This window comes from Anastrepha obliqua, chromosome 2, assembly GCF_027943255.1.
Source record: "Anastrepha obliqua isolate idAnaObli1 chromosome 2, idAnaObli1_1.0, whole genome shotgun sequence".
Taxonomy (NCBI): domain Eukaryota; kingdom Metazoa; phylum Arthropoda; class Insecta; order Diptera; family Tephritidae; genus Anastrepha; species Anastrepha obliqua.
The window spans coordinates 36387821-36455613 of record NC_072893.1 but is presented as its reverse complement, the minus strand read 5'-3'; the positions used below and the strand labels follow the sequence as shown (position 1 = coordinate 36455613).

The 67793-nt window shown below is 36.4% G+C and overlaps 1 protein-coding gene across 1 annotated transcript; it reads left to right on the top strand.

Moving 5' to 3' along the window:
- Positions 1-8288: 8288 nt before the first annotated feature.
- LOC129238085 (septin-2) lies at positions 8289-59330 on the top strand (the record flags this gene model as incomplete). The annotated part of the gene is made up of 4 exons (XM_054873123.1): positions 8289-8766; positions 56298-56656; positions 56721-56821; positions 56890-59330. Coding segments are annotated over 4 exons (1602 nt in total), but the record flags the coding sequence as incomplete, so codon positions are not given.
- Positions 59331-67793: the final 8463 nt, after the last annotated feature.

The window sequence follows — 67793 nt, the reverse complement described above, 5'->3', positions numbered from 1 at the left end:
TTTTTGACAGTCATCGAAACCAAGCAAACAAAGCCAGCCTGCATTGGGCCAGCACTCTTTCACACTTGTGAGTACCAATATTGTTGGCCACCGCTGTACTTCGAATATTGCTCAAATACTCAACGCCGGTAATTGTGCCGCTCTTCACTCTCTTTTTCTCCATGCATTTTCCAATGTTTTCCCATAAGCTTTTTGATGCATTTTCCGCGATGTTTACTCGTTTCTGTTTTGAACGCTGCATTCGTTGGTACATTGTTGTTGTTGAAAATATCATACATATATCACACACATACGTATATTACATACATACGAGTATCTGTATATACGTATGCACGAGCATTGCAGCTACTTTGATGCACGAGCATTAGTGGGGCTCGTGCGTCTTCTAAATGTGTGCTCGTGCCAATGTTTGCCATACTCTTATTCCTGCCCACTGCTGCGCTGATGATGGAGTTGTGTGGTGGACTACAATGACGCCCCCTATTGCTTTATCGCTGATGCATTGACGATTCATCGACTTCGTTTCTCAACGGCGGCGCTCTACTATTCGTATGCTCAGTTGGCAGCTGCTGCTGCTGCTGCGGCTACTGAGCATTTTGCTGTTTTGTCTATTGTGCTGGTTGGCGCAGTGGCCTCAGTTGATTCGGTATTGTTGAGTTGTTTACACGTGTTTATTTAACTTGCTCCGTTACTTACTGGCGGAGAGTTAAAGTACTCATCATTGCTCGGTTATACTCGCACTACTACGCAGCACTTACTCACTCCATGATAGAGAACACAACAACTACTTCTAATTGTAACGTATTGCCACCCTTTAGGCCGGTTTAAATCCCGTAATATTGTTGATGGTAGTGATGGTGCAACGCATATTGTGACAACGACAACAACAACAAGCAAACAACCCCTAGTAATATTTATTTTGCAGTTGCTTTTTTGGTGGCAGCGCATCGTTATATGCGAAATCGTGAAATTCGTACTCATCCATCGCACATTTGCTAGTCAAGCACTAGACTGGGGTAGGCCAAGGTGAGCCATCAACGTTTCGCGTGAAAAATGCGTTAGTGTGAATAGTGCTTATAAAAAAAAGTAATAAATAATTAATAATAATTACAAAAAAGTGAAAAAAATAAAAAGTCAAGTGTTTAAGCGAGTAAAAAAAATAAAAAGTAGTTAAATAAATACATACATACAAATCAAATCTCATCAATCTGGTCATAGTATTGTTGTTCCCTCTTCATTTATTGCTTGACAGCTGTTTGGCTCAAGTAAATAAGAGAAGGCGTATAAAATATTGCCATAGATAATTTTTATTATTTATTTAGTATTATTGTGTGACTAACATACATACATACATACATGCATACATAAGGAAAAATATATTTGTGCAAGTGTAAAAGTGCTCAAGTCACAGTTCTTTTGAGTTAATGCGACTATGGATCTTTCCACATACATATGCGCATAAAAGCTGTGTGTGTGTGCGTTGGATATGTGCATGTGACAGGCTAGTGATGCATCCTGCAAGTGAAATATTTGAGTTTCCTATTGCACTTACAAATATACATACATACATTGATATATACATAAATTCATGCACAGATATGCATCACATGACTATTGTTAAGATGTGTGCGCAGCTTTCAAGGACATTTGGGTGCTTCATAGGATGCAGATATGTATGTGTGTGCTTGCAACATACACGCAATACGTAAATACTGTTATGCAAAGTGCACACTTGCCATATGTTGACTGCAGAAAATTTAAATTGCGAATGAAGATTTTGGAAAACTATGAAAAGTTTTCTTTGTACTCAAGTATTAAAAGTTACTTGAAAACTGCTTGTGTACTTACTAAAGCTCTTCAAAAGTAGGTTACGTCTTCTTTAAATAATTACTAGTGTCTGTATAAGTACATAATTTACGGCCAGGGGATTTTTCAGTATGGGCATCTTACTTTTATTTAGATAACTGCTAGTTTGCTGGCTAAAGTGGGCGTGGTGAGTCACATACGTACACATCACAGACATAGATTTACATATGTATGTATGCACATACATATACATGCAACCTAGAACCTAAGGTAGCGTAGGTATTTGCTTCAAGCTATAGGGTTTTCCAATAAGAGGTGTTATTTTGATAATCAGAGAAAAATGCTATTTTTTAATATAAATGACCGGATGTTTATTTCATTATAAAGAAGAAGGTATGCTTGGCGGCCGCCGTGGCCGAATAAGTTGGTGCGTGACTACCATTCGGAATTTAGAGAGAGAACGTCGGTTCGAATCTCGGTGAAAGATCAAAATTAAGAAAAAAGTTTTTTCTAATAGCGGTCGCCCCTCGGCAGGCAATGGCAAACCTCCGATTGTATTTCTGCCATGAAAAAGTTCCTCATAAGAAGATATCTGCCATTCGGAGTCGGCTTGAAACTGTAGGTGCCTCTATTTGTGGAACAACATCAAGACGCACACCACAAGTAGGAGGACCAAACACCCAAAAGAGGGTGTACGCACCAATTATATATATATATACACAGTGCTGGACTTAAGTATAGGCACAATCCGCTTTATAAAAAGAACTGCCGTTTTATTTGTATTCAGAAAAACGATATATTTATTTTGTAGGTATATTATAGGTGTAGAGTTTATGCAATACATTAAAAAATAGCTATGGAAACTAAATACATTTTCTTTGCAAATAAAGTTCAAAAATAAAAAAATTAAATTTAATTCTATATTTTACTGGACAAAAGTATAGGCACAACTACTTGCATAATTTTTTGTGCGCGTCTGTTTCAGTGTCTGTTTCAATTATCTGGCAACACTTTTATATTCAGCATATTCCTATGTGTACCGTTATTATTTTTTATTGATTCAAACAAGCGAAAAGTTGATAACATTTTTGTAAATAATTATTTTGTTTGTAAACTCATTATAAAGCCCAAAAAAAACTGAAACAACAGTATCGGAGCGTAAAACCATTTTACACTTGCATAGCCAAGGAAAATCTTTTGCAGAGATCGGTGAATTAATGGATCGTAGTAGTTTTACCATACGGACCATTGTAAATCGCTTCAAAGGTGAAACAAAAAAAAAGTCACAAGGAGTTAAATCACAAGATCTCGGTGGCCAATTGTGATCACCTCTTCGGTCCGGAAACTTTTCCCGTAAAAGATAAATGGTTTCGTTGCTTGTGTGGCACGTAGCGCCGTCTTGTTGAAAATAAACGTTGTCCAGATCAATACCATCCAATTCCGGCCATAAAAAATTGTTACCCATCTCTCGGTAGTGCAATCCATTCACTGTAACTGTTACTCCAGCTTCATTTTTATTAATGGCGTAGTTTTTACTTGTCAAATATCAAAAATTGACAGCTTCAAAAGTGACATCTACAGAAATAGCGGGCTATTCAAAATAACACCTGTGATTGGAAAAGCCTTTGGTATGAACTATATTATTAGAAAAATAATAATTTAAATTACAAAATAAATAAATAAATAGTCTAGTTTTAAGGTGACAACGAGTACGTATTCCTAGAGGGTATATGATTTTTAAGCGTTCAAAACTAAAGCTACCGAAATAGATTAATCCTAGATTTGCGCAATTTCTTAATTTGCACATTTTTGTTTAGTAGCTGCGCATGCCTTGCAACACCGCATTTTCGTGTGTTTGGAAGTCGTTGAAGCCTTAAAAGCCAAATACTAAAATAGCGTGACTATTTGTAGTTCTGTTTGTGAAGAATGGACATGAATGACAAAACTTGCATACGCAATTTACTACTTTGAGTTTTACAAAATTACGCAGCTGAAGAGGCAAAAATGTTGTTTGACTGAATGCGATTGCGACCAAAAAAGGGCGTAAACCGAAACTAAAATATAAAGTGTACGAGCAGATAAATAAATACCAATGAAAAAGACAGATAAAGCAGCTTATCAACAAAAAAAAACTAAAAAAAAAACACAAAATAAAAATTTAGCCGCATTTTTTACTAGATATAGCCTTGAAAGTTTTGGGCGTTTAGCTTCTTTGGAAATTTATGGTGTGTAATTTTTTTTCTATATATGAACAATAAGTTTTTGCAAGCACATTCAGTCCAACTTGAGGTTTTTAGACTTGTGTAATAGGGCATCAAAACCTTTAGAAAACTGTACAGCAGTTAGAACAAATGATGGAAAGTTGTGACGAAGTTTTCATTAAAACAAATTAGAAATCAAAAATATTTTTATAAAATTTTAATTCTTCGATGCCGTAAAAGTTAGTGAAATTCAAAAAAAAAAAAATTAATAAATTCAGCTTTTCAGGGCTAAAATTTAAATTTTATGTACGAGTAGATGTAATTATAACAAAAATAATTGAAAGTTGAGCGCAAGTGCCACCGAATCTTCACTTCGAAGGATGCTCCAATGTTCACAGCTACAAGGAGGCTGCTTGCTTACTTACTTACCGCTGTCCTGATCTCCTCGAAGGAGGCTAACCGGTTCTGAATAAGGCCGGCGAATTACGCTTAGAGAGTTTGTGTGCGCTTATATTCTGGTGCCGCCATTATTAAGTCACATTTTACCTCCCTAGATGGTCATCAAAAGACTGCAACGTCACTTGAAACCGTTCCAAAAATGAAGAAGCGACTTGAACAAAATCTCCGACGAAGTGCCAATCAAACGGCGAATGAACTGAAAATATCTGACCGTAGCATCCGCCGCATACTGAAAAATGATCTCAAAGTCAAGCCTTACAAGATCCAAAAGGCGCATTATCACACACTAAAGTAGCAACAGCAACAAGTCAGACTTGAGAGAGCGAAGGAGTTGATTCGCTTGGCCGAAAGCGGTCAATTTACGAACATTGTGTTTTCTGACCAGCAAATTTTTTCAAATTGAACAATTCGAAAACTCTCAAAAGGAGAGGGTTTATTTGACCGACCATTCATACGAGAATTTAAGTCATCGACTGGCCACCAGGAGGCAGCACCCGCCACAGGTAATGGTTTGAGCCGCTGTAACCGCAAATGGGTTGATGAACGTTTGGATACGCCTTGTGATAGTTGCGGTGACCTTCTACTTTGTACAGCCATATAGCAGGACGGACTTGCCCCATGCGTTGAAAATTCACAGTTTGGTGTGCGTAGTTATGCTATTATTTTGTTGCACTGTTGCTCCAGTGCCAAACGCCGCTTTGGCTTTGGTAATTCTGCTTTCAACGTCAGACTCACTTCCTCTATCTGCGGCGATTATACATCCCAAGTAACAGAAATTATCTACGCTTTCAAATACCTGTACACCCACTTTAAAAGAATCTGATAGGGGCAATTCAGGTTAAATGCTTTTGTCTTTCCTATCTTGATTTTAAGACTCGTTACAAATGTAACTGTTCCTGCATTGACTGTTTTAGATCGCACATCCTATACGACAGTAGGCAAATGTCGTCGGCTAAATAGTTTAAGTATGTGTTGTTGATCTGCCACTGAATACAACTTTCATGGTTTTCGTTAGCAAAAGAAGCGTTAAGAATGTCTTCAATAACCAGCAGGAAAAGTATTGGGGGCAGAATGCAAGCCTGCCGAACGCTAGTCAGCACGTGAAAGGATTCCGATAATTTGCCTTTAAGGAGGACGTGGCAACAAGCATCGCTATAACTTTCCTTGATAAGGACTACAAGTTTACCGGTACTCCTCTCCTTCGCAAAGCAGCCCAGATACACTCTCTATTTACGCTATCGAATGCTTTTTCAAAGTCGCTGAACAGCAGCTGGAGTTTGGAGTTATACTCGGTGCATTGTTCTATGAGAATACGGAGTGTGTTGATATGGTCTGCATAGGGAAACCCGCTATGAAATCCAGCTTCGCAGGAACTAATCGATGCTTCAAGGTGAATTTTTAGTCGGTGAAGTATGATGCACGCAATTATTTTTGCAACAGCAGGGAGAACACTGATGCCTCTCTAGTTATTACAATCTTTCAAGTCACCTTTGTTTTTTGCCAATTTCACAATAATTCCTTCTTTCCATTCTTACGGATAGGTTGCATTGTCCCACACAGATGTTGTAAGTGGGAGCAGTATTTCTGCAGAGAGCATTAAATTGGCTTTAAAAAGCTCAGCTGGGATACCACCAATGCCCACGGCCTTATTATTGGGAAGTTGTTTCATCGCAACAGCAATTTTCGACATGTCGGGTGGTGCAATTTTGATTATAGCATTCATTTCTATTGTTCTACTGGAGATGGTATAATTATCTAAAGCAGGGTCTAAACTGTTGCTATGCACGGCTGAGAAATGCTATTTCCAACGACGTATGTAGCTGATCTTCGTCCGTCATTAAGAGATTTCGTGTAGGTCTTTGATGATTGGGTGCTCAACGCTCAAACTTTTGTTCTCCATTTTCTTTGTGATCTTGAATAATGCAAGAGAATCACCGGTTCTAGCTGCTTCAACTGCCAGATTGTTGATGTATGTAGCTTCTCTTGTCGTCACACACGAATCGTTGGACCGTCTTCTGGAGATGAAGATATCGTTCTTCCAGCTGTTTGGCTTGGTCGTCGCTTCGGTCCGTGACCGATGCTAATTTTTCCCTGATGACCTTTCGTTCGCACATTTTTCCAAAGTTTCGTGGTGGATCTATTGCATTTTACCTTTAGGGATTGGGCCGAGAACGTTTTCATAATGGCTCTGATTGCGCTCCACTGCGACGTCACTGTTTCATCTACACTGCTTGCGAGCAAGCGGTGTTCTGCTTGAAGTTCGTTGCGAAATTGTGCTCTTACTGCGGGCAGCTTCAGACGCTCTATATTGTATTTTAACGGCCGGGAGCGTGCTCCTGTTTTTTCGATGCTTGCGGCGTATTGTTGCTGTGACAAGATGGTGATCGCGAGCAAGACCTACATATATCTGTGCCTCTTCTATTTCGCACATGAGGAGCTATTAGTGAAACGCAAAGGTGTCAAAATACACCTTTTGGTCGAAATACATTTACACGAAATGGTGGTAGAAGTAGTGTTAAAAACATTATTTCTTTTTGCTAAGAATGATCTCATAAGAAAAAAAATGTAAGTCGTTCTCTTTTTGAACTGAGAATTAGTTACGGTTAGCCATTGGCACGATTAGTATATAGAAGATGAGCGATTAGTAAAACACGAGCGCTTGGTCGTACGCGTACGAGTATACCCACTACTCGTTTATCAAGCGACAACAAATTTGCAATTCGATTATTCCAATATGCCAATATAGTGGTTGTTGTTATTAGCTCTACGAGTATGTGATAGGCTATGATAAAATTGCAAGTGCTGCCTAACTGTCCTGGAGAGGTGATATAAATCTACACGCTACTCTCAGCTTTTTTTGAGGCGTGGGAGACGTTAGTATTAAAAGAGAAAATGGGTTGAGTATTTTGATTTTACTGAATATAAGGCGCAGTATTCGAATGAATTTGAAATATTGACATAATTTCAATAAAAGTAAGGAAATAAAAAATGCAAAATATGATATTATTTTAAGTTCTAAGAAAAGTAGCATAACCGAAAAGGTGGAATTCATATGAAAAGTTCTGAATTGGTTACAAATTTAAAGCACAAAAAATGAGAGTGAAAAAGGTAAAAAAAACCAACTTCAGAAGATAAGTGTGAAATAGTGAATTTAATGCGAAATTCAACAAATTGCGAACAACGCATACAGAATAGGTATTAAGCGGCGACACTAAAGTGGTAATAAATATACCATAAGAACACACACATGCATATAATATGCACTAATACATATGTATTTGCACAAAACTAGGCAAAACATATGCACATACATACCTACATAGTAATCGGAATTGGTAAACAGATCCGCGAACAAATGCGAATTAAATGTTGCTGCTGTTGGAAATTTAATGAGCTGTAGAGTTTAGCGATACGTAAAGCAAACCAAGTAAAAAAATTAAGTAAATGAAAACAAAACAAAAAAAAAACAAATATTAATAAAAACAAAAACAACAACCAGAAACAAGCTGTTAACACAAGAGCAACGTAAATATTTAATTGCAGTCATTCGAAAAAAAGCAAAAAAACAAAAAAAATAATAAAAACAACTATACAATCTAAAGCAAGTACGAATAAAATAAACACAAATGTGTAAACAGGTAAATAAAAAAGTGCAAATAATTTGTAAACAACACCAATAACAACAAGACGTGCATTAAAAATCGCGCAAAATCAAAATCAAACACACAATTCCAGTAAAAATCAGTAATCAGAAATCTGTTGCGCACCACAATCGCCTACAACAACATCGACAACAACAACATAAGCAAGAAACAACGATAACAACATCCCTACCCGCAGCACATCAACAAAACGGCTTTCCTACAGCAGCGACGCCTCTTCGGTGGCGGTGCCTTGGCATCGTCGCCGTCGACTGGCGGCAGCAGCAGCAGCACAGTCGCCGAGTCGGTATTGCACCGCTCACAATCGCAACAACAGCCATCGGAGAGGAGCAGCAATTTCAGCTTGAGTAGTCATCACAGCAACAGCGTTGGCAGTGCTGGTAGTGGTGGCAGCAACGGTGGCGGCGGCGACAGAGGCAACAATGGTGCCAATGCCACATTGACCAACGGCAATAACAACATCGCCAACATTATCAACAGCATAAATAGTAATAATAGTAACATCAGCAATAGTGGCAGTGCTGGCAGTCATAATTTTATTAACAACAGCAACAACAATTGCAATGGCATCAACGGTGTAAACATTGGCAGCAGTAGCGGCGGTAGTGGCCGATATCGACCGCCACTATTTCCTAAACGTAAGTACTCATCGAAAGACGAGGGTGATTGTGTTATGAATTTTTCTTAAATACAAATTTTTTGTTCTAAGGACATTTCAAACTCCTTACAAATACATTGAGAAAAGGTTATTGATATTTGGGATGAATTTTGAAGAAAGTAATTATGAAGCTGAATTTCGTGTATTATAAAAAAATCTGCAAAATGTCTATCTGTAATACACCCTTTTGTAAGTCCTTGCAGATAAATCAATTGCACTTTCTCTGCGCTGCACAGGTCACATTTACAATCGATATCGAAGGGGAATTCCTGCAACTTCGCCTTTCTATAAAATATATTCACTTTAACTTTAAGGTTGCCCTAGTATGAGATCTATCACGTCCCTTATTTAAACGCCCAGAGTATATTTCTAAGTCTTAACTCCTCAAATAATAAATTTACCATAGTTGGTTCGCAAGAAGTCGTAGCGTCGGCAAAGATCAAGTACTGTAGGAGTGGGAATAGTGTCGAGGTTATCGTTGCTTCAGCCTACCTACCCTACGACTCTTTACAGCCGCAACCTTTGAGGGAGTCCAGTTTGCAGGACCCAATAATCTGGGGCTAATAGTGGGCTGTGATGCAAACTCGCAGAACATTGAATGGGGAAGCAGCAAATGCAGCCTCAGAGGTCTCAAGTTACTGGATTTTATTCTGTCGACTGTTTTACTTATTGAAAACTGCGGGAACTTCGGGACCCAGAGAAATATTTAACCTTAATCTATCTTTGCGGATTCCATTGTTTCTGGCATCTTAGGACGTCTTACGCCCATAGTTTCATTTAGAAGGAAACATGGTGCCGAATTTCCATTACCCGAGCAGTGTTGTAATCTAGAGTGTATTCAAAGAATTTTGACGAATATTTTTTTTACCGATGGGTCCATAAACGAAATAGGTTCTGGAGCCGAATGGTAATTAAACGATAGAGATAAGTATCATGACGCTATGGGAGGAATGGCAATCGTTTTTATAACAGAACTTTTTGTTTTTCTCAAAATAGCAGAGTGAATAATTGAGATGAAATGGAGCGGGAAACAGATTAGTGTCTTTAGTAACAGTCAGGCTGCACTGAGAGCCCTAGAGAAGGCAAAGAAAACCTCAAAGATTGTTGAGGAATGTAAGAAAAAGCTCAATTCTGCTGCAAGACGGAGCAGGCTTTTATTTATATGGGCTCCAGGACACCACCGTATTTAAAGAAGGGCAGATGAATTGGCCAGCTGCTGATCAACGGGTCATGCAGTCAGCATATGACTACTATTGGAGTCATCCGGATAGTATTGACAATTTTATCTGTGAGTGTCCTGCCTTTGCTTGAGCAATGCCACGAACCTTGTGTTCCGATGTCGTGAGAATGAGTAATATTCGTTCTCTTAAACTGGAAGATATTTACAGATTTTCCAAAGAATTCTTACAGGACTAGGTATCACTGTATCTGTTCCTCTCTCTATTCTATTCTCTCTCTTTCTCCCTGTCACTTATCTCCTTCCCTCCTTGACCATCTATCCTTTTACTTTCTAGAGATTTGAATACAATGGACTTTTTAGCCTGAGTATTTTAGGAGTTACCAACCGCAATTTTTAGGTAGTTAAGATCCATTACGAGCAGAGACCCAACTTTTTCGGAATAAATCGACCCCAGCGCCATCTAGCGTGTACATTTTTTTCCTAAAGTATTTCTTGTTTTCCAAGTTAGTAATATTCCGAGTAGGTACCAAATCGTTCCATAAATGGGTACTTGGTAACCCTCCACTTGCTTACAGCAACTCATGCAAGTTAACATTTTTAAGTCGAATTATTTAAATCATGCAGCCGTTACTAGGTCCCTTAATGAAATTAATAGAATTCTTAATAGTCTCAACTTTGATTATGCCCTCCCCAGCCAATGGTATTTCTCCCATGAAAAATTTCTGCCATTCGGAGTCGGCTTGAAACTGTAGGTCCCTCCATTTGTGGAACAACATCAAGACGCACGCCACAAATAGGAGGGGAAGCTGGGCCAAACATCCAAAAAGGGTGTACGCGCCGATTATATATATATATAGATCTCTAATTTTATCTAAACTGCAATCAAAGAATGCTTATGCCTAAGTCATTTTGTACGCCTAGTCTGTAAAGTTTTGTAACTAGAGTCGTCGTAAATGATATACCATAAAATATGCCAGCAAAACTTATCTATAAACTTATTCGAATAATAGAAAAATTATAAGGTTCCTACGGTTTTATTGCCTGCATCGCTTCAAAAATAGTTTAGAATGCATCATTCTCGCTTTTCTTGAAGTCCAAAATAAGCAAGACTGAGCTAAAATAGAAATGACAGGAGCTTTGTTCTGATAACTTCGAGTTTATTTATTCAAAATAGTCCCCTCCGGCCGTCGATACACTGTTTTGCGCGACCTAAAAGCTTTTCGAAGGAGTGTTTCAGGTCATTGACCGAAAATGTCCTTCAGGATGTCGGTACACGCCTTTTGGATGGCTTCTACGGACGCAAAACGTTTTCCTTTCATGGTCAAGTGCAATTTTCCGAATAGGTAAAAGTCTCAGGGAGCCATATCAGGTGAATACGGTGAGTGATTGATGGTTAAAACGCGATTTCTAGTCAAAAAATCACACACAAGAGTGGATCGATGAGATGATGCATTATAATGCAATAAGCACCAGGTTTCTCCTTCCGTTATTCAGGGCGAATTCGACGAATGCGATGCAAAAAACGCTTCAAAATGCCAAGATAGAAAATTGCATTGACGGTTTGGCCCATTGGCACGAACTCCTTGTGGAAAATTCCCTTGGATTCAACCCTTGTAAAAGCATCGACTTGATTTTTGACTTCTCCAAACGCGATTTTTTGGGTGGTGACTCATATGGGGTCTTCCATTCGGCACTTTGACGCTTAGTGCTTAGTTTCAGGTTCCTGTTGGAAACACCACGTTTCATCAGCAGTTACAATATTGGAAAGGAAGTTCTCGTCTTACCTCGCCTCTTTAATGAGGTCTTAAAGTATGTTGAATTCTGAACAATTTTTGGTCCTCAGTTAACTTGTGCGGAAACGTACACAGACCTTTCGTAAGCCCAAACGATCAGTTGAAATGCGATAAATCGATGTTTTGGAAATGTTCAACGCCGATTCCATGAATTTCAACTATGATTTCGGTTCATTTTTGATAAATTTACGAACAATTTCGATGGAGTTTTCGGTGATTAGTGATTTTCGGCGGCCCGGCCCATATGCTCATTGTCATTTATGTACTCACAACCATCTCTGAAACGTGCAAACCACTCATGAACTCTGGCACGAGATAGACAATCATCGCCATACACTTTTTTCATCAATTCAAATGTTTCAGTAAACGTTTTACCGATTTTAAAACAAAATTCCATATTAGCTCTTTGTTCGAAACTCATTATTGTACTGATGACACAAACACACTGACACTTTAGACGCAATAGCTTCGCTTCCACTAAACCGAATGTCACCAAGCTTTCACTGGAAATTTGAAAATTCCCGCGAAATTTGAAAAGCCACCTTATTATTTGACCACATCTAGTGCATGCATAGTAAAGGGTCTTTCAAAAGTGGCGCTCAGATGTTAGTAGTGAATAATTCCTAAAGGGCACCTTTTCTTAATGACATCTTTGACATTTTTCAAGTAGAAAGGCATATAATTTTAAACGGTAGAACAACGGGTTAAAATTATTGAAACTTATTGGCGAAATAGCCAAGGAACAACATATCGTAAAATTTGTGATTTTTTTTTTAGGAAAGAATCGTCCGAATGACTTGACTGCTCAAAGGTTGGGGAAAGAATTTCAGAAACTGGTGCTGTCGAGGATAGAAAAAGGACTGGCAGAAGCAAAGTGGTGCTGAACTGCCTTCAAGTCAAACTTCCTCTGAACGTTCTCATAAAGTAGGCACGCGTGAATCGATTGTTTGGCGAATTTTACCTGTAGACGTGCTCGTATTGGATATTTAAATGACGTCATTTTTCACATAAACTTGAAAGAATCCAAATTTCTGCATGTTTTATTTTAACACAACATCCACGCGCGTTGTAGTCGAATGGATTGGTGCGTGACTACCATACGGGAGTGTGGAGGCAATCCTCTGAATGTATTTCTGCTATGAAAAAGCTCCTCAGAAAAAAAACATTTGCGGTTCGAATCGACTTACAGTCTGTGTCAGAATTATTCATGAAGTATAAAAGATATATATTTAAATTTTTTTTACATGAAAATATGTACAAAACTACGAGTTGCAATTACTCATTAAGCCGTGTAGTCTTCAACGTTGTCGAGTATAGCCTGACATTTCTTCATGCTTTGAACCAGCTTTTCTGCGTAGCTCGTCGACAAAGGCGACTAAGTTTTGCGAACTTGACACAGAAGTTGCTTTAAATCGTGGACTGGCCTTCCGGCAAGATGCGTTTTCATCCCACACATTTTCAATGGGATTGGCGTCTGGGGACTGGGAAGGCCAGTCCAATACCGTGTCTCCATTTTCTTGTTTTGTTGTTCCTCAATGTGGAAAATAACCGGTTCTTTTCTTCTGGCACGGACTGTAAAACTGTAGGTCCCTCCATTTGCGGAACCATGCAAAGACGCATGCCACAAATACCAGGTATATACCTATGAAGTGAGACTTTCAGCTATTAGTCCATAGATGTCGCTAGGAGTATTTTTAAACCTTCCCAAATGTCTTGTTTTTTTCGTCTGTCATCTGTCAACAATATTCAGTTCATTGTTTATTACGTTTCATACAACAATGCATTTTTGTCGCTCTTAAAAATGTCGAATTTCGTGCCTGCAAACTATATTACGATTTGCGGACATCGAAAAACCACTTGTGAAATGCTGCTCTCCCCGTTCAAAAGGAAGTCTGTTTTGCATCGAATCGTTACGGGTGATGAAAAATGGGTGTTTTATTCCAATCCCAAGCGTAAACGATCGTCTGGTCCGCCCAGCCACAAGCCAAAAACAACGGCCAAACCAAATCGCTTTGGCCGCTAGGCAATGCTGTGTGTTTTCTGGGATCAGCGTGGTATGATTTGGTACGAGCTATTAAAACCAGGTGAAACAGTTGACGGTGCACGCTACCAACGACAATTGGCCGATTAGAACAGCGCTATACACCGAAAACGCCCAGAATATGCCGATCGGCGTAACAAAGTAATTTTTCTTGATGACAATGCACCGCCGCCCCATCGAACAAGAGCGACCCGGAAATTGGTGGAGACGTACGATTGGGAACCCCTGGTGCATGCGGCTTACTCACCAGACTTGGCGCCTTCCGATTATCATTTGTTTGCATCAATGAGCCACGCATCTTCCGAGCAGCGCTTCAATTCTCACGAAGAAGCCAAAAAATGGTTCGATGATTGGTTTGCGGCCAAAGACGGCCAATTTTTTTGGCGCGGCATCCACAAATTGCCTGAGAGATGGGAAAAATGTGCCACTAGCGATGGCTATTATTTTGAAGATTAAATTTGTAACCAGTTTTTGTTAATAAACGTTTGAAAAAAAGTCTCATTTCATAGGTATACATAAAGGAGGAGATCGGTAAAACACCAAACAGAGGTCTACGCGCCAATTACTTGTTTATTAACTTTTTATTTTTGTTTTATCTAGACGCGGCTTTTGAAAGACCCTTTATAATACAATGTGTTCTTCCATCACTAAGTAAACAAAGATTTCCCTGCAACAGTCTCTGCTTACTTTGTCTGTTTGATTTCCCTTTTTTGCACAAAGCTACTTTTTATTAATTCCGTTATTTGTTGCTTTTGTTTTTGTCGTTGTTGCTGATTTTTTTTCTCCATTTTTCCTGCTTGTTGCTATTGTTGGTGTTGTCACATTTGAACACATAAATGCCTTTCAGCGCTTTCCTCTGCACGAATCGGCCATACATCGTTCACCGCCATTGGCAGCCACAAAACCTACCAACAACATAATTTAGCCACGGATGTGCGACGACCAACAATAACAGTAGTTGACATGTCGTTAACGTTCGCAGAACATTTACGAGAATGTATGTCGACAGCAATGGCACTCGTATAGACGAGTAGTTAGAAGTTGAAGTAACAATAACAAAAACAAAACAAAACGATTTTTCCTAAGGTAACAATCGCTGAAGCAAAAGTTGCAATCATTTAGCGGTGTTGGTGGTGGTGGTGCTGCTACAAGTCCATAAATGGAAGAGGCCGTTGTCGTGGTTTGCATTTGCTTTTTTTACCCATAGTTGCTCCGCAACAACACTTTTATTATTACCTTTCATATATTCATATTACAGAAGAGAGGGCGAGCGGCGGTGGTTTGGGGCGCACGTAGTATTTATTTTAGTCAGCTGTGGCTTTTGAAGCGCCTCTACAAGCGCTAGCCTTCCATATGACCTGGAGCTATATGCGGTTACTAATGTGTTTGTAATGAGCTGCCACAACCATAAAAACAATAAAAAGCTATAAACTAAGCCAAACAGCAAAGGAAAATAGAAATTAATGCAATGTTCAATTGGAGAATAGAAAACAGGCTGCCAGTCAACCAGCCAGCCAACTATTGGCGCTGCGGTGGAAAGAGAAACCCAGACCAAGGTACTTCGGAGCTGACTGGTTCAGAAATTGTGCGGCTGTAGGGAGGAGTATTGGCGCGAAAGTGCGGCCTTAGCAATGGGTTTGTACTTTTTTCATTTAAAATTATGTTGGGTTTATTCAATATTCTGCGGTTTTTGTGGGGAAAAATAGTCAAAGCGCAAAAAAAAAAAAACTGGCCAGCCATAAGCCACTAACCAACAGATCATGATTCATCACGTTTTTTCTATGCCCGCACACTGCTTTGTGTTTTTTAATTTTTGTGCTTGCAAAACTTGTGAGAAAAGAAATTATCTGCTAATTTGCAGTACTGCAAAGTGAGTGGCGATATTGGTAAAAATAAGCAAGAGGCAGAAATGAAAGGGCGTTCGCATACTTTGCGAAGATGAGTTCAACTTTTCTGTTTTCCAATAAATCTGAGACTCTTGTGCTTCATTTCGAAGTTAAAATGTCAATTGCAGTAAAATTTTATTTTATTTTATTTGTCTTTAAATATCGGCTCTCTCCAGCTTTCCGGGGTATTGTAACACTGTTAAAACTATGTTTCAAGCCATGTATAGTAACTATGATACGTGGGTTGCCCCAAGTTTTGAGATATGGCAGCTTCAGTGCGAATATGCCAAATCTCTTCTGCAAGAGTGGCGATCGTTTAATGATCGGTAAACTCAGCTACAAATTTGAATGCCGTGGAGTCCCCAGGACTCTAAGTCCTCCGTCTATGGTACGAGGGCCATAGGACTTTCGAAGTAGCACACGAAGAAATGGAGCTCCAGCTGAAGTGTGCTTTCCTGAAAAATAAGTTGAAGGCGAAAAGCTGCCAGTTAAAAAAAAAATAAATAAATAAAATAAAACATTTAAATTAACGCGATTTTGTAGCCGATTAAAACTTGGGCTCATCCACTCGATCACAAAATGGTGAATAAAAACTTTTTATTTATACTTGTAACTACAATTATGCCAAAAATTAAAGCAGCAGCGCGGCTACGGATAATCAGACATTGGTTTACATTTGCTCTGTCATAAGGATTTCAAAACAAAACAACAACATTAGATAGGGCAGGCTGAAAACGCCGTATTAAGTTCCCGTGTAAGCTTCATTATCGATACTTGAAATAAATTTGCCTCGATACTATAGATAGATAAGATAGTTTAGCGTTCAAGGCTAGTTACTGCAAGTTGTTTAGCCTGGAGCTTTCTCTTTGGAATGCAGTACATGTCGTTCTTGCTAACAAACCAAAAGACATGGACTTCGTTCACAATCGAGTTTTTGTTTTGGCAGAGTTTTTGGTTTATGTTTATCATGATCATAACAATTATAGCTCGGGGTGAACCTTCTTGGTGGCCGTCTGCACTTTCTGCTGCACTCTCGCAGTCATCTTTGAAATTCTGTACAGCACCAACAATTCTCCTCAAAGTTTTACGTTCAAAATGTAAGAGATAGTGCTTTATATTAGTAGCCAGCCACGTTTCACATCCACACGTTGCTAATGGCCTTATAAAGAGTCCTACAGATCTGTCCTATAGATCTATTTTCTTAACTAGGAGTTTGCAGTTTTCACGCAGTTTGAGATATGCGCCTGCAGTCTGTCGTTTATAGAGGTTTCAAAAGTTAACGAAGGTTTCCATTTTTTGAAATACGTAGAGTACGACTTTCAGGTTACCGTAACGACCCTTGTTTTGCGATCTAATCAAGTATTTAATCTTTTCGATATAGACTTTTAGACCAACTAGTTAGTTTGGCATTGTTAATTAGATCGACAGCATAGCCACAGATCTGGACGCTTCTCGAGAAAATAGTCGCGTCGTTGATAACAAAGTACAAAATTAAGTTAAAAATTACGGCGCACATTGTGTTGCTTGATACCCGTGAGAGCCTTGAAAGGGTCAATGGTTTTTTCTGATACCATCACCTTAGATACTGTTCCTGTTAGAGTCATAGTAACTAGTGAGGCGAGCTTCAGTGGTATTTCTTGCCGACGTAGAATGAAGTCTATAAAAAGACAGTGAATATCGAGTCCACGCTGATTGAATTTTTAAAAAAATTGCCACTTTACGAAGCATTGGTCTGTTGTTGATCTATTGGTTCTAAATGGTGTTAATGGGGGATACAATTATCCAGTTTGGATGACAATAAGTTCGTAAAAATATTTATTTGTACTTTCACCACGGAAATGAGCCCAACTTATTTGAAAGGTTAGAATCATGATTTCTTCTTCTGATTCGGAAATTTTCGCGGGAGCCCAAAAGCCCAAATGCGTAAATCAATATTCATAGCAAAATCATAATACTAATATTTTGTTTTTTTTCGAAAAAATTGTGCATCTTTCCTAGGTTCTTGAAGGTCGATATACTAGTTAGCATTACCACATTCACGTTCTGACTGAACTTCGGGAGAGAAATATGAAAAGGCGACACTAGGTTAGGTTAGGTTATGGTGGTACTCGGTCCGTATGACCAACTCACTTAGACCACACAGGTCCGTTGTAATATCACTGTGCGATACGGAAACCTTGTTTATTTACTTTCATAAAACCATTTCGAGGCTCCTTTGAAGCGCAGGATTGGTCTAATCCCCACGTCAGACATTTCTGTGAGAGAATTAAAAAAGTGTTTACCTAGACAACCTGCTCTGATTTTAGCTAAGACTGGACAATTGCAAAGGAAGTGCTCTACTGTTTCTTCCTCCTCCTCATCTCTACAGCTTCTACAATATTCATAGGAGAAAGCTCCTAGTCTCGAGGAATGCCTGCTAAATTGCCAATGACCGGTTAAACAAAACACGACCTTCGAGATAGTGTATCTGGAGAGGCTAAGCAATTCCTTTGTCTTTTTCTTGTTTATTTGCGGCATAGTAGCTTAGCTGTTACGCATGTATCTTCATTTCTCCATGACTTATTAACCTCTTGGATAGTGCGTTTTTTTATTATTTTTTTTAATTGTGGCCATGGGTATTCCAATGGTATTTTTATCACTGAGCAGTTGAAGAGCAGTACCTTTTCTGGCTAACTCATCAGCTCTACAGTTTCCCTTAATATCTCTGTGTCCCGGAACCCAAATAAGTCTGACCTTGAATACGACGCTAATATCATTTAAGGCTGCTCGGCATTCCTGTGCAGCCTTTGATCTTAGTATATTTTATATTTATAGTCGTTTTTGTTACGGCATGCATATTTAGGTATGTAGCCACTTCTTTAATGGGTAGAACCTCTGACTGATAGACGCTGCAGTAGTCTGGTAGTCGAACGGATAGTTCCAGTCCTAATTCTTTCGAAAATACTCCATGGCCAACTTTGTCGACTAGCTTGGAACCATCTGTATAAAAATTTAATTCTCCCCTTCTCCATGGCCTTGGTGGCTGCCACTCCCTTCTTGACGGTATACTCGTCTTGAAGAGCCTTTCAAAGGTGAGTCTAGGGATAGAGTAGTCTATTTCTTGTTTGTGACTATTCATAGAGTGCAAAAGAGAAGCGTGGCCAAACCACCGGTCTTTCCATAGCGCCATATTTTTGAGTCTGAGTGCCGAGGCGGCGGCTACGTGTTTCCCTACCAGATTTAGGGCAGGTAATTTGATTAGCACTTCCAGCGCTTTGTTTGGGGTAGACCTCAAAGCACCAGAGATGCATAAACGACCTGCTCTTTGGACCTTACTCATGATTTTAGCGTAACTCGCCTTTAGAGCAGATGGCCACCATATATAGCCAATGAGTAACGCGAGGTGTTAACCCTCATTTAATACCGACCGCTCTATTGCAAGTATATAATGCCCGTTGGCCTTTTTTACTCTTTCCTTAATATTAGGTTTCCACGTGAGTTTTCTATCTAATATGAGTCCTAAGTACTTGACATTCTCTCTCAAAGGAATCTCCACACCCTTGAAAACCAGCGGGGAGATTGTAGGAAGCCTATGTTTACTTGTGAAGAGAATTCTTTCAGTTTTTGCGGGATTTATAGCGAGTCCCCTACTATCCAGCCAGCTCCTAAGCGTGACCATGTTAGAGTGCAGAATGTCCATGACGGTGTTAGGATATCTGCCTTTAACAGCAATTGCTAGGTCATCTGCGTATGCAGTGACGTGGCAACCCCCTCTCTCCAGGGTCAGCAATAGCGAGTTCACCGCCAAAATCCAGAGGAGAGGGGAGAGGACACCACCTTGAGGTGTGCCTCTGCAGACCTGTCTGCTGATTAGTGTTGCCTAAATTTGCCGTTACCCTCCTTCTGACGAGTATTGCTTCTATCAGGGCAACAACGTGTGGTTCAACTCCAAAGTCTTCTCAAGCATCTACAATATCGTTCGCCTTTATGTTGTTGAAGGCGCCTTCTATATCTACGAAGGCAACCATTGCAAACTCTTTATTTGATAAACATTTTTCCACCAACCCGTCAAGCGGTTTCTGTAGGTTTCCCCTTATTGTAGGCCTGCTGCGTCGAGTAGAACTTATTTATTGGTATAGCGCCCCGTATGCGGTCGTCCACTATCCTCTCTAGAATTTTGAGGAGGAAAGACTTAAGACTAATTGGTCTGAAGTCTTTGGGGTTAGTGTGTGAGGACCTGCCTGCCTTGGGTATGAAAGAGACTTTTGTCTCTCTCCATCCCAGCGGAATGTAGCCCATGTTAAGACAACTTCTTATGATAATTTTAATAAACGGTGAGGCAATATCCTGTGATTTCTGCAATTCCACAAAAGCGACGCCAGCTGTAGAAGAATTCGTGAATTCTTTTCGTCACATCTTGCATTTTGGGACGTCTACAATAATTATCCAACTTTATTTTTGAATAACTTTTTTACTAAATAAAAAACGATTTTGAGTGTTGGAAACCTTTATTTTGGCTTTTATGCGCTCCATTGCTTGCCTGTTTATGTACTGCAGCTTTCTAATTCATAAGTGTCAAATAGTGTTGCAACTATGTATGTATGTATGTGACTAATCCCATGGCCACGTTTTAAAGCTACAGTTTTACGAGTGTTTTGAAAGCAAGCATCGCCATGAAGTCATCAACGAATTCGTCGCTGTTATTGCAAATTAACCGCAACTTATTTTAGTCATCAGCAGGTGGTGCGTTGAAAATAATTGTTGTTGTGGTGTTACGCCGTCTGAGCGTGTTGAGTGAAGACAATTAAGATAAGCAAACATGTTTTAATTAATTTTTTTTATAAAACAAACTACAAGTTAAAATATAACGAAATATTCTTAATTTTATTTTTTTTTATTTATGTTTGTCCAAAGCTGAATTGTCGCTTTTGTAATGAAATCCGAAAGTTAATGGCACTTGGCCACATTCCTAACGTGTTTTATGTACTTGCCGCCATTTAAGGTAAAACAGAAAATTATTTTTTCAACCACAAAAAACCATAAATAAATATGTATGGATGTGCATACATACATACAAACATGCATACATAAGTACGTCGCAACAAGTTATAAAAGAAATTATGCGCCCAAGTACAGTAAGAACGTGATGTCCGCTATGGCGCTTTACATAATCGCATAATCGGAAAATGAGTCCCAGACAAATGGGACAGCTCACATGCACAAATACATAAGTAAATACTTATAGTGTATAGCCAATAGGAAAGTAGCGATGGGGGGAACTGGAGGCTCTACAAATTTATTTTATTTATGCAGAAAGTGACATCAATACAAATGGAATAGGTGACTGAGCGTGAAATAGCAAATTATTCCGATGAGTTGGGAATTGTCAATGGTCTGGGGAGAATAAACTTAAATGTGACTGAACTAGGGAAGGGCCAGTAAACACGTGCTCGGCTAAATATTTGACGATTTAATGGGAAATAAATTTGTGTAGTTAATAAAAAATTGTATGCATTTAAGTATTATTGGTTTTTAAAATTAAAAACTCTAAAATCTGTTGAGGGAGGGAGAAGGGTGTAAAATTTATCAAAAGTGCTTAAAAGAACTATAAATACAATATAATTTGGGAACATTCATAAATGATACGCGTTCTCTTCAGGTTAGACAGTTGATTTTAATAGGAAGGTATTTCAAGCAGAAATAAACTTTTTCATGGTCATGCAAACATTTTGGCAACAACAACCGTATTCTGCTTCACTTCTTCTTAATTGGTGAAATAACAGATTAAGGCGTTATATACAGTTAGAAGGCCGAAAAAGCGAATTTTCCAAAATTTTTTCTGAGAAAACTTTAATATTTATTGATCTAAAAATTTGTACACATACTTTGTTATCTTTTAGCTGTATTTTAAGACTTAGTATTAGCAAAAATATTTATTTGGAAATGAGCTACAGCTGAACTCCGGGAGCTTCTCTCAAAAAAGACGTTTTGCGGTAACCTATGTATATCTCTGAACTGGTTCTTCTGAAATTAAAAAACCAAACAGATTTCATTAAGTAATGTTAAATTTAGTAATTTGAAGGAATAAGCAAAATTAATTTTTTTTTTGGTAAAATGGCGGTTTCTCAAAAAAAAAAAATCGATTTTTGGCCAAAGCTTTGGCCTTAAATTATTTATAAAAAAAGATATTTATCGGTGAGAAAAAAATGTTCAAATAATTACTAAAAAATATATTTAAAAAGCTTATGTTAAGATTTGAGACTAATCGGTTTAGCCGTTTTGGAGTAAGGTTAGAAACTGACTTTGAAAACACCATTTTGAGAGAAACGCGCTGCCTTGTATGATACTTCCAAAAACTTTGAAACTAAAAAAAATTAAAAAATTAAAAAAAAATCGATTTTTTGAAAATTCTAACCCCTTAATCTACTTTCATTCTACAGGGTTTGATTGAAAAGTAATGAGCCTTATTTTTTTAAGCAATTTTATTAAACCTTTTGGCTTATACAACTAATATTCTTCAAAATAGGACCCTTGAGCGTCAATACACTGCTGGTAGCGGTCCTTCCACTGCAGGAAATATTTTTTAAACTCATCCGCTGGAATCACGTTCAATTCGGCTGTTACAGCTTTTTGGATCGCCTCGATGGAGTCTAAACGCTTCCCCTTCAGCTTTCTTTTCAGGCGCGGGAACAAGAAGAAGTCCGGAGGGGACAGGTCTGGGCTGATCTCACGTAGACTAGCACGACGGTCAATGTTCAAAAATTCACGAACCCGGTTCACATCTTCGTCTGTTTGTGTCGTCGAAGGCCTTCCAGACCGCTGTTCGTCTTCGACGTCCTGCCGGCCTTCCTTGAACGACTTGTGCCACCGTTTTACCTGGGCACTGGACAAAAATTGGTCCCCGTAAGCCTCTTTGAATAGCCCAATGGTTTCAGTACTCGTTTTGTTTAGCTTTACGCAAAATTTGATCGAGTAACGTTGCTCCAACGATCGCTGCATTTTCGCCACTGCAAAATCCTAACACACTTTTAAAACATCTTTCACGCGTGGAGCGATGTTGACTGCTCCGCTGTTGCCAGCGAACTGGGACCAGAAAGGCTCATTATTTTTCAATCAAACCCTGTACTTCTGTGTAAACGTGAAGTGAAAAACAGGTTTTCTTTCTCATTTCCACGGAAATTTTTAACTCTGCCTGTTCACAAACGATTAACTTGCGATTGTGCCATGATAAAAGTGTTCCTTTTCCACTGTAGCCAAGAATCTTTTGCAAGCCGTCATTATCATAGCAATTACAGCTCGGGGTAGGCCAGTACCTTCCATCACAATTGCGCTCCATACGACTCGATTCATTGCGTCGCTTAGTCTAGCATTTACAAGGCGTAAATCTGCATCAACATCGTCTGCTTATCTTCTTGGCGATCTTCCACGCTTTTTATTAGCCCTAATAAGAGAGTTGAAAGCCTTTTCGTAAGTCTAACTTTTGCGAGTGTGTTAGATTAGATTTGTGGGGGGTTGGACAAGTCCAATCACTCAGTGAGGAGACCATTGTACTACACCCAGATAGATTTCAGTAGAAAAAAGTAGTCATAGAAAAGATCACATGTGGGTGGTAAGACGCATAAATTAGTTTGAGTTCACTCTTCCACAAATCTCTTGGATTAATTGATGAATTTTAGGAGACCCGGAAGAGGAAGAGTATGAACTTTATCCATACTCAGTACATCGCAACCCAATATGCTAAGTCTGATTCTGGAAAACGCCGGACAGCTACAGAGAAAATGATCTACAGTGTCGTCATTCTCAAGACAGGATAGGCATATCGGGCTGTCGACGACCCCCATGGCAGCCATATGCTGTCCACAGACGTTGTGCCCTGTAATTACACCCACCAGTACTCTCAGGTCCTTTCTGCTGAGTTTTAGGAGAAAGGTCGCTATTTTCCTGTTTGGTTCTTTCACAAAGCACTTGGCTACTCTGCAGGAGCCCAACTCAGACCAACGCCTTCTACGGATAGACCTCATGAAGGCGCCAATCCATAGTTGAATAGATGCAGAATTGACACCTCGAAAGGGCTCAGCGCAAAGTGGCATATTTGCAGAACCTTCATTAGCCAGTTATCAGCTAACTCGTTCCCTGCAATACCAAAATGTCCAGGCGCCCAAATAAGACTAACTTTGTTGTGTTTCGCAACACTGTTCAGTTTTGTCTTACATTCACCGACTTACTACGAAGAGCAGCGTGGGTTAGCAAGGGCTTTCAGTGCAGCTTGACTTTCACTACAAATTCCAATACTGCCACTTTTTCTCAATTAGCCAGTACGCCACATTCAAGATGGACTTCCGTAAGGAATACCGTGACCGTCTGTCCTGTGGCATAGGAGTACTTAGTGTCTTCGTCTAAGTACCATCCAGATCCGCTTCCATCACTGGTTTTGGATCCGTCGGTGTAGAAAGTGTGCTGATATCCCGTTAATAGGTTCTCTGGACTTAACCATTGATCTCTACCTGGGATCGAAACATCATACTTCCTACCGAAGCTAACGACAGGCACCCGATTGTCCACTGGCATCGAGAACAGTGTGCACCGCTCCGAAAACTGGTGGTATATCTGGTATAGTAGCAAGTGCTTTCTTCATTGCAAGTGTGTTATTCAAATGTTAAAACAAATGTCAAGCTGGGCCAAAGAGTTCGCGATGAGGAAGGGTAAGATAATAGTTTTTAGTAAATTTAATCCTATTTTGAAAATAATTTAATATTTCGAGGAATTTGTTGAGAGTGCTGAGGCGCTCACTTTGCAATGGACAAAATCTCTTTGAAATGACCATCAATGATGCGGTTTATTTAGAGGACTGTGAGGAACCCTACTAATATTTTAAGTTGTGATATTTTAAATATTGCAAAAAGACAACGTTGCAAATAGTGGAAGATGTTCACTTATAAAATTTATTCATATTCATTTATTTTTTTCCATTCAATCCCATTAATTAGAATTAATTATTACAAATACTTAAAATAATTTCTTTTTCCCTGGTAAGAAATATTAATCTTAAATTCTCTGTTCTCTTTTATAACTCCTGACTCCTGCATTTCATTTCCTCTTCAGCTATAATATGCATAGTTGCAATGGGGTCGACTGTCAACTTATTTGGTCTGAATCCAGCTTGGTACTTGCGGAGTATTCTTGTGTATGCGCAACAAAATGATTTTACTTAAAACTTGCAGAACTGTGCTTTAAAGCGTTATTAAAGCACCCTTTCTTGGTAATGTTAACGGAATCCCCTTACGAAACTTTTAGGGATTATTGGGTATAGTCTTAGTTATTAATGACAAAAATAAAAAAAACGCCTGAGAGTTGTGTTTTTCATAAAATATAATACAAACAATAAACAAAATTTCTAAAAATTTTGGCAGAATATTGTTTTTAAACCTGAGGTTTCCGTTGTTTTGCAATTTTACAAAAACATTTTTTTTTTCTAATTGTTTTTGCAAAATTCTTTTCTTTTTGTTTTGTAGTGAAAAAAGAAATTCTCAAACACAAAAAAAAAACAAAAAGAAAAAAATTTTGCAAAAACAATTAGAACAAAAAATGTTTTTGCAAATAAAAAAAAATTTCTAAAAATTTTGCAAAAACATTTTTTGTATCTTATTTTACAAAAAAATTGTTTTTGCTAAATTTTTAGAAAATTTGTTTTGTATAGATAAATTCTCAACCAAAAAATATTCCAAAAATATTGCAAGAAAATTAAAGAAGAAATTATTTTTGCAAAGTTTTTAGAAAAGTTTTTTTTTATTTTGTATTGAAAAAAAGGTTCTCAAAATTTTGCATAAAGAAGTGTTTTTAAATTTCCTGCCATTTTTTGCAATATATTTGGCTTTTTTTTTTTTTGTTTCATATTATTTTCATACATTTTTTTGTTTTAATAAAAGGTACTAAAGAAAAAAAATTGTCTAAAAATTTTGCAAAAACATCTTAAAAAAACTGTTTTTGCTAAATTTTTAGCAAATTTGTTTTGTTTTGTATTGAAAAAAAAAATTCTTAAACAAGAAAAATTTCCAAAAATATTGCAAGAAAATTAAAAAAAAAATTGTTTTTACAAAGTTTTTACAAACGTTTTTTCTTTTTGTATTGAAAAAAAGTTTCTCAAAATTTTGCATAAACAAGTGTTTTTAATTTTCTTGGAATTTCCCGCAATATTTTTGGAATTTTTTTTTGTTTCGATTTGATACATTTTTTTAGATTTTTTTTTGTTTTAGTAAACAAAAGAAAAAATGTGTAAAATTTTTACAAAAAATGACTTTGTATCTTCCTTATTTTTCGAAAAAAAAAAAAACGTTTTTGCTATATTTTTGTGGCTTGTGAAAAACGCATCCTAAAGGTTTAAAATTTAGAAAAAAATATTGCAAGAAAATGAAAAAGAATTTTTTTGGAAAGTTTTTAGAATTTTTTTTTTGTTTTGTATTGAAAAAAAAATGTCTCACAATTTTTCATTGTTTTTGCAAATTTTTTTTTAAATTTTTTGCAATATTTTCGGAATATTGTTTTTGTTTCGTATTCTTTTGATAAATTTTATTGAAATAAAAAAGTTCTAGTCAAAAAAAAAAATTGTTTAAAAATTTTGTAAAATAACTGTTTGTATCTTTCTTATTTTTCAAAAAAATTGTTTTTGCTAAATTTTTAGAAATTGTTTTTTTATGTTTATATTTTGTGAAAAACGCAACCTCCTTATTTTTATCTTTAATCACTAGAATACACTCAGTAATCCCTAAAAGTTTCGTAGTGGGATTCCGTTAACATTCCAAACCCGGAGCTTTGTTTTTAGAAAAAAAAAATATTATAAAAACACGTAAGATATATCACCTAAAAATTTTGAAAAGTACCGAAGATATGGTATTTCACTCGAGAGAGCTTCATAACACAATTTTCAACATTAAATAAATCTCACAATTTTTATTATTTTTTTAATTTTTCTATTCAGTTTTTATCAACTCAAACCTACAAATAAACCAATTCCTAGAAGAATTGATGATTGTACCAAGAGTACGTGATCACTTGCCATGGCGTCGCTCACCCGCCACTTAAGATTTGTCACCTCGTGCACATCCGCAGCGATGATTCTCAGCAGTTATTGAGGTCACAGCTTTTTCTCTGATTTTCCCCCAATACTGGCCGCGCTTTAACTAACTAAATAAGAGACATATAGCTGAAACGTAGCTCAAATAAGTAACGTCCCGCCCAGTTCCTTACTCCGATTGACAGACTTTTTATTCAAATGATATTTCCAATATACTCCTATATACATTTGAGGGTACTTTAAACCTTAAGTTTCCCTGCATAAACACAATTCATTGGCCGTTGAAGGGCTAGCATCCCATCACAGATGCATTTGTATCGCCATAATTTGAAAAAAAAACTAAAACCACAACAAAGTGGCAGAAAATTGTAGCTGCCTGCCACAAATTCTCAAGTTGAATGAATGCAGCTATAGAACTAAGCTAACAATAGCAAATGAAAACAGCAACAAAGCGAGCGCACAAAAGTGTGGCACAAAAAAATCCAAATGAAAACAAAAAAAAAAACGGCAAGCGAACGAAGGAAACATTTTAATACAAACATATTTTTAGTAAAAATATCACAAAATATGAGAGTGCGGGGAATAGTTGAAAGAGATGTCAGGGAGCACTTAACGCTCACTCTATCTCGGGAGCGTTACAGCCCACAAGCGCACCAATGAACGGCGAAGGGGGGGAAGAGCGCAGCATGGCTAGATGAGGGGCAAGATGGGGGGCTGTGTGGTGAATGTGATGAATGCATTTGTATGTGACATGAGGAAGCGAATTTGTTGGAAAATATGTCAACGGTGTGCTAGCACAGATTTTTCATTGCAGTTTAGTTGGTTAAGTGCTCTGTGTCCCTCACTCGGCGACGTGCCGCCGTCATCACTTCTCCACTCGCTTTGTCATTGCCGCCTTGGTGGTTGCTGTGATTTATGTTGATGGAATTTAGTTGTGATGCTCGCTTTGTTTTTGAGGTAGTTTCCATTTTTTTAATGCTTTGCTTATGCTTTTTTGTTGGTTTAGTTTTGCAAAGCTATTGGTTTTTTTTAGTTTTATGCTGCTCAAATTTGTGCGATAAACTGCAACCAACACAAGGGAGATGAGTTGTTGTGGAGTTGAAACTATTTTTCGTTTTTCTGTGAGCGCTGCTAGATAGTTTTGTGGCAAACTGTGATTAGTTTGTGTTCCAGTTTTTATTGCTGCAACTAATTGATGTTAACCTAGAGTGTTGGCGGATGCAATGAAATATGTAGGTGATGTTGCAACCTGTGAAAAATTGTAAGAGTATGGCATTCATTTTTTGCTATATCAGTGTAATTTACGTTTGAGTGGCAAAGGATTAAATTTTTCGTTAATAAGAGAATTCGCTACAAAAATCTGTGAAACTGCAACGAACGGAAATTTGAGGAACCGGTACATATTCCTGGGAAGGCATCAAATATTTTATTTATCTCTATATTCCTATGTCCTAGAACCCAGATCAGAGAAATGCTACCTGACGGCTAGCTTCCATCTGCACCATGGCGTTGTCGGAGCCTTGTTTCTCATTTTTCTCATTAGCTGCTCATATTGGTCATGACTATTGTCGAAGAAACCTGATCAATTACGCCGCTCAGCACAAAAAGAGTGGCAATCTACAGAGTCTTGACTACAGTAGGCACACCCCACAAAATTGTAATACGAGGCGTGTTTTTAAAGTAAAAAAAAGTAATACTTTACTCTACTTTTCTCCATAATTCCCATTACTATTGAGGCATTTATAATATCTTGGAACCAGCTTTCGTGTGCCATCGTCAAAGAAGATTGTCGCCTGATTAGACAACCACTACTTCACAGTTGTTTTCACTTCGTCATCATCGGAATGGCGCTGCCCCGCCAGATGCTTCTTCAAGTTTGCCAAATGGCTCAGCGCCACGAAACTGGTCAATCTTTTGGTTCGGATTTTGTTCTCCAAAATGGCGCAAAGGGAATCCATCGGGCTCGCGTCTGATGAATTTAAGAGCCATTGTGTTGACGTTATGCAATTCGGAATGTTATTTTTTAGCCTTTCTTGGTTCACTGGAGCTTTGTGAGATGGGGCCGAGTCCTGTTGAAACATGTATGGTCTGCCACCGAAATGTTTGTCTGCCCACGGCTTCAAAGAAACCTCCAGAATATTTTCCCGATAATATTTGCCATTTATCTTGACAGCAGGTTCGATGAAAACGATTGGAGAGCGCTCATCAGCGGTTACGCTGCCCAAACCATTACCTGTGGAGGGTGCTGCATCGTGGTGGCTAATCGATGACTCAAATTCCCGTATGAACGGTCGGTCAAATAAACCCTATCGTTTTGAGAGTTTACGAATTGTTCAATTTGAAAAATTTTCTCGTCAGAAAACACAATGTTCGTAAATTGACCGCTTTCAGCCAAGCGTAGAAACTCCTTCACTCTCTCAAGTCCGACTTGTTGCTGCTTTGGTGTGAGATCATACACCTTTTGGATCATGTAAGGCTTGTCTTTGAGATCATTTTTCCGTACGCGGCGGATGCTATGGTCAGATATTTTCTCTTCTTCCGCCATTTGATTGTCACTTCGTCGGAGATTTCGCTCAAGTCGCGTCTTCACTTTTGTAATAATTTCACCTGACGTGACAGTCTTTTGATGACCACCTATATGACATTTCGCGATGCTACCAGCATTATTGGAAAGGGTGAATGGTGCGATGAATAAAAACTTTATTTACTTTAAGGTGCTCGAGCTCACGAACAATCGCTGGTTGTGATTTTCCGTTACTGATTTTCTTTTTTCGCGTTAACTCTCGGCAAAATGCTTCCGCGCGCTTGTAAACAATACTCTGGTCTGTCATTTAGTCAACTAACAGGCAGCTGATGCCCGTATATCAGCTGCGCGAGCGGTGTGAAGTTGGTTACACTTCGAGTGCCGGACCCTGTAATATAAATGATATTTTATAAATCTTTTTTATAATAGTCTAAAGCAGAAAAATACACTTCAATTCCAAAACCCTGGCATAACCAAAATTGCTATCGAGGCGGCATAGCAGCAGAGTAAAGTCGGTGAAATTAAATGTGGTTTTATTTTAATTGAATTCGGCAAATTTTATTTGTATAAACTTTTTATGAGCAAACACTCTTTCAGCACATTTCAGCCTCCTGTAAACCGCTGGGCTCACTATTGCCAACTCCTGCTAGTGGCCTCCATTCCATGCACATTATGCCAGCAACAGCTGATTTATTGTCAACGACATTGAAATGTCAACACTGAATGCTCAGCCAATGGAAATTCCCATGGAAATTCTAAAACGTCAATTGAATTGCATTGAGACTCACATGGGACCACATGTCCGTGCAAAAAATACACACACAAACGCCAACACATACATACACATACTCATACAGCTACCCATGCTAAGAAAACTATGCGACTAAAAACTATTTATGGCGAACAGATATCTTTTCAACTTCCACCAAAGGTATTCTGTGTCAATGGCAACACATCTCTTTGGCAACAACAAATTGTGTGCACCAGTAACTGCAACGATTGTTATTGAGAAATGCATTGAGAAAAGCATTGAAGTCAATAAGAAAAAGAAATTATGCCTAGAAGGGAGAATAAGTTGCCTCAAAAGGCTATAGCGTACGCAAATACTTGCATACAATTGCTGCTGTAGAGGAAGCTGTAAACGGAAAATGGTTATCGCTTGGAAAAGTGTTGGCTGGGTTGTTGTTCCTCTGCTGTTTGTTTGTTTGGTGCTACCTTCCTTCCTCACTTCGTAAGCGCATTTGCAGATCATTGCGATCGTCTATCGGTAGCTGGTGCTACTGTGTTGAGACGTTGTTGTTGTTGTTGCTGCTGGTGTTACTGGAAAACCCTGTGCTCTTGCTTTTGGTTAACAATAGCTTTAAGTACAATAACAAAAAACCCCGTAGGCGATCCATCTGCTAAAGAAACCATGTAGAAATGTGAAATCATTCGAATGGTTTTCATGCCGTTTCTTTTTCAACTCTTCGCTGATCACTTTGTTGACAGGTTGGCTGTCGATAATCGTATTTGTTTACATCGATGCACAGTAGTCGGTTTCATGAAAAGCATTAGCAAAATAGTAGAGGAGCTCCTGGCTTCAATATTTTTTAGTGTTTTGGGAACTCAAATGTAGATATTCACTCGATGACACTGAACCGTAATCGAATTTGCAGTTTTTGAGATGAAATTTTAAATGGTTGGCTTAAAAAAGCAATAGAATGAGTAGCAAATATACATTGTTTTATTTATTTACTTACAAGAGAACTAATTATGAATAATTAATCCACTAAATATAGTCGCTGGCTACTAAGGCATTCGCCTTAGCTAAAAGATATTTAATTTTCGTAAGAAATTAAATGATAAAGCAGAAATCGATTTATACAAATTTATTTCTATAAAATGCCTTTAACTTCTTTTATTTTCTCAAATTTTGTGAAGATTTATTTTTTTCCCAGCACCTAAATGTTCCATGTGAGCTATTCTAAATCAAATGATCTAAGTATTTTGGACATTGACGTAATTTTTTTTGAAAATTTGTGTTTGTAGCCTTAAGTATAAACAGAAATAAACTGGAGACATTTAGGAAAAAATTATTAATTTTTATTTATATTTAATATTGAAAATGTTGGTACGCAGTTTTTTAATGTGAAACATCTTCGCTTCTTTTTAACATATAAAAAGAATTTATATTAATTTTCTAATCATTTTTTTTTTATTTCCAAATAAATTGTTTTTTTTCACTTTTTATGACAAAATTTTTAATTTTTTTATGTTAAAGTATAATATTAAAAAAAAATTTCGGAAAATATTATATAAAAACATAATATTTTATTTTTTTTTTTTAATTTTCAAATGATTTTTTTTATTTTTTATGATAAAACTTTTAATTTTTTTTATGATAAAAAATAATATTTAAAAAAATCAGAAAAAATTATATAAACATAATATACTATTTTTTTTTTGTTTTTAATTTTCGAGAAAATATGGTTTTTGTTATAATATTTTTCCATGAGTACTAAACTTAACGTTTAAATTTTGTTTTGAATTTTTTAAGATAAGAAAATTAAAAAAAAAATTTTAACTTTTAATTTTTTAGGATAAATTATAATACAAAAAAAACAATTTGGACAAAACTAAAATTTGTTTGTTAAAAAATTTTGGAAAAATTTTAATTTGGATATTTTAAAATTTTTTTTTTAGATTTTGAAATACAAAAATAGGATTATTTTTTTGTAAATGTTGGTACATTGTTTTTTAGTTTTTTATAAACAAATTAGAGGATTTTCTTTTTGTTTCATTAATAGTTGAGACTGCTCTCACTGGTTTTATTGTAGGTATTTGAATACAACTTGAAAAGTTATGGGAATCCTACTATGAAATTTCCAAAAATTATTGAGCCTTTTCTCAGCTATTAGTAAAAAGAAAAATATGAGAAGAATCTGAGAACCTGTGGAATGTTTTTCAAAAATTAAAAATTATTTTATTCTCACAAATTTTTAACATAAAAACATAATTTTTTTAATTTTTTGTAATAAAAGATAATATTTCCAAAATAATTCGGAGAAAATTATGCATTGTTTTTGTTTTTTCCACGACGTTTAATGTTATTAATTTATTATTCTTGTTTTATTTTTTAGGATAAAATGTAATATAAAAATTTTGTTTTGGCCAAAATTAAATTTGCTTGTTAAAAATGTTTGGAGGTTTTGTTTTAGACAAATATTATATAAATATATTTTTTTTTTTAATTTTAGGATGTTTTTTTTAGTTTTTGAAAATACCTACTCCTAGAGAATTTTCTTATTTTTATATTAATAGCTGAGACTCTTCTCACTGGTTCGCTGAATACAACCCGAAAGTTTATGGGAATCCCACTATGAAACTTTTAGGAGCTTCTGAGCAAAATCTCAACTATTAATAATAGAAATAAGAAACAAATTTTTGGGGGTGTATTTTTCCAAAATGACAAAAAATATTTTTGTATTTAAGTATCTGGGGAGGTTTTAGTTTAAAAAAATGACAAAAAATATTTTTCCCAAAAAACTGTTAAAAAAATTCCAATTTTCAAAAAAAACTATTTATTTAAATAGCTGTGGGGGTCGAATTAATATCTTTGACCAAAATCTACAATAAAAATCTCGGTTAGGTGGGGAAATCATATAAAATAATGAGCTCTAGGGCAACACAACGGACCCAACTTGCGGTCTATGTGGCACTCCGATGCGGGGTCACCCTTAAACCAACCCAACCAGCTGTGGGGGTCTCAAAAATGACAAAAAACACTTTTTCCAAAAAAAAAATTTTTAATATATTTTATCCTAAAAAAGTAAAAAGAAAAAAATTTAAAAATGTCGAAGACATTTCATTTTAAAAAGTAATTCGAAAATTCTCAACATTGACTAAACCTCAAAATTTACAATTTTTCTTCAAAAACTTTTATTCTTATAATATTTATGATACTTAAGTCCACAAATAAACCAATTGTCAGAAAAATTTGCGAGAATGTCCAAAATACTTCAATCACTTGATATGGAATCGCTCATGTGTCGCTTTACAGTGAATTTCTCAAGCTGTTATTGCTTGCATTAACGTGCTTTTCTATTGTTGTTGCGCTTATGAAATACGATTCCTATCGCTTTTATTATTAGTCATCTTGTCATGCTGTGATTTGCTGTACTCTGAGCATCTGCTGTTGTCGCTGCTGGGATTCGCTTTATTGATTGTTCGCATTGTTGCAGTTGTTGCAATAGGCCATTGTTCTTTTCAACGCAATAAAATCTAAATTGAACTTAATTGAAGCGTAGCATTTCGAAAGCAGTCGCAGCAGCATCAACAGCAGCGGCATATTTTGCAAGCGTAAACTCAACGATTAATGATGCGGATGATGCTGTTGAAGGCAAATATAATAACTACAAATACAGTAACTGCTCACTGAAGTAGGATCCAGGTAAAGAACTGAGTAATTTTTATTTATTTATCTATATATTTTTTTATAAAGCCTTTATTTACAACTTCAAAGCGCTCATGCTTTCTTCTACTATCGGCTTCAGTTCACAGCTCTGTATGAAACTATGTAAATAGCTCCTTGAGATGGTTTGGACTCTAGATTATTTGTGTTTTTAAAACTTAGTTTACTGACCCGAGCCTATTGTTTCAACCGGGAAACAAAGTTTCTCTATAGCTTCAATGGTTAGACAGCTCCAGATCAATGCTACGGTTGGTTTTTCATCTCTCCTTTTCTCTTCCGCACGTTACTGTTAATATTCGTCATTTCTTTTCCGCGCTATTCATCACTAAATCATATCTAAATTTCTTGACTTTTTTTTCCAGGTAACATTTCCATTCTGCAAAGCCTCCCATTTTTTAAGCAGTCTCTTGGTGTGGCTTTTTCATACATCAACAGTTCTGTTTTTTTACTTATCTACAGCTTAATTTTTAGTGCTACGATGAGGTTTTTCAGTTCATATTACAAGGGTTGCACTAAAGTTTCAAGATAGACTGGTAAAAGTAAATATTTATAACTGCAACTGGCTTTTTTGTTTTTAAAAATATTGTCCAATGAGATCACTATTGTTAGTCGACATCAACGGGTTCTTACGGTTGTTTTGCCTGACGTTCGTCAAGCTCGACAATCTATGATTATAAAGGGGCAATAATGGGGTCCTCCGCGGCAACGCCCCATACCGCGGTAAGACCACTCTCGAAGGCGGTCAGGTATTCGAAAGGGAAACTTCGTTAGCGATGCACATATTTTGATTCCCTGCACCTTTCAGTCCTCGGCACAATTCTAAGCACACTTTGACTTTGGAATTGGTTGCATTTTAGATTTCGGAATCTCTCCAAAGATCTATCCAACATGGTTGGACCCGAGATGGCAAAGCTCCTTGGTTCATTGACCCTACTTAAGCCCTTTCGCCACGGCAAGGTGGGCAACCTTCGTCAAAAAGGGAGATCAATATACTTTTGTGCGCATTTAGCACCACGTTTCAATTTCTGTAGGAGCTGTAGAAATGTGAAATAGGCAAGTCCGAACACCTGTACCTCGAGAAGTGCTCCTTAGATGCGCATGCGTTTAAGGGCATGCAGCGATAGGACTAGGAAAATCTTTGCTTGACACCACAAAGAACCTTTTCGGTCATCGAGTGAACTCTCTTTGAGAGCAGCGTGTTTAATCTAAGGGTGCAGACAGAGTGCAAGCAAAGACGAAGACGAAGATGAAGACGTTGCCGAAGATGAAAAACAATGCAGTAGTAAACATATGAAAGTGATCACAATGACAGCAAAGTTGAAGATGAAGAGCAAGCGGGCAGCTTGAAACTTGTTTACATTTCATTTAATTGTTTGTGACTGTAAAATAAACGCGAGTTACTTTTAAGAAATTATATTAAAATAAATTATTCCGGATTTAAAAAATACTGCGAATGGGTTTCTGTCTCATTTTCAAATGGGTCCGCACAGTGGAAGTTTGAATACTGCTTTTATTTGCTTAAAGGTGCTACACCTCTTCCCCTTCCGCCAACTACCCAAAAAGCAGTCGAGAAATATGCAAACATTCCCCATTCGGATATCCTCCTTAAAGTCACAAACATTCCTTCAGCAACCATGATTCGGATTTTATTGAAATTTTTCCAATGTTTTTCAATAAATGACTCAATTTTTCGCAAAATTTAATGGTGAAGCTTATGGAATTTGCAATTATTTCTGCGACAAGAGGATTTGAGTACGATTGGAGTCGGGTGTTGTGTGATTTGGCATATTTTCTTATTTCTTCAATTATTCTGGGTACTTCGAGATCATGTGAATTTGGGCATGTGTGATATAATAAGGGTGGTTTGAGATCATTCAAGGGTTGCCGACTGGAATCTTTGAAATGTTTCGATATTGGAGTTAGCTGCAGTGCCCCAAGGTTGAATGCCATATGTCCACATCGGTTTCAAGATAGCTGAGTGAAGTGAGAATTTGCTTTCGAGAAAAATATGGGAATTTGGATGTAGTAACCAGTACATCCTACTTAGTCCGAAGTAGCAACGTAGAATCTCTCTTGTTAACAAGTGACTAGGTAGGCAATTGAGTATGTAGTAAAGTCCTCTCTTGAGGAACAAAACTAACACTCTACAAGACTCTCATCATGCCCGTCCTAACGTATGGCACAAAAGCTTGGACGATGGCAACATCCGATCGTTTCCACGACAGTTGGTTCTACGTTACCGAAACGACACGGATTTATATCCGGTCAAGGACTGTCACAGCATTCCCTGTATGTAAGTATGAAACAACGCTTGGAGTGTTTGAGAGAAAGATTCTGCATTAGATTTGTGGACCTTTACACGTTGGCGACGGTGAGTATCATAGGCTATGGAACAATGAGCTGTATGAGCTTTACGACGTAGACATAGCGCAGCGAATAAAGATCCAGCGGCTACGCTGGCTGGGTCATGTTGTCCGAAAGGGTACAAACGCTCCGGCTCTGAAAGTATTCGATACGGTACCAGCTGGTGGTAGTAGAGGAAAAGGAAGGCCTCCTCTGCGTTGGAAGGATTAGGTGGAGAAGGACTTGGCTTCACAAAATAGCGACTGAAGCGCTTTGTTAAACTCGTCCAAAATCGCGTAAGCAGTTATCGCGCCAATTAGGAAGAAGAACCAATACAGCCTTCTGAGTTTTATTTCTAGAGCCTTTCGTTTGGTGTGTTTCCATGTGAGTTTCCTCATGTGTTTCATGCCAAGATATTTTGTAGCGCTAGTTTGGGGGATGATTATATTACTGAGCTTAACAGATGTGCAAGTTTTTCGATTTAGTATATAAGTAACTTGAGAAGATTTTGTCTTGTTTGGCTTAATGCGCCATTTTTTAAACCAATGAGTTATTTCATCAGGTTCTTTCTGAAGTTTGGGAGGCCACACGAGGGTGGGAGTCAATTGTGAGTACTGCGGTGTAATCCGCGAAAGTTCCAACTATAGTTTCTTCAGAAGCTGGTAGATCGTATGTGTATAGCAATTGCTTATCTGAAGACGAATCACTTTTAACTGTTTTTGCATCGCGTTCGTCTTCCACTGTGAACACTCGCCAGTTTGGCAGCAACGCAAGCAATTCGTCTTGCTTTATTTACTGACCGAATGCCAATAAATTAGTTTTCATATCCCCTCCCTTTTCTGTTTTCAAAAGTGCGCATACAAAAAAAAGGTAATAATTAAATAGAACAACAACAAGGAACACCCAGCGGTCATATTTCAGTGACCACTGACTGTATCTATATGGATACTACTGCGCCTCACTGCTGGCGGATGTGGCAGACATATTGACGCAGTAATGCGTGGCAGCAACGTGAACACATAAAAATGGCACAAAAGGTGCGGGAGGTGAGAGCCGCGTACATTAGGATGGCAAAAAAAAAAAAGTTTTCTTTCTTCAATTTGTTGAATGGCTAAAAAAGTGAAATTATATCTTATTTGATTGATATTTAGCCGCGCCGCTGTTTCTTGAAAATTACCATTGAGTTCCCATGGGAAAAATGCAATAAATATTGTATAATCTGTGGTATATTCGCTTTTAATTTCCCTTTATAAATGTGTAAAAAATAATATCAAAAATGCAAAAAAAAAACTGATAAATATTTTGGTTTTTGTTTTTAATTATAGAAATTGATATGTGCACCAAAAATTCCAACAATTTTTTTTTCTTGATGTTACTACCTAAATATGTTCTATGGCCGGAAAAAATGGTAAAAAATAAAAAAAAACCTTATTAATATTTTCGTTTTTTTTTTCAATTTTCAATAATTCTTTAATTAAAACGCACTAAAATATTTATTTTGTTAGTATTTTCGGTACAATTTTTTTGTATTTTTGATATCATTTTTGTGCAATTAACAAGGGGCAAGGGAAACTTAAAGCGGATATTAAAGAACATCTATCTGTAAACATTTAATAGGAAGTATCACCAAGAAAACAAATGTTTGCGCTATCCTAATGTACACAGATATCCACACATCTGCCTACTTAAGTTCTGCAATAGAATTGCATTAGATCGCCAAGCAGCCTACACATGCAGCTGGTTGTGCTGATTGCTCCCGACCCAACCTCAAACCAGCGCCAGCCCAGAGTCGCCCACTGCCGGCCACCAACTTTTTAACGCATCCACTTTGCGCTTTAGGTCATTGAGATGTGCTAATAAAGTTATTAGAAATTACAAATCGAGCGCTGCAACAGACACGAGCGAAATTTGCAATAAAGCACATTTATAGAAGAAAACGAAGTAGAAGAAGATCATGTACATACAAAAACTCATATTGGCGGCAGCACAGCACTCGTTTGCATCATTGAAGTGTCGAAAGCAGGTCAACACTTAAGCCATTCCAGCATGGGAAAGGTTAGCCAAATGAAGGCAGCGCATGCAAATGAGGCGAACGAGAAGAAAACACTTTAAATTCATAATTTCATTGTATGTGGCAATTTGTATGAATAATTTCTGGTAGATAAGTTGACGTAGACGTGCCAGCTTAGCGTTAAATTCCCAGTGTTAATTTATTGCTCGCTTCGACTTTCTGTACAGACAACTACACAAATTTAGCACAATTCTACTAGAACTGCGATCAAGGCGTTGTGCACTTGACTGTAGTTCATATCTTAGCTACAGAGATACATACACGTGGACGCACGTTTATATATATAAATACATACATACAGACAGACAGATATGTGTAAAAAACATTGCTGCAAGGGACTAATTCCATCGCTATCTTATCGGCTTTATTATTATAAGAAATTTTTGTGAAATCGCTTAAGCATGAATTGTCTATAGAAGTAGATTTTCTTCATTTACTTGTTATGACGGAATATTTTTAGTTCGATTTACTGGCGCAATCTCACTCACAAACTCCAGCGAAAACGTGGTGATAACAAATTTTTAATTGGTGAACAATGCGTGCTAATTGTTACGGTTGGAGTTACTAGTATAAACACGCCTATACATATACATATACATGCACATATACATATATGTTTATTATTCACGAATATATGCTGAGTTTTACAACACAAAAGTCGGTATTCAGACGTTAGATTCCGGTCGTAACAGTGACCAATAAATAAATTTATATTGAACCAGCTGGTGCTCGCGGCTTCGCTTGCGTGTACAATGAAATACTTAAAGTATTTGATGCTATAAATTATATTATACTAGCTTTAACCCGCGGCCCCACTCGCGTAGGAGTAGTTTTGAGGGATTTAGGATATGTATATAAAAGAATTACAAACAATAATTTCATAGAAAATATTTTTTTATTAATAACCATAATATTATATTACATTACCCGGCAGCCGTTGCTATGCCTCGTTGAATAAAATCAAAACAACCAATCAGAAAAATATCAAGCAAAATTATTTTTATATTGTAAATTTTCTATCTCAAACCGTTTTTGAACTTTGCATTTGGGTCATAGTTGAACAGCTTATGCGGATTATGAAGTCTAGAGTGTGCTATAAATAGTGGGAAATAGGAAAAACTAAGATTTTTTAGATTAAATTTAAGCAAATATTCGATTATTAGTGACGAATGAGAGTGGTAGCGCCGTCTGGGGTCTGTGGGAAGGGAGTTCCATCATAAAAACAAACCTATAACCTTCATTGGGTGAAAATATGAACGTATAAAAATTTTTACGTCATTTGGTGTTGTCGTTTCGTAGTGATGCGCGGACAACGTACAGACCTTCCCATTTATAGTATAGATTACATATATAAACATTTCTAAAATCGATAATGGGCTTAATTTATTTTTTCTATAATATATAAATAATTCTTTTTTGAAATATTTCTAAACTAAGCGATTACAGGACATCTTCCAATAAAATGCTTCACATTTTCTTCTTTGTTCAGATGGCAGAGACTGCACATTTTTGATACGTTTCCGAATTTATTGGTATTCAACATAAACAAGCCACATCGTGCTTTGAAAATCATTGAGATATTTCAATACGCATTCCTTCTTTTGTGTATGCGTGATGCACTTTCTATAGAAAGCCCACCATCGACCAGATACTCCCAATACGCCACATAATGGAAAATACCCATACAAGGAGAATTGACACCCACCATCTTTTCGTCAACTTCAAAGCTGCCGCTACAGAACGAAAAGGAGTTGCCTATTTGCCGCGATGACTGAATTTGGTATTCCCGCAAAACTAATACGGCTATGCAATATGACGTTGCTCAATACCAGCAGCGCTGTCAGAATTGGAAAGGACCTCCCCGAGCCGTATGTTACCAAACGAGGTTTCAGACAGGGTGATTCGCTGTCGTGTGACTTCTTTAACCTGATGTTGGAGAGCATCGTACGAGCCGCAGAACTTAATCGTTCAGGCACAATTTTTTATAAGAGCGTACAATTGCTGGCGTATGCCGATGATATTGACATCATCGGCCTTAACACCCGCGCTGTTAGTTCTGCCTTCTCCAAACTGGATAAAGAGGCAAAGCGAATGGGTTTGGTGGTGAACGAGGACAAAACGAAGTACCTCCTGTCTTCAAACAAACAGTCGGTGCATTCGCATATCAGCACCCACGTCACTGTTGATAGTTTTGATTTCGAGGATGTAAAAGACTTCGTTTATTTAGGAACCAGCATTGACAGCGATAATAATGCTCGCCTTGAAATACAACGTAGAGTCTCTCTTGCTAGCAAGTGATATTTTGGACTAAGTAGGTAATTGAGTAGTAAAGTCCTCTCTGGACGAACAAAACTAACACTCTACAAGGAAGGCTCTCATCATGCCTGTCCTAACGTATGACGCAGAAGCTTGGACAATGACAATATCCGATTTGGCGTCTCTTGGAGTGTTCGAAAGAAAAATTCTGCCAAAGGTTTTCGGGCCTTTGCATATTGGTGATGGCGAGAATCGTAGGCGATGAAGCAATGAGCTGTAAGAACTTTATAACGACTTAGACATAGCGCATTGAATAAATATAAAACGGTTTCATTGAATGGGTGATATCGTCCGAATGGATACAAACGCTCCGGATCTGAAAGTATTCGATGCAGTACCAACTGGTGGTAGCAGATGAAGAGGAAGGTGTCCTCTGCGTTGGAAAGGTTAGCCGGAGAAGCACTTGGTGTGTTTAACTGGCGCCGGTTAGCACGAGAAAGAAACGACTGACGCGCTTTGTTAAACTCGGCTAATATCGCGTAAGCGGTTATCGGGCCAATGAAGAAGAAGAGGATGCACTACTCTAATTTTTTTTTCGTTTTGTAAAATTCATTAGTCAATGCATAGAACCCACTCATGAATGGTTAGAAAGCATTTCTAGTTACTTATAAAATTAAACAATTGATTTCCACATGCGGTGGTGTGCGTGTGTGTATTTATTCAAAGTATTTTGTATGCAAAAATTCCTCGCATATTTCAAAGCGTAGAAGTAAGGCAATGGCATTTTAACTCTGTTATGCTTTGAAATCAATTTTTGCTTTTTCCTTCTGGCAGTCCTTTGCATCCTTTTATGAGTATTGAAATTTACATTGTAACAACACTTCGCAAAAACACTTTATGTGGGGCGTTCAAACAAAAAATGAAAAAAAAAATTAAATCGAGGGAATTTCGCTCTAAAACACTGAAGAGGTTTCAACATTCCATTTTACTGCTGATGCTTGATTTAGAAATTTTTTCCCCTCAGCTACTGTTTGTTTCTTGTTGCACATGCAGGCCATGTCATGCCACGGCACTTGGATGTGCGTGCTTTTGCAACGAGAAAAGGAGGCGAAAAACACTTGAGAAACACTTTGCAGCTTTTGAGCGAATGACTGAGCGACTGAGTGGCTGGTGGCGTCGTCACTGGCAGTGTAATGCTTATGTGGTGGTGGTTGGTGGTTGACCCTCGCGTGGCAGACAGGTGATATGACGATATGTGCGGTCGCATTGCCATTCCTTGTGCAGTTAAATAAATGCCTGCCAGGCGATAAGCCCGTCAAATGTTGTTTGTGTACTTGCAACCGATACGATATTTAGTTGGGCTTGCTCATAAATATTTTTATTCACTTTGCTACACATAAAAGTTTAAAAAACAAAATTCCACTAAATCTGTCATTGCACACATGTAGCGCATTCGCGTTGGTGGAAATTCTTTTCAAGCACAAAAAATACTAAATATTTTTATATAAAGCAAACCCTATTAAATACAATCAGCGCTTTGATTTAATTCATATAAACGCTATCTGCATTGTTGTTGCGGTTGTGCAGGCATTTCTGTGAATGTAGGTTAATCGTTGATCATATTTAAACCAAATGAGAGAGCAAATAAAGTGGAAGAGTGGAGGATAGAAAAGTAGAAAAAAAGTAATGAAATTGTAAATTTAATATCGAGCAATTTGAGCTGGGTTCTGCGTTCGACTTTGTTGTTGCTGTCGCTCCACGCGAGTATATTGAGCCATACCCGTTAAGGAACATGAGATTTCCGCTGAGTTCACTTCGTTGCTGCCCACTTGCAGAAGATAGGTAGAATAGGGCATCGCTTGCCACAGAGCAACATTTGCACCCACGCTCATATCAGCGACTCATTCATTGCCGGCATGGCTTAGCGTAGCGTTGTTGGCACTCACTTAATAACGATACGGCCGCCTTTCCACCTTCACTTTTTCTTCTTTCGTTTTGGCTTTCCGTTTGCATCTCAATTTACTCGCTACCATCTGGAGGATTATGTTCCGCGTCGCGTAGTAAAGGTAGCGGTGAAAAATTTCCAAGTGTTTGCTGAGTTGTGTGTATATATTGAGTTATATGAGTGCATATCTATGTATGTGTAACGATACGTGAGGTCCATAAATCTACATTAGAATTAACTGCGATGAGTGTTAGCTGAAAATTTTAAATAAAAAAGGTCATTCAAGTCACTAGAAACATTTCTAGGTTCCAAGTCAGCAGCGCCGTATTATTATTATTTCATTAACCGAGCGCAAAAGTCTGCAATGCTCAACAGGAGTATTTATTAAAGCATTTGAGTTCAGCAAAAAATCATATCCCTACCAAACATTGAACTGAAACAAACCATAGGTAGGCAGGTAGGTTATATGGCAAGAGTACCACAGATAGACTTCAAGTAGAACTCACGTGCCGTTTTGATACCATAATGTGGACCACTACCTGCGAAAAGATTTAGGGAAGAGAAAACTATCTAGAGCCATCCAGTGCTGTTGATGCAGTGGAGGAGAGAAAAGGGATCTAGGCTGGAGAATTTCCTCAAGTCATCCCCAAAGGGCACGCTAAGGAATCTCAAGCGCCTAGCCGCCAGAGCCGGACATTTGCAAAGAAAGTGTTCAACAGTCTCTTTCTCTACAGGATCCCCACAGCTTCTGCAATAGGGGTTGTACGGAATTCCAAGCTTCTCCGCATGAGTACCGATCACCCAGTGAACAGTGAATACCGCAATGAGTTGAAAATTGAATGGCGGGGGATTTCCATCACCTTAAGCGTCCTGTTTCTATTATATTGAGGCCATAGTTTTTTTGAAATAGCACACGATGAGACAGACCTCCATCTGTCTTGCGCTTTTTTTTAGAAAGAAATTGTGCAGTTTCCCTTCAACAACGGACAAGGGGACACCGATGTCTGAAAAGGGGACAACTGAAACCGGTTCTGTCGACCCCTTCCTGACAAGCTCATCGGCAATTTTGTTGCCCTCTACACTCCTGTGTCAAGGAACCCAGATAAGGGAAATGTTTCGTGTGCGTTCGAGACGTTTGAGTTTACCTGAAGAGAGCTGCAATACGGCGACGAAAAAAAAATTTTAACAACTCATTTAAAACCGGCTGAATTTTTTTTTGTTTATTGTTGACATTTAGTAGAATAAAAAAAAATAGTCAGCTGCGCCGTAGAGGGGGGAAAATACGTCAGCTGAACGCAATGATACATTCTTGCTTCGGCTGACGGTCTTTCCACCGCTATAAACGCATCTGACCATAATTATGGAAAAAAATTTCTATCGGCATAAAGTAGTTTTACTTTACAATTTTTTGTACAAGTTCACCTGTTCATCTGACGTGTCTTCCCCCCTCTACCGCCCAGCTGACTATTTTTTTTATTCTACTAAATGTCAACAATACATGAAAAAATTTTCAGCCGGTATAAAATGAGTTGGTAGAAATTTATTTTCGACACGTTTCGTACCCTCACACAATCACACACACCGCGGGTGCACCAGCTGACGTTCACTTTCGTTATTCATGAAAGCTAAATCACAAGTATAGTCAAGAATTTAACGGTATAAAAACGCAGTCCAAAATCGACCCCTAGCTCCCGGACTATAAAAGCGGTTGCCCCTCGGCAGGCAATGGCAAACCTCCGAGTGTATTTCTGCCATGGAAAAAGTTCCTCATAAAAATATCTGCCGTTCGGAGTCGGCTTGAAACTGTAGGTCCCTCCATTTGTGGAACAACAACAAGTCGCGTGCCACAAATAGGACGAGGAGCTTGGCCAAACACCCAAAAAGGGTGTACGCGCCAATTATATATATATACATATATAAGCCAGGTGAAGCTTTTTCGTCACTTTTTAATGGAAGGGACATCAGGCGCAGGTAAGCAAAGCTTTTTTAGCACCTGGAGAAGCTGTTGAAGTCTTTGAAGTAAAAGTGCTTTAAAAATTGCCGAAGTCTATTGTCTTTGAAGGAGAATATTTTGAAAAACAATAAAGCCATTTTCGTTATTATTTACTATGCTTTCATTATTGGGGGCAAAATATAAAAGGCAAACCTCATAAGAACTCTCAATTCGCATTAGTCGCTTTGGTATCTATAGGAAAAAACTTCTAGTGTCAGCGCCGAAGTGATTGCGCTTAAGAAGAGGCGCCTAAAATATTGCTTTAACCTGTTAGCTATTACTCAACTCGTTTCAGAATGGGGACTTTTTCTTCGCAGCGATAAGTAATATCACACCTCAAATAATAAAGAAATATCGTTTTTATGGTTTTTATTTATTTTGATAAAATATTTTATAATTCAAATGTATTCGATATATATAACCACTTTCAGATTTAATAGATAAGAACAACGTAGAACGTAATGCGTTCAATATATTACGATTAATTTCCATGACGAAAAATTTCGTCATGCCCAATTACCAGGTTAATGAAATTAAATGAAAAATGATTCACAATGTCGAATTCCTTGTTTAACCATGAAACTAAAGGAATAAAATAGAAAGCCTAATACGCATGAAGACATAATTGGCAACTAATAGGCTCAAGAACGTAAAGCCATTTATTAAAGCCGTTTAAGAAAATTTCCACTGTATCAACTTACTACAACTTTCGACATAATATCCTTAAATATGTACTTTCAACTGCCTTGCGAACATTTGTCGTCCCTCTGATATGTAATTTAATATATTAAACTCCAGCTATTGAGGGAGTCAAAATGACTTACAATGCAAATTTAACACTTGTTTTGAAATGGATTATCCCCTTAGCACTCGTTCCTAATCAAAAAAAACCTCACAAAATTGGCCAAGTTTCTTTGCATTACCAAATTGCATTCTCATATTATAAGACAGATGGGACTAGAAATGTTTATTTCTATTTTTCACCGCAAGTAGCGTCGTTGTGCATGCATCTCCATACCTCCACACCTTACCTAATTTACATCTTTATTTATTTATTATTTTAAATTTATTTATTTAATTTCTATATTTAAAATAAAAGTACTTAAAAACTCATACAATTGAAAACACCCTTAATTTATGTACATAAAAATGTGGAATATTTTAGCATCAACAATTTTGCCTCAGGCAGACAGAACGTGCTTTAATTAAATAGACATAATTAGAATCGCACCCTCTTGCACAAAATGTGCATATATTTCTTTACCCACACATATTTATTTGCACAACATAAACGCACTAACCACCCCCATTTAAATTGTAAACGAATAACTGTAACCATTCCATTGCAATTGCATTGCATTCAAAGCGTATAGGCCACCCTCAACACTGTACTGACATTTACACATAACAATATTCACACACACACACAACATGTAGATGGAAGAATAAAAATATACGAAAAGCTGAAAATCCCATGCGTGCCAAATGTCATTCGGGTTTAACGTCAAAAACCTCAAGCAGCTCAGAATAGTCGACCTTCTGGTTGTTTGTCATCTCCACCGTTTCGTTATCGATAACTTTCAACCAGCGAGAGAGTGGCAGTGAGAGCGTAGTGCCGGGGTGACATAAACTGCCTCGTAGGAAAGGAAAACAACTCGAAAGTGAATATTTGCATTAAAATTAGAGAGTGAGGAACTTTTTCAATTCGTTTGTTTCGTTTTGCTTCATCGGAAGGTAAATACCTCGGAGTGGGTCTTGTCTCCAAACTCCATTCGAAGCTATACATTGAAAATCGGGTAAAGAAGGCCAGGTAACTTTCTACTCTTGGAAATCTATGTTCGGCAAAAAATAGTGATTCAAGCCACAGGTCGTTCTCTGGATGCACAACGTTGTGGTTCTGCAAATTTTAACGCATGGATGACTGGTTTAGTGGGAAGCTCTTCGGATGGGCTAATAATATCACTAAATTGTGGAGAGTGCAAAGCACTGCTTGTATTGTTTTGATCCTTATCCATATTCAGTGCATCGTAATCCAACAGCCTAATGGTGTTCACACTCACCAACGTAAATGGACGCCCGTACGCCCTTATCAGCTGACACGCCCTTATCAGCGAATACACCTAAGATATCATATTTCTCATTGCCCAATTTTCTTGTCAATGTAGTCCTGGAATAATTTTGTTGTTGTTGTAATCTGGTAGATGGAACCTATTTTTTAAATATGATATTCGTCATATGACCGCTGCGGCTATGAGTTACATGATTTACTCGATCAGTCCAATTTTTGACCACTTTTTCCAATAAATCTGTCGGTGTGGGGTCAATGGTGGCTTGAATACTGGTTGTCAATGCTTCAAGAGTTGCTAGATTCTCGATATAAACCAATGGCTTAATATAGGTCCATAAAAAGTAACCCAGAGGTGTGGAATTGTACGAAAGAGCGGGCCAGTGAACAAGACCACATCTGGGAAAAGAGTTGACACCAAATTGATTTTGCAATAAATCGATTGTTGACCGCGCTGTAAAGCAAGTTGCGCCATCTTGTCGTCGATGTTTAACTGAATAATTATTGGAAACGAAAATTCAGTCGGCATGGCTCATAACGGCAGCTTCTTCCTCATTTCAAAAGAAATAAGAACCGAGGATGCCGCCAGTGCTCTATGGATTCCGCGAATAGATTTATTTTTTCAAAGTAAGTTTCCATAATTTGTTGTGTTGCGTTGTTCTAGCATTAAACGATTCATTATGCCTTGTCAAACTTTACTGAACAGAAATGTCAACTCGGTTTACATTCTCACCTGTGAAACTATATTTATCGATATCAATAGTTCGTATGCGATATACATCCGATATAACAAAATATTTCAAAAGAAATGTAAGATTGAAGCCTTTGCCTCCGCCTTCCGTATTATATTATAATTAATAACTAAAATGAAAACTAAGGAACTTCAGAACTAATTTTGAAGGAATGATTTCGTGAACATTTTTCTTAAGAGCTACCAGACAATGAAAACAAATTTGTCCGCCCTACTGTACAAGTGTCTGCTAGGAGGGAGGTTATGCGAGTTTTTTTTTGTAACATATAGACTGACAAGTTCCGCGCCTAACAAATAGATGGCACTAGTTTTATTGCATTCACCTCTTTTTTCTGTTAGTACTAACCTTAAAAAGACAGCTGTTAAAATTTCATGATGTTCCATTCATTAATTCGTGAGTTAATGTGCTAAGAGTGACGCTACTTACTTATTTTCAAAGTAATGGACTAAAAAGAATTTCGTGTTGTAATTTTACACTACTTCTTAATGGGGGAAAATATTGGTAAAGCGAAGCAAAGTGAGATCTTGAAAAGTGTTATGGGAACTTCCCTCCATCAGAAGCAAAAAGAAAACGATGGCTGGCTGACTTCAAACGTGATCGTAGAGACACCGGTAATGCACTACGCAGTAGACGTCCAAATGAAGCGGTAACACCAGAAAACATCAAAAAAATCCACCAAATCGTTTGAATGGTCGAAAAGTGAAGATGCATGATATCAAGATATCAAAAGATCGCATTGACTTCATATTGCATGAGCATTTGACTATGGGAAAGCTCTGTGCAAAGCGGGTACTGCGTTTGCTCACTGTTGATCAAAAACAAGAAGATGTTGATAATGGCAAGAAATGGCAAAACTACATGAATTGAATTTAGAATTGTACCCACATACACCGAACTCGCCAGATTTGGCTCTCAGCGACTACTAACTGTAGACTTTAAAAAATGCTCGTCGGTAAGAAACTGAGGTCTATTTTGAAGCAAAAGATAAGTCGTTCTACAAAAGTTGTATTGAAAAGTTCGGACGGCGCTGGAATGATTGCTTTGGTATGTGGGTTGATGGAAATTACATTGATGAATAAGCTAATTTTGAACAAAAGAATCGTGTTTTCTTCCTAAGGCCCGGCACTTTTCAGCCTATGTGTTATATATCTCACAAAGTTATCACTAAAAATTGTTTCCTTAATTTTTGATTGGTCGGAAAACTTTAAGCGATTCCATGTTAAGTGATCCCAGTATTTTGGGCATTGCCGTCGTAATATAATAAGAAATAAAAGTTAAAGACGTAAAAAAAATGAATACTTTTAAGATTTATGCGATGTTGTGACGTATTTTCGGTACTTTTCAACATTTTTAGAACTTTTTCTTAACTTTTGAGAATAAAATATACTCAAAAAAATGTTTTCAACGAATTAAAAACAAATTTCCAAACAATTAAAAAAAATGTTTTTTCAAAAAATTTAAAAAAAATCCCATAAAATCAAAAACAAAAATGTTAGGGAATTAAATTTTTTGGGATTTTTGAGGGAATTTCTTTTTTTTCAATATTTTCATAACTTTTTCTTAACTTTTAAGAATAAAATATACTTAAAAATTTGTTTCTGGGGTTTTTAGGAAAAAAAAAACTTCAATATTTTCGTAACTTTTTAAGATAAAATATACTTAAAAATTTTTTTCTGGAATTAAAAAAAAAATGTTTCCTGAAAATTTTCGTTAAATAACAAACAATTTTGTGGGATTTTTTGGGGAAATTTTTTTTCAATAGTTTCGTAACTTTTTCTTAACTTTTTCAACATTTTTGTAGCTTTTTCTTCATTTTTTTAATACAAAATATACTTAAAATTTGTTTTTTTTTTTCTAAAAAGAAAATGTTTTCTGGAAATTTTCGTTGGAAAAAATAAATGTTTTCTGTCATTTTTGGAAAACAGCCACCTCAGATTTTTTCTTATATCTTTTATTAATGGCTATACTCAGTAATCCATGCAAGCTTCATAATGAGATTTCCATAACTTTTTGAGTTATGTTGAAATGCGCCGAATGTCAGGGGTGGCTTATTTTTTAAAATGTTGTCTTCTTTAGGGGCATTTATATATATTAAGGGAGCAATTTTGCTTTTGTCTTCAAAATATAATTTGTTTGCAACCTTCTATTTTCTTAAATTTTCAGTCTGGAATTTATTTGTTAAGAAAAAATGCAAAGTGCCTAAGTCAAGCTGAGCAAATTGCACGAAAACGTGAACTGCTTAAGTTGTTAGTCTATTCCGTAATATTTCAATTCTGGCGAAATAATTTCTGGAACTACCAAACTTCTCCAAGAAATTATTAAGCCACAGCCCTCAAGTAGACCTTCCAATATATGCAAAAAAAGTACAGGGTGCATTTCCGCATAACGGCTTTAAATAAACGTATAAGTTATAAGTAAAAGGTGTAATCGATTAACCTTTCAAAATTTTTTGTTAGTTTCGAAAAATCTCTTGTGAAAGTAATAGTTTTGTTTTCTATATTTCTTTACCATTTTTTAGCCACAAGTTAATTTTTTTTCTGAGTTGGAAGTTATGTACTTAGTTCTGGTCCAATATTTGCAGCTCTAAAGCCTCGTAAAAACAGTGAGAGCATGAACGTGTTCAAGCAGGGAGTTCAAAAACAACAAAAATAAGCGCATGCGCCGAATCCATAACAATTGTGATAACAACCCGAAAGAGGACCATAAGGTATTGCACAAGAAAAGCAGAAATGTGAAGTGAGCGACAAATGAAAATTCAACAAATTAGTAGCAGAAATAGCAAGACATTTTAGTATTTCTGTTTTAATGTGAAGCGATAAAAAAACAATTATTTTAAATAATTAATAAATTTGAAACGTTTTTTTACGCCATTAAAAAAAGCGAATACTTTAATTACCCAAGAAAAAACAAAGCAGAAAATGTGAAGTGAACACAAGACAAAAAAGTGAAATACGCAAACAGAGGCAAATCGAGCACAAAAGCAACAAATACGACGTCGATAGTAGCAAATTGTGTGGAGTACATTGACTCCACGAAAACTTCGCACAATAATAATTTCAAAATTAGCAACAATCACCGATTACGCAACACAATCTAACCAAAAAGTGTAAAGTACAAGAAGACAATAATTTACAAAATCACAAAAAAAAAAAAATTAAAATAAAATCAACACAAATATTGCAACAAGAAAAGGCCAAAAATATAATCAATTACTCTTGCGTGCATAGGACTTTTGCAGGCACTTTGCCAGGATACACACAGCGGGTACCACCCGAATAAGTTCATAACGAAAAAACTGCCAACTAAGAAATTGCCGCTGGGCTGCTCACTGACAACTCAGCGAGGGGCTCATCAGACATTCAGCAAACAGAAACGATTTTTGTTTTGTTTTTGCAGTATTTTAATGTAAATAACGAATAACGAACGCAAAAATTCTACTCTAAACAATGTGTAAGTGGTTTTGTTGCTTTGTGTGTTTCATTTTTTTCGTTTTTTCGTTTTAATTTGCCGGTGGCTCTTGAGGACAGTGTAAAGAAATGCGCGCACACATAGATATGCATACATGTACAGCATTCCGTCGCCAAATTGTGTAACATACTTTGAGGCGCTGCACCCACAACAAACCGCCGACTGTTTTGGCATTCACTAACGATTTCCGCTTTGGGACAAAAAAGTTTCGAAGGAAACGACACACTTCCTGCACTTAACCTCCTTCTCGAGCACAAGAGACACAAGGATTTGCATATGTGATATTATATTTGAAGTATTGTTGTTGTTGTGTGCTTGAGTGTGTGCAGACACACACTTGGTGTAGTGGAAACAAAACAAGCAAAAAAATGTTTACTAACCCCAGCGCAATGCTATTTATTTTCCAACACGCATCTGCATTGCTACATGCAACTAATTAGGGGTTTTTGAAAAACAAAAAGAAATGTGTAAATTTTTATGCTATACAATTATGCTTGACAGAAAGAGAAACAAAAGCAACAAAGGGGTGCCGTTGTTACACGTCACACCTCACCTATTTTTTTTGGGCTTTGAGGGGGAGATCAGCACTCAGAAAAAAATAGAGTAAAATTAAAAAATGTTTAGCCAGATCTCGCGTGCTAATTTAAAAAAAAATTACAGGATGGTTGGAAAGTAAGAAAACCTAAGCAAGAGATGTGAATTTTTATTATTATATTAAAAGGCAGTCCTTAGCAAAATTTTAGCAGAATAGCTTTAAAACCGAGTGAGTTACTTGCAAAGAAATTTAAATTTAACATTTTGTTAAGCAAAATATAAAAAAAAAAAAAATAATATTATATTAGAATATATTAAAAAATCCATTTCGCATCGCATGTTATGTACACATTAAGATTTAAATGGTTTTCTCATTTCAAAAATTTTGAAATGGGTCTTTCCAAATGAGCTTTAGGGTGATTTGAAAAGTGTATCAGAGACAAAGGTTATGTTTAGTTAGTAGCATCTCTTGGAAGAACACACACCAAGTTTCAGCCAGTTCGGCCTGTTTCTTTGTGTTTGGCATTCGTTTGAATCGAGAAATTCGTGTGATTTTCCTTTTCCATCACTTCAACCCTACAGATGGGCTGGACATATCTGACATATCTACCTACGAGGGCAGTTCAATAAGTACCCGTTTTAGAAATGAAGACACCACTTTTTCCAAACATTTTTTTTTTCAATATAGTCCCCTTTTAGAATGATAAACTTCTTCCAACGCTTCGCCCCATAATTCACGCAGTTTGCGGCGACATCATGGTAAAACTGCTCCTTATTTTTCGCCAAATGCAGTCGTGTCTCCTTCAATTTTTTGTGAAAGCAATCCAATAACTTACGGTAGTACTGTCCAGTGATCGTTCTTCCTTTTTCTAAAAAATCAATCAGGACGATGCCGTTCGCATCCCAAAAAAGATTACCCCCGGAACTTCCTTTTCTTTGGAGCAGATTCACCGGGAGAAATCCATTGTTTTGATTCTTGCTTACTTTCTGGTGTTTAAAGATGAAACCAGGTTTCATCAACGGTAACAACTCGACACAAAAATTCCTTCGGAACGCGCTTCAATTGCTCCAAACATTGCTTCGAAGTTAACAGCCGCATTCACTTGTTGTTGCTTGTGAGAAATTGCGGTACCCATCGGGCCGAACATTTTTTTATCGCCAACTTATCATGTAAAATATTAATTGCCGTTCCGGTGGACACACCTACAGCCTCTGTTATTTCGCACACTTTCGTTCGTCGATCAGCGATCGACTCTTTGGACTTTTTGAATGATTTCTTCGGTAACCGCGTCTGCCGGGCGTTTAAATTCGTTGAACCAATATCTAATTGTGGTTATAAATGACGAAGAGTCCCCATAGACAGGATCCAACTTTGCTTTTATCTCCTCGCATTTTTTTCCATCTAAAAACAAAAAGGGAATTACCGAACGGTACTGCTCTTTTTCCATCTTTGCGAAAATCACAAAACAGGTTTTACTCGAATAGCTGCCACTTCCAAATTAACCTATCAAGCAGTTTGAAATTTGTTCTGCCATCGTTTGATAGATGACAGCGCACGATGCTAACACCAACTTCCCTCAGGAACGCCCTCTATCATCAAACACGGTTACTTATTGAACCGCCCTCGTATGCTGATGGTAGCATTTTTGGTCTAGTCCGTAATAATCGTACACGCTTCTTATCAAGTTGCAATGAATAGTTGTAAAACTGGTTTTATTCCTAATTTCAGTTTCAATTTTTGTATGTTTTTTACTTATGGATTAAATTCTCACTGTGAATTAATTTAAATATTTTTTTGTCATAAAAATAAATTGTTTGTGTTTTATAAATCCTTATGTAATATGGATTCCATTCTTACTACTTTTCTACGGTTTTTGGGAAAAATATTTAAAGTTTTTTCATCTTACACAATTTTTTTTGAAGGAACATAATTTGGTGAACATAAAGTCGTTTATTTAAATTTTTTTTGTCAAAACTTTAACCTGAAAAAAAAAATGAAAAATATGCCTGAACATTTTTGAATATTTCTTGACAAATAGTAAAAATATTCGACAATTTCCAGCTGGATATTTACCGCAATATTTTTTTCCGTGTATTGTGTGTGGATAGATTTCCTTTGTTTTTGGTTTTTTACTTTTGTTTCTGTTCTCGTCGCCATAAAATCTATTGTAAACATAACACACAATCAAATGTAGGCAATTCTATGTAGGCTCGTAGTATATCATCGGGCTGTGTCCTTCGAGGACATTCTTTGATTGTGTGATTGTAATGCGGTATTTTTGAGATTTTTGAGCAATGTGTGGTAATTCTGGTTTTATGTACATACAAATCGTACAAGGTGTGACTGAAGGATGATTTTTGTCCTAAATTTTGATAGCATTGGAGGGCGAGAAGTCAATCAAGCTATAACATAGTATTTACTTGTAATATTTTGTCTGCAACTTTATTCAAAACTTTTCTTAAACTCAACTACTTTGTGGATTTAGAAGCAAGGGTTTTTGAATTGATTCATGAATCAATCTTCTGAAGAATTTCCTAAATTTGTTGTACAGTCGTATCAGACAAATTTTCTGCGGTAGTACAAATGAATGCCTCTTTATTTTCTTCAGTTATTCTTCTTCTTTGTTGGCGCAGTTACTGTCTAAGCGATTTGTTTCAAGCTCAATGAAGTGCGTTAGTCGTTTCCTTCTCATGCTAGGTAGATAAGTCAATGGCTGAAGCGCCGTTTTTATCCCATTTTGACACCTGCAATGGGCAGATATCTACAGCCAACTACAGCTGTTGATGAGGTTTAGTTTGGAGCAATGCCCCAAGCGGAAAGCGAAGAAAGAAGCACCCAACGACCTTAATCGTCTAACTGCCAAATACGACACGTAGAGAGAAAGAGTCTCCTTCTCTGAAAGGTCTAAACAGCTTCTGCAACGGCGATTTTTCCATGTCTCGTCCGGTAAACACAGCTACGAGTTTGGAAATTGATTGGTGAAGTGCCTCCAGAACTTTCTGCATCCTGCGTCTATTGTACTGGAACCATGGGATTTTCGAAACCACACGAAGAAATGGAACTCCATCTTTTCTGTACTTTCCTGAGAAATAAGTTGCGCCATTCCTCTTTAACAACAATCAAGGAGATGCCAATGTGTGGGTAGGAGACTACTGGGTCTAGTTCAGTTAACCCGTATCTGTCAAGTTCATCAGCAATTTCACTTCTTTCTATGTTTCTACGTCCTGGAACACAGCTGATAGAAATGTTACCTGCACACCCAAGAGATTTGATCTTCTTCTAACAGTAGTTTACCAGTTTGGATCCGAACCAAAGCGTCGTCAGTGCCTTGATCGCAGTTTGACTATCGGAAAAAATGTTGATATCTCCCGCGCTCTTGCGTCCCCAAACATTCAGCATGCCTGCAGGATCGCAAGGACTTCTGCCTGAAAAACACTAGCGTTATTGGGCAGGTTTAGGGAAATACATAAATTTCTCCTGCTTCGACTGCCGATTCCATCTTGGAGTCGTCAGTGTAGGCACCAGCTTCGGTGCAGATTTCCTCCACGACCCTCAAGTTCCGGTTTGCGGATCGAGATATCTGTCCGAAGTTCAGAGAAACACGGTGTTAGCTGCGCAATAATGCTACCATGTCCTTGGAAAGATCGTCTCCAGCGGCCAACCTTCCTTAATCTGATTGCACTTTGAGCAGCCATGGCAATAATGTAAAAGTCGATGGGAGTAAGTGCAAAACGACATTAAAGTCAGCACTGGAACAGTTTGTACATCCTCCGATGATGCCAATACAAGCAGTCCTTGGCACGCTCTCCAGTTTAGTGATATTATAGCCCTTCCGAAAGGCTTCCCACCAAACCAGGCATCCATAAGTTAAAAATGGCAGAATCACTACGTTATCCAAAGAACAACTTTTGGACATCTATTTTTTGCCGAACATAAGTTTGTAGGATTAGAAAACTATGCTGTCCTTCTTAAATCGATTTTCAATGAGTAGCTTCTAATAGAGTTTGGAGTCAAGTATCAATCCAAGATACTTAACTTACGATGAAAGCGAGAGAACGTGGATTTAATCCGGGAAGTCTAAAGTGCTAACTGATGCCAATTAAAAACGCAAAATCAAGCTAAGTCCTCATCCACGCCGCCTTTCATACAAAGGAGACTTTCCTTCGACTTGAGTTAGCCAGTGAATCTACTAAATTTTTGTCGATTTACACAGCTAGCTATCTTTTAACTAAACTTTTACAACTAACCGTTTTTCGGTCTGGGATATTCGCTTTCACCAATGAATAAGGAATTATAAAATCTCAGCGGAATCGTTATTTTGTCACCACTCTCGTCTCTCATCTGAAAAAATCTAAACAATGTAGAGGAAATCGTTCCAATGATAGATTTTTCCATCATATTGTTTTGCAGAACAGAGCACATGAAGCTAATGTGAACTGAAACTCAGATTGAGTACTCTACTGTTTAGAGCTCCATTTTAATTATAGGTACAGGCTCTTACACCTTTTATTGGGTTTTTGGTTGAGCTGCTTCTCCTATTTATGGTGTGCGTCTTGATGTTATTCCACAAATAGTGGAACCTACAGTTTTAAGCCGATCTTGAACAGCAAATGATTTTTTATGAAGAGATTTTTCATTGATATTGCCAACCGAGGGGCGACCGCTATTAGAAAAAAATTTTACAACATTTGATATTCATGCAAAACGATTCGAACCTCCGAGTTTCCGAATGATAGGCGCGCACCAAGCCATTCGGCTGCTAATAGCGCCTTTATAATCTTGTCTCTATTACTTTTTACAATATCCGAAAGCATTCTCTGCGGATAGATGACTTAAAATTATCAAATGAAGCAGAGAAGAACATCTAATCCCATAGTCTCTTTAGGTGATGGTATTAGGAATTGGTATATCATTCCGCTGAGTACCTTTGCTCGTCAGCTATACAACTTTAATTCGTCTGTCTTCCTCGGTAAAAGTGGGTTTCCCAGACCGTGTCGTCCTTATGAGTCCTTTGTAGGGATTAGAAAGCTAATTTAATGTTCCCCGTGATCTAGATTTAAGTTCACTTCCGACGATTAAACATCTTTCAAACGAACTTTCTAAATATTTTATGCCATGAGAAGCTGCTAAAAATCACACACTCCTCTCTCTATTTCCAGCTAAAACACCATCGTTCGACAAAGATCGCGATTACATCGGTTTTGCAACGCTGCCCGAGCAAGTGCACAGGAAGTCGGTGAAACGTGGCTTCGACTTTACGCTCATGGTGGTCGGTGAGTCTGGACTGGGCAAGTCAACACTGATCAATAGCCTCTTTCTGGGTGATCTATACAAGAATCGATTTATACCAAATGTCGAAGAGCGACTCGAGAAAACGACGCGCATTGAAAAGAAAACTATGGATATAGAAGAGCGAGGCGTGCGTCTGCGATTGACTGTAGTGGATACACCAGGTTTCGGTGATGGCATCAACTGTGAGGATAGTTGGCGCGTATGTACCGCATACATCGATGAACAGGTGAGCGCACTAACGAGAGATACAACTGAAGGAAACATTAATGACTGCTCTATTACTTTTTCAGTTTCGCCAATATTTTACAGACGAGAGCGGACTGAATCGACGCAACATACAGGATAATCGTGTGCATTGTTGTTTGTATTTCGTGCCGCCATGGGGTCACAGGTGAGTAGTCACGGGTGCTGTTTTTTTTTTCTCCATTTATGTGGTTGCTAAATTTTTCGCCTTTGCAGTCTACGTCAAATGGATCTGGATCTAATTAGGCGACTGCATCGCAAAGTCAATATAGTGCTGGTCATCGCCAAAGCGGATTGTCTGACCAAAAATGAAGTGCGTAAGCTCAAAGAACGCATACTGCAAGATTTGGAAGATAACAAGATACAGTTATATCAATTTCCCGAATGTGATTCGGATGAAGATGATGATTTCAAACAACAAGATCGCGATCTAAAGGCCTCGATACCATTTGCAGTCGTCGGCAGCAATACGATACTTGAGGTGGCGGGCAAGAAGGTGCGCGGACGTCAATACCCATGGGGTGTGGTTGATGTCGAAGATCCCGAACATAGCGATTTCAATAAGTTACGCACCTTCCTCATTTCCACACACATGCAAGATCTGAAGGACACCACACAGGATGTACACTATGAGAATTTCCGAGCACAATGCATCTCACAGATATCGCAACATGCGCTACGGGAGCGAGGCAAATTGAAGCGTGACTCAATCAGTTCGGTAAATGGCTTCGATGCGGCCATTTCGGAGACCGACCGATTGTTGTTGCAGAAGGATGAAGAGATACGACGCATGCAGGATATGCTAACACAAATGCAAGAGAAGCTCAAGCAGACACATTTGATGGAGATGAAGAAGAATGATAGTGTTATCGATGTTTAAGAGCGGACAGTGGGTGTGAAATATTAAATTATTAAAATACATGGAAAGTGCACTAAGCCAGTGTGAGTGGAGATTTAGTGCATGGAAAAGGGTTCGCAGCATAAAATACTTAGAGTGACACGAGGAAATTACCCCACAATTTTGCGCACAACATTGGACAACATTTAGTATTTATTGGGAAATTAGCCCCGTGGCGCTGATGGAAAGCACACATACGCCCACACAAATCTACATGCTAATATTAAAATATTCTTACAGGAAGTGAATTGATTACCAAACGTTGAGTTTTTAGTGGATTTGAAAGCTAGTCGTTATCAAACCACTGTAGAATTTTTCACACCGTTACCAAGTGAGGTGTTAAGTGGTCTCTTTAAACTACATTTGCGCCACTTTCAACGAAATATCTCTGGTTCCGCCACTAGTACGGGTAGTAGACAATTTTCTAGTACAGAATTCATAGTTTCCCCAGCACAAAGAATTTATCCCATGGTAGAATTATTCACACACACATACCAGTGCATACCAAAAACGCAAAAAAAAGAAACCATATATAAAATTATACGAAAAATAACGATCAGCTGAAGAAACAAAATTTCGATTTGAAGAATTTTGGGTACTTCAAAATTCAGACAAATACATTCTAGGCCCACCATTTTAAAAATAAAATATTTTATGTGAAACGAAAAACCAGGTGTTCGATAGCGGTTTATAAAAGTGTTAAATAGCCACTTACTAATCGATTGCATATTAGAAGCGATCATTTAAAAGTATTTTCGAAAATTATTCAAAATGATATAATTAAAGATTTTTACATACAAACCATTCAAATTAGATAACGAAGTTGAGCAGTGCACACATCCACACATGCATACAAACAGTTTGTGTAATAACTATGCTACGAAAGCGGATTAGGCGATGAATCGATTATGGCTGCTTCGAAAAATGATCAAATTCGAAATTAAAACAAAAAAAAAACGTTTAAATTTGGTGTGTTTGGACTCCTTACCTTACAGGTCCGTTGTGATATCACTGTGCTGCACGGGAACCTCATTTACCTTTTACCTTTTTCGTTTACCATTTTGTGGCTCTTATGAAACGTAGTATTGAACCCAACCCCACACCAGACAGCTCTGTAAAAGAATTAAAAAAGTATTCACCTTGACAATCTGCTCTGATTTTAGCTAAGGCCGGACAATTGCAAAGGAAGGGCTCAACTGTTTCTTCCTCTTCCTCATCTCTTCAACTTCTGCAATATTCATGGGCGAAAGCTTCTAGTCTTGAAGAATGCCTGCCAAATAGCCAGTGACCGGTTAAACAAGCCACGACTTTCGAGATATCATCTCTGGAGAGGCTAAGCAATTCCTTTGTCTTTTTCTTGTTTATTTGCGGCAATAGTGGCCTAGCTGTTACGCATATATCTTCATCTCTCCATGACTTATTAGCCTCTTGGGTAATGCGGTTTTTTATTATTAGTTTATTCGTGGCCATGGATATTCCAATGGTACTTTTATCACTGAGCAGTTGGCAAGCTCATCAGCTTTACCGTTTCCCTCAACATCTCTGTGCCCCGGAACCCAAATAAGGCTAATCTTGAATACGACACTAATATCATTTAGGGCTGCCCGGCATTCCTGTGCAACCTTCGATTTTAGTATAATAACTTACTAAGCAGTAGCTTAAAGAAAAAGAATTTGAATTTTCTTTTTTGAAAATATATTTATATGGATAAGATGCACACTTTTCGAATTTCGGATTCCAATGAATAATATCCGCTTTTAAGGAAAAATAAAAATTGTACTGAAAAATTTAAATTTTTTTTTGTAATTTTAAGTGAATTTTTTTATTGAAAATTATTAATTAACCGTTTTTTCTTCATTTTTAATGTTTTCTGCTTTTCTTATTTATTATTTTTTCAATATAAAATTTTATCAAAGACCAAATAAGTTGCAAAAACTAAGCTTTAAGCACTTTTTTCGAAATAAAATAAATTTTTAAAAGTATTTAAAATAAAATTTTAAAAGTATTTTTTTATTTTAATTAAATTTTTTAGTTTGAATCTTATTTTTTAATTTTATTTATTTACTTTTCTAATATTGTCCCTTTCTTATTTATAATTTTTTCTGTTCTATTTGCTGGTACAATTTTTTAAAAGGCCAAAAAATTTGCAAAACTTTATTTTAAGTACTGTTTTTGAATTGAAATAAAATTTTAGAAGGAAAGTTTTTATAATTTTTGATTTTAAATGTAATTTTTTATTAAAAATTACTAGTTTTAAAAATATTTTTTTTCTTTGTTCTTTTGTTTAAGAAAGTTTTTATCTTTTTTAATTTTAAATGTAATTTTTCAGTAAAAATACTTACTTTTAAACATATTTTTTTTCTTTATTCCTTTAAACTTTTTTTTAATTTTCTCCGTTTTTAATTTATAATTTTTTTTTTTACTATTTGCTGGTAAAATTTTGTAAAAGACCAAATAAATTGCAAGAACTGAGTTTTAAGTACTTTTTTTGAATTGATATAAAATTTTAAAAGTAATTTTTTTTTCAATTTTAATTCAACTTTATTAATTAATTATTAATTTTAATCATATTTTTTCATTTTCTTAATTTTTTTTTTGAGCTTTAGTACTTTTTTTGCAACAAGCTTTGTTTTGGTTTAATTTAGTTTAAGTTTAATTTTAATTTTCCATTAAAACTTATAAATTTTAATCCGGTTTTTCTTATTTCTCATTTTGGTTATTCCTTTAATTATTTATTAATTTTTCTGTATTATTGGCTTGTATAATTTTATATAAAAAAAACTAAAAAAATTGCAAAAACTCTCCTCTGAGTCATGACCTAACTTTTGCTGGAGATTAAGAAACTATTTTCCAAAAACTAATATTTTTGTTAAATCTTTTAAAATCTTTGAAAAAATTTGTATTTTAATTTTTTATGTATTACCAAACTAAAATTATTCTGTTATTTTTTTTGGATTATGAAAACTATTTTTTCTAATCAAGTTTTTCAATTCAAATTAGTGTACATCCTTCAGTTGACTGCTTTTGTTAATCTTTTTCAAATTAATTTGAAAATATGTATCTAGAAATATTTTTTATTTGAAAATACAAGTGTTTTTTAAATTTGATATAGGCATTTCTTAATAAATTTGTTGATTTTGGGTTCGATTTTTTTTATTGTTGGAGTTCTAGTCGCACTCGCTTATTAAATATTTGCTGTTAATTTAGAATTTATTTTTGAAAAACTAATATTTTGAAATTTTTTTTATCCTCCTTTTTTTTAAAGTGCTAAATTTAATGTTTTATTAAAATTTAAATTCTTATTTAAAGCACTAAAAAGAAAATTAACTATAATTAATTGAAGTTTTTAAATTTTAAATAAAATTTTAATTAAAAGATTTGAATTGAGCAAAAAAGGCTTCAATTTGACTTCAAAATATTTTTAATTAAAAAATAAAAAAAAATTTAAAATAACTTTAATAATATAAATAAAGTACAAATTTTAACTAATTAAAAAAATTTGCTTTTAATTATTTTAAACTTTTCTTTTATAAATAAAATAAAAAGTTTAACTAATTCAGCTATTTTTTTTTGTTTTACTTGTTTTGTTATTAAAATATTTTTAGTTATTATTTTTCATTTTAAATTTATTTTTAAAATATTTAATTTTATTAATTTATTTCATTTATGAAATAAAAATTATAATTAATTAAAGTTAAATTTTTTTAATTAAAACTATTTTTAATTATTATTTTTAGTTTCAAATATATTTTTTAAGTATTTTATAAATTTATTTTATTTATAAAATTAAAATTTTAATTAATTAAATTTAATTTTTTATTTTTTTTATTAAAAATATTTTTTAGTCGAATTGAAGTTCCTATATTCTTTTTTTTTCTTAATTGAAGTTCTTTAATGCAATGAATTGTAAAAATAATTTTTTATTTTAATACAGCATATTTTTAATCAATTTTTTATTTTTGTATTCCAAATTTCTTGAGTTATTGGCCATATTCCAGCAGTAAAGTTGCGGTTAGTTAGGAATTTACTTTTCAAAAACTAACATATCGCTAATTTTTGTTAAATATTTTTTTTTTTTTTTTGTGATTTTCAAAGTGCTAAATTTAATGTTTAGTCTTATTGAAAGAGTATTTTTTTATTTTAACATTTTTACATTCTGACACTTTTTCTTTGCTAAAATCAAGTTTTTTATTGTGAAAAACTGAACATTTTCCTATTAAATCTCTTTATTGATAGTTTTTAAATTAATGTAGAGACATCTCTAATGAAATCATAATTCAAAAATTTGATAACTACTGAAATATTTTTTTATTCAATTAAATTTTATTAAATAATTTTCTTTTTAAAATTTTCAGTAGCGAATTCATAAATTTCTAATATCAAACTCTGATTTTTTTCGCTTTGTTAGAGTAAATGACAACATTCCGGAATTATGGTTTTGCAAATGTAGTAATTTTTGAAAATATGCTCGTGCGTACTTTCTCTTAACTCTATTTTTCTGGCCATAATCGATCACCGCCGCACTCTGTTAGGAAATTTTTCTAATAAACGAAAACATCTCAACATGCATACAATCCAAAACGAAATTAAAAATACTTGTATACATATATACACATGTTCTACATATATATACATATATATAATATGATATATATAGTCAAATCATTTCATTACCAAATTAAAATAAAGAAAAACGAAAAATTTTCGAAAATTGTACGAGAAATTGAAGAAAAATCATACCAAAGCAGTGAGCGTATCAGCATTAAATGTGTTTTTGTTTACAATTGACAAAAAAAAAGCGGAAAAAACAACTAAAACATAAATCATAATATGCCGCATAGAAGCGAGGAAAACTTATTTAAAAGAAACAAAAAATTAATCATATAAAATACAAAATATGAATTTAAATCTAATTAAAAATAAATGCAATTAATTTTAAAGGAAATTTTTATAAATCGTCGCCCGCTTATAGTTCAATTAAATCTTGTATTTATGTTTTTTGCATAAGTTTTCTATGCCACGACGCCAAATGCGTTTACTTTAAGCGAAACTCTACTTATAAATGAGTGTGTAACTACTCAACTACATACACACAAATACATACACAACTACGAAATGGCTATACTTTTGTATTATATTTTAATATTTTAAGCTATAACGAACTAAAATATACTCACACACACACACACACACAAACACACACATGCACACCGATATCAAGAGCTGTAAATTGCATTGAATTTGCTTCGGTTCATTGCAGTGAATTGGCAATTTGAAGCTGAACTAATTACCGACTCTCACTCGACAGTCCTACATACATACAAACACGACTCTCTCTCTCCTGTCTCATTGACAAACAAACTCTTGTATGCTAAGTTTGAATTGCGTTATAGGTGACTTTGTTGTTTGCTGATCGTTCCATGTTATGCAGAGAAAGCACCAAAATTTGGTGTCAAATTTTCCTTGGTTAAATGAATGAAGTTTATATATACAGACATATATATTTTTTAAAAGAAAACCGAATACACACATAGGTAAACACAGACTACATACAATTACATTTACGTATGTATGAGTTATTATATATTTTTATTATTGTATTATTGCATTTTATGATTATCCTATATTGTGTAAGAGGGATACGATTTAATTAGTATTTTAGAACTTTAAGATTGAAAGCTCATAATAAATTATTAACTGATGACATACGAAAAATAATTAGTGAATTGTTTGTTTTTTTTTCTTGATTGAGGGTGCATATTGGTAGATAATCGATGGTATTTTTTGTCTAAAAAATTATTAAAATCTCTAAAATTTCATCTCCGACAAATTGACGTCAGCTCCCTTCACAATACAAAACAAACAAAAGTGGGGGAATTACATGTTTGTGAAAATTCAGTGAATGGCTTGGTAATATTGTGATTTGTGATATTAAAACTAAACAAAATAATGCAAACAAAGCACCGCGTGTTAAATTGTTGAAGCACAAATTAATATAAATCCTCCAAATGCAGTTTTTTGCGTTTTTATGCGGAAGACACCATGGCAAGTAAGTGTGGTGCGTCAGCGAACCGTTCTCCTTGTTTATTGATGGACTCTTACGCCACGGCGAATTCGAAGGGCGCAATCTGTGTTTCTACACCTCTTCTATTCGCCATTTCCCCGCTCGCTATCTATATGCTCGATTAACTTAATGAAAAATTTGTGTGCGAAAGTAACAACAAAGTTATTGAATAAGATCCGCCGTTAGCGAGTATGGCTGTAGCACTGCCTCACCAGCACATGCAATTTAAGGCAGCTCTCTTCCCGCATTGCCGACATATTTTTATTTGTACCAGTTGCTTCATCTATTGGCCACTTGCTAAGTCTTGGCGAAAAAAGAGGCTTCTATGATTTTCCAGTAAAAAAGTTATTTCTCCGGTTTTTAAAGTTAACCTCAACTTTCGACATTTCAACCTTCGAAGTTCGGAATAGGGGCTTAGAAATTTATTTAAGGGATCCCGGTGGTCAAGGGCTCGAAAATTTAGGGTATTATTTTTACAATAAGAAAAATGAAAAACGATATGTAAATTTTTAGGTTTTTTATTTAACTTCTTTTACATACAAATATGAAAACAAATTTTTTTTTTAATTTAATTATTTTAAAAAAGGCGTTTAAGTTGACCCTCCCGAAAAATTGGACCTGGACGGTATTGTCCATTTTGGCTCTTCTATTTATCTGAAATACAACAACCAAAAAAATTATTAATCAGTATGATTGTAACTACTAGATTAAAAAAAAAATTGACAAAATGGCGCGGTTTTGAATGTGACACTCTAAAAATCGGGGTTTTCTTTCAGTTTCTTAATCAAAAAATACGAAATAATTGAAATAATAACATGATCCTAGTACGAACGATAGCTATTGATGTTGGGAACAACATATTAAAATTTCACACAATTCGGTTGACTAGTTTGTTTTGAATAACACCAGGTCGAAAAAAGTCGTTTCGAGATAAATCAGTTTAAAGTTTGAGATACTGGAGCGCGCGGACCGCTCTCTACCTAGTTAATGGACTGTAGAAGCTACAATATTGGGAATTTCCGCATGAAAATTTCACAGTTTACTCTTAAGATTCTATACTTTTGAAATAACAAAAAACAAAAAATCGATTTTTTGAAATTTCTAGACCACCGGGTCCCTTTAAAATTAGTGTCCGTAAACAACTAAAGAAAAATATGGTCATGATCCGCTTGTCCCATCTATTTAAATAAGATACCACTTTTTTCGCACAAAATTTTATTATATGTGCTATTAGGGATCGAAGATCAGATCTTCGAAAACTTAAAAGTGTATATTTTAAAAAAATGTTGACTGATTTTTAAAATATCCGATTGGTGTTGTTGTAAAGGTGTATAAATATATGCATTGTTATATATTTTTATATAAAAATTAAAAAAAACTAATTTTACAACGAAAAGAAAAGTATTTTTTTATAAAAAAAGAAATAAATTTAACAAAAAAGAAATTACTTATTAACAATACTCTTGAACGTTTTATTACTTTTTTACTTATGACTCAATCTTAAAAAAAAATTGGTTTGATACCCAACCGAGTGCTGTGCAGTGCGCATATTTTATAGTGAACTGAAAGCTGAAAAAATACCTGTTTTGCCATTTCCACATTAATTTTCGCAAATTTGGGAATTAATGTGACAGTTGTTCCACCGCATTCGTAATCGAAACGAAAACTGCCATAAGAATTACTATCATGTGCACAGGTCAGAGTGGAGCATTTTACAGCACCAGTAATTTTTTAGTGGTAGTTAAAATAAGGGCTTCATTATCACTAAATCTCCAGTTGTGCAATGTTTTAACTATCCGCTTATTGCATTAATTATATAGTAGAGTATGCCTAACCCTGGTACTGGTTTACAAATTTTGTCAAGCAATGGTGAATAGCACTCACGTACCACTCACTTTCTCCTTCCTTTTTATTGTTAACGTTTCGAACGCAATTTTCGAAAGCAGTTTAGTAGCAGAGACACCAACCAAGTGCCACACTACCGATAATGCAGTTCTCGAAAGTGTGGAACGTAGCATGGTTTTAGGCTTACGTGGAGAATACTGCTGTTCAATATAGTTTCGCAGAGAAAAAATAAAGCTATGATACACACACACATGCATAGAAATTGAGGAAATTCTTTGCTTTACCTAACGGGAAATGAGTGCCCTGAGGGTGATTTATAAATTTTGCCCATGCGACTTATCCGAATTCGATTTCGATTTTACTTTATATCGGTTTGAAGCAAAATACTACAGAAATTTTTTGGTTGTTATTGAATAATTAAAAATAGCTTTATAGGGGTGCAGAATAGCAAAATCTTCTATTTTAATGAACTCAAAATAATAAGTTATTTTTGAAGAATAAAATATTTTTTGGTGCATTTTTATAGAGAGCAATAGTTTTTAGAGCTGAGTTAACAAGATCAAATCAAATTTTTCAAGATCACACCTAATAATTTGAATTTCCTCTATTCTTCATTTTTCCATTGAAAATTGGATAAAGGAGGCACTCCTGCAAATCTATGTTCGCCAAAAATTGTGGACTCAAGCCACAGGTCGTTCTTTGGATGTGCAACGTAGTGGTGCTGCCAATTATAACTTATGGATTCCTAGTTCGATGGGAAGCTCTTCAGAAGGGCTACAATATCACTAATTGGGAAGGGTACAAAGGACTGCTTGCATTGGCATCACCGGAGCATATAAAACTTGCCCCAGTGCTGCCCTGAATGTCGTTTTGCACTTACTTCCCGTCGACTTTTACGTTATTTCCATCGCTGCTCAAAGAGCAATCAAGCTAATGGAAGTTGGCCTCTCGAGACAACCTCTCAAGGGACATTGCAGCATTTTTGGTCAGTTAACATCGTATTTTTCTGAACTTCGTATGAAGAGTTTGAGGGTCGTGCCAGCGCAATTTTTTCATGTAGGCAGTATTGGAATGAGGGCAAAATCTGTACCAATGATGGTACCTCTGTCACGACTCGAAGATGAAATCGGGAATCGGGAGTCGAAGCAGGAGCAATTTATCTATTTCCTTAAAACTGTCGAATACTGCTAGTGACTACTTTCGGATCCTGCAGGCATACAAAATGCTTAGGGCCGCGAGAGCGCTATCTCTCAACATTTTTTACGATAGTCAAACTGCGATCAATGCACTGATGACGCCATGGTGCAAATGCAAACTGGTCAACTATGTACTGTAAGGAGGAGATCAAATCTCTTGGGTGTGCAGGTAACATTTCTCTCAGCTGGGTTCCAGGACATAGGAACATAGAGGGAAATGAAATTGCTACTGAGCTTGCCAGGAAGGGGACTGAGTTGTTCTCAAAGACCTCCTACCCGGGCATCGGCATCCCCCTGTCAGTTGTTAAAAGGGAATTACCCAACTTATTACTCAGGAAAGCGCAGAAAAAAGGAGCTCCATTTCTTCGTGTGCTATTTCCAAAACCCTTTGGCCCCAGTACAATAGACGGAGGACTCAAAAAGTTCAAGGGAACTCCACGGCATTCAATTTCCAAAGTTAGACAATCGGCATTCACAGAGGAAAGCTGGGTTTAACATTTAATCTCCATTGTAGAAGCTGTGGGTAATTCTCAGGAAAGGAGACTGTTGAGCACTTTCTTTGTAAATGTCCAGGTTTGGCAGCTAGACGATTAAGGTCACTGGGTACTCCTTTGCTTAACATCCTGGGGCATTGCTCCAACCTAAACCTCATCAACCTTCTAAATTACATCAACAGCTCTGGCTGGCTGTAGATATCTGCCCATTCTAGGACTCCAAATGGTATCAAATCGGCGCTTTGGCGCTACTTGGAGAGTGCCAGACTGGTACGTCAACCATTTCACCTACCTATTCTTCATTTTGTTTTCAACCCAATTATGAGATCTGGGAGTTTTTGATAGGCACTTTTCATCCTAAAATGAGGAAAAATTTTTCCTGCCTTTCTGGCAAATTCATTAATTTTGTAGATAAATATTTTTGTATAACGGAGTCGAACGCAGTTCGCATTTCTCAATGGCTCTTCCAAAAGAAAATTTTGGCTTCTTGTATTCTTTGTGGGTCTACATTGCGCTACTCAAGTCATAACCCAAAAAATTTGAAATTTGAAAAAAAAGTCATAACTTTGGAATCCAAACAAATTTGATACATTTTTCTAATGGGGTGGTGTAAAAGGTGCAGC